We start from the raw sequence: 72089 nt of genomic DNA, 5'->3' as shown, positions 1-72089 counted from the left end.
AAGTGTTTTCAAACAAGTTCCCCAACTGATTTGATAATAAAAAGAAGTGGGATCATTTTAAATGAGCAGTGAAAGGGGATAAAAATTGAAAGGCGAACGCATGTTTGGAGCAAAGGAGAGCAATTGAATAATGTTCTGAATAGTCAATTAAAAGATTGATCGCATCTCATTAAAATGCGAAATCCTAGAGTGAACAAAGAAAGACAAGTGAAAACATGTAGGTCTGCGGGAATGTGGAGAGGGCCTTTGAGAGGGGTGTCTCTGGTCCAGCTCCTTCCCTCGTATGACTGAGATCCCGGACATTCCTGCCATGTGAAGTCACACACAAGGCTCTGTGGCCGGTCATTTGTGCAGACAGCAGAAGGGGGAGATAGACACACACTCCAACTGAGAGAAAGGAGGAATGTGAAAACAAGACAAGATGCAGTTGTAGCGATGGCTAGTTCTGCAGGCAACACACACACACACACACACTCACACACACACACACACACGCACACACACACACACTTTGCACAGAGACAAATTCTGAAAAGTAGAACTTTCCTGGACTATCAAGCAATAGATTTTCAGATGAAAATGATGCAAAGGCACTTGCAAAGGCAATGACACAATCACGTTCTTCTGTTCAAGGAACTAGGCATCTCACCTCCTAATTCAAAAACGTGTTTGGCCTTGACTCGTCCCTCCAGTCACCTCTTTGCCTTGAATACCACAATAGCCAACTCACTCTTTATGTTGCTATGGTTTCCTATAGACACCCAGGCCTCCTAGCTAGAATAGTGAGTCACAAAATTGTGGCATGTAATGTTGATGGCTTCTACCTCCAAGAGTTCCAGACTTTGGAGCTGCCAAAGCTCAGATCACACTTGGATCTAGTACTCTGCTATAAACTGGATTATCAACTTGATGGGTGAAAATGACCACATAAAATATGGTTGGTCCGTCTATCACTGGCAAAGGGACCGAACCTGAAAGCCAGAGGTTTCTAGCATCACCATCACGAAAATACTGACAAGTATCCATTAGAAAAAAAAAGTCAGCAAAGAGGCATTTAAATGATCTCCATATGCAGGATCAATGGGATGAAATTGAAAAAAAAAGTTGTCTCAATAATAAAGCTAACAGAAAAATGACTATAATTGGCGTGGTTTCTGCATGCAGTTCCAAGAAAGCATGGGGAATTTTTTTTCTCTAAGCATTTTTGGGTTCAATTAAATATTTCTGAAGTTACCTCATTAGAAAGAAACTTTTTAATTAATTAAACTTTACATTTGCACTCTTCCTTTTTAAAGGAAAACATTACATGGCTTAATTCGAACATTCTTATTCTTGATTTTGTATCGCAGACAAGAATAGAATGCCATTAAAAATAAGAAAAAAATTGTTTTGTCTAAGCTTGCTATTCAGAACAATATTAACTTTTTTGTTTGCTTTGGGCCACACCTGGTGGTGCTCAGGGGTTACTCCTAGATCTGCATTCAGTATTCACTCCTGGCAAGCTGGGGTACCCTATGTGAATCCGGGGATAAAACCTCGGTAGGTCAGGTGCTAGGCAAACTTCCTACTGTTCTATAACTCTGGCCTCAGAACAATATAATTATTTTTCAAGACAGTTTTTTTTCTTTTGATTCAGTAGGCACAAGAAAAAATAGAATTTAAATAAAGATTTGGGAGCCGGTCAAAATTATATTTACTAATCCCAATAATAGTTTTGAAGCCATATTAGTAGATCTCAAGGATTATCATAATTCATTTTCTACTTTGCGTTAAGGACCAGTTCATGTCTCAGGACTATGCAAAGCTGCTTTGTTAGAAAATGGTTCGTTTCTCTTCACCGACTCTCCTCAGAATGCATGGGCCACTGACAATGAATGACCTTTGTCAGGTGTCCTGGTCGCTCCCTGTCCTCTTGCAAATGACTTTTATGGGATTGTTCCCCCTATATTACTCTCTGCCAAACTGTGACTCAAGGAGATTTAATGTTTTGTTTCTCCAGTTTCAGAAAGACTGCAACAATGTAAAGAACACAAATCACAAGTTATATCTCTATAACAAGCAGATGAAGTGAGCTATTTAAAATCTGTATATAGTTAATTAATTTTACACTGGCAGGCAAATAATTACAGATGTTCCCGCAAGTAACTTTGTGCTTTTAATTCAGTAAAACACTCATTTCTTTCTTGCTTAGGTGCTCCCCCAAAGAGGAAACCCTATTGGGGACAGGGACAGGGACAGCTCATCTGGATGCTGCCTTATCTGTGTGCAGATAAGGTGGCCAATGCCATGCAACTGTGGTCCACACATCAGGGCGGAAGCATTTCTTCCCCAGCCCAGTGCTCTTCTTTGAACCCCAGCTGAGTGAAGGTAGGAAGGATTGGAGGGTAGAGACTGGGTATGTGTGTGGCACCTCAAGGCCCCCCAAGGCAAATGGCTTCAATGACAGGAGCAATTTCTGAGCAAATAGCCAGGAGTAACCCCTGAGCCCCGCTGGGTGTGGCCCAAAAACCAAACCAAACAAACAAACAAAAAGCAAAAAAAACACACTTAGTGTCTTACAAGAAAGGGCTGGAAACTTCACAGAGATGACGCTTCACCCTATTTCCAGGATAATGGGACATAAGCAAGCTTCCAGCTTCCCTCCCCTCTGTGAAACTCCTCTCCCACAATCCCTCACAGCACCTGCTCCAAAAAAGTGCTCAATCCATCTTTCCAGCACTTGACCCTGGGTTTTTTCTACACAACCCAGCCCCATTTTTATCAATAAGATGTCACTTAGCATGGACTCCCTGCACCTCTCTAGGTTCAAATCCACACTTTAGGGTCCATCGGGCTCTTGGTTCTTTATATGTTTGTGCATTTGGTAAAAACATAATGTAAAAGCAGATGCACAAAAAGCTTTTGGGGACCTGAGCAATAACACAGCGGGGAGGGTGTTTGTCTTGAGGGTGGCCGACCTGGGTTCAATTTCTGGCAACCCATAGGGTTCCCCAAGCCTGCTAGGAGTGATTTCTGAGTGCAGAGCTAGAAATAACCCCTGAGTGTTGCCAGATGTGGCTCCTAATCAGAAAAAAATAACTTTTGGTACTAGAGTGATATTCCAGAGAGTAATTCCTCTGTCCTGTATGTGAATGACCAATCAGGTCGAATTCGTGGTACCCTATCTAGTTTCCCAAGCCCATCAGCAGTGATGGCTGAGTGCAGGACCATGAGTAATCTCTGAGCAATGCTGGTTCTGGCCTCCAAATAAACAAACCAAATAGTGACTCAATCCAAGAGAATTTAGCTACCACAAAAAGCAAGGACACCAAGGACACCAGTTTCCTCTTCACACTTTCTCCTTCGTGGCTGTTGGTTTCAGACAAGCTTCCCTCACAGGTAACCAGACCAGCGTGGGCAGAGTCCTTGGACCCTACTTGGACCCAAGCACTTTGCCAAACCATCTGATTGCAGAATGGAACTCTTGATCCCAAGTCCTGCAACAATCACAATGCTGAAAGACCCACGATCAGGGCATCAGAGTGACAAGAATCCTGGAGTGCAGTTTGGTGAAGGTGTTCGCTGTGGGAGTAGGAGACACACATGTTGTGCAAAGCAGCGTTTGAGGGCTCTTACATCAGCAGGTGCTCACCCTGATCCCCTCAGCTCTTTCTCTTATCTGACTCACTCACGTCTCCTCTCTAAAGACCCAAGATGAATGGGATATCACTTTCCTTCCAAAGCTGTCAAATGCCTTCTATTTGCTTGGATAAGTCTCAGAGCATGAAAAAGAGGGAAAATTACATTTCCTTTTTATACTGTCCTCATAAGCATTTTATAAATTATATGTACCTTTGGGCTGTATTTTGAGGCTGCAGGGGTAAGGTTTAATCTATCTACTATATGTATATATATGTATATATATATATGTATATATATGTATATATATATATATATATATATATATATATATGAAGTTGTCTTTGACTTGTTAAAAATAACAGAAGAGGGCCGGAGAGATAGCATGGAGGTGGTGTGTTTGTCTTGCATGCAGAAGGACAATGGTTGAATCCTGGCATCCGTATGGTCCCCTGAGTCTGCCTGCCAGGAGTGATTTCTGAGCATAGAGCCAGGAGTAAATCCCTGAGCGCTGCCGGATGTGACCCAAAAAACAAACAAAAAAAGATAAAAAAATAACATAACAAAGTAGAAATCTGAACTCATCTTGGGGCAAACCCCACCCCCCCAAGTTTGCTCTAAGCTTCTATTAATCATTGGGCAAAAAAATCCATACTACTCTGACTTGTTCTTCCAGCATGGGAATCTATAGAATATTCACACCAATCAATACCTCCTGCCTTGAAACTGATTGTCTAAGCCCCACTGATACTTTTATTTTCTATAAATGACTGTGTAAGTATCTGAGAATGGCAGTCTGTTACCTCATCACACAGCTGGGATCAACCATTAATTCTTACCCAGATCAACTGATGGCGAGATGATTCCTTTCACCAAAATGCAGAGTGTGATTTGTGGTTTTGAAGCAAATTGTTGACTGAATATATGTGTTCCTTCATAATTATCTCTCTCTCAACCCCTTCTTCTTGAAAGAAGACTTTTAAGGCTTCTTGCTTTCTTGTGACTATCTCTCTTTCTCTCTCTCTCTCTCTCTCTCACACACACACACACACACACACACACACACACAATCTTCCATTTAAGAAGAGGCAGTTTTCCTTAGTGTGCAAAGACGTGCTATTTAGCTAATTATAATGATTTCAACCAGGTAACAATAGGCTCTTATTTTTTCTCTTAAAACATAAAATATAAATAATGACCTAGTATAATTAGATAGTCTCTTGAACACGGGACTGAATAAAAATACTAATATACCATATGCTGGATTCACTGTCTTATTTTTTCTCTTATTTTTTTGGCCACACCCATTTGATGCTCAGGGGTTATTCCTGTCTAAGCACTCAGAAATTGCCCCCCTGGTTTGGGGGGACCATATGGGACGCTGGGGGATTGAACTGCAGTCCTTCCTTGGCTAGCGCTTGCAAGGCAGACACCTTGACACCTTACCTCTAGTGCCACCTCACCAGCCCCATTATTTTTCCTCTTATTTTTATCTTGTTTTGCAGCCACATCCAACAGGTTTACTCCTAGCTCTACACTGAGGGATCACTCTTGGCAGGGCCCAAGAGACCTGTGGATAGAACCTAGAACAGTCACATGGAAGACAAGTGTACTCTCCACTGTATTTACTCTTCAGCCCCTCGGGTCTTAATCTTTGAGTAAGTACACTGAAGTGCTCACTATTCTTGAGATGGAATTAGAATAAAAAGAACAAAAAAGGATGCAGGTGGTTGAAAAGGGTCCAAAGAACTCTGAGGTTGTATGCATAGGGTCTTCCATGTGGGCCTCAGATGTTGCTCACATGAGGACTTGGTGGAGAATAATAGTTGGCTGCCTCTCAGGCTACAGAGTAATTACAATGGAATATACAAGCATAATTATTGGCCTGGCTTTCAGAGAATGCACGTTCATGACTTTTGGAACAAAGCAACTGTAATCAATCTATATGAGTGGAAGATTGGCCCTAATCCTTTCACCTCTCCATGTATCCCAGCTCCTTTCCCCCATACTACACTGAGGATAGGTAAACTTTCTGTCTCGAGCCTTGGCCACATAAATTGTTTGGGCCTACAGAAAAGGGCAGAAGTGACAATGTGTCAGGCTTCAAAAGACTTTGAAGGCTTCTTCTTGTTTTCTTGTGACTCTGCGATGGCCACGACAGTAATTGTCCTGGTCTTTCTAGTCAGTCCCCAGAGAAGAGGAATCTCAGCAGAACCACTTCCAAGCAAGATCAGATTAATCCACACAACTGACTGACCAATTTGAGAGATTGTCATTGTACACAACTATGTATAGGCATGGAGTTGGCTATCTAGCATTACCTGATATACCAATCAATTACAGCACTAACTGATAGAGGTCCACTTGATTAGCTTATTTGGAATGTGACGTACAATACAATAATGTTATTTAATAGAAAGAAAATTCTGATAGAAATGACCTCTGTTTGTGCATCTGTAAAACAAGGATTGCCACTGAAGAGTAGGAATTAATGGATAAAGTACACAATGTACTCAACATATGGTAGAACATAAATGTTAGTATTTTTACCCAGATCCAACACTCAATCTTTTTATACTGAGTCATTTGTATTAATATTTTTTCTTCTTTTATTTTTTGCTTGTTTTCTTCTGGTTTCACTTACTAACTCTCTTCTTTTCCTTGCCTTAGGTCTTTTGAAAGATTCAAGTATAAAGTCTGCCATTCTTTTAGCCCAGTGCCCAAAAGGGACAATTAACCAAAAGTGGTAAGTCTCACTGAACTATTTATATTGCTCTGAACACAAGTTTCATGTTATGGACAAACATTTAAACACAAAGTTCTTTGTAAATAAAGTAAAGCCTAGTAGATCATCAAACGTCTTTCTTAAAAGTGTAATTTTCCCTCTCTTTTGTTTTCCATAAAGTCCCTGAAATAAGTTTTGGAGATGAGTAAAGTGTTTTGAAACTGGGGCCGGTGAGGTGGCGCTAGAGGTAAGGTGTCTGCCTTGCAAGCACTAGCTAAGGAAGGACCGCGATTCGATCCTCTGGCGTCCCATATGGTTCCCCCAAGCCAGGGGCAATTTCTGAGCGCTTAGCCAGGAGTAACCCCTGAGCATCAAACGGGTGTGGCCTCAAAAACCAAAAAATAAAAGTGTTTTGAAACTACTGTTAGAAGCCTGCAATGACAACTACAAAATGCTAGTCTTTCTAGCCATGGTAGCTAGAGGAGCAATCTTTTTATTTTTCATTTTTCATCTTTAATGATTCTTTTTTAAAAGTTAATATTTTTATTTAAGCACCATGATTAGAGGAGCAATCTTAACTTTGGAAAGGAGTTTGCATGGAAATAGCAAACTTTTGAGTAAAGAGCCAGATAGTACAAAATTTTCAACCCTATGTGCACTGTGGTGCATTGAGTTAACATGTTGTTGTAACTCAGAAGCAACCACAGACAAGATAAAAACAGGCACCATTGTACTCTGCTATAACTTTTGAAGAGCTTTCTTGTAGGTCAAAGGTAGTGTCTGCCTTTCAGGTCTGTCACCTTGAGTATTGTGATCCTGCATGCTGAGTGGAATCCTGGTGGTATAGTTCCTGACACCACCATTGTGATCTGATCTCTGGCACAAGTGTATGTTGAGCATCACAACCCAATGCAACCCTTGACATGGCAACAAAGACAACTATGACAAAGGAAGAAAGATAAAAGAAAACTCCATAGACAAAAATGAATAGACAATGGGGAACTTGCAACACAACTCAGCAGTGGAGCACTTGTTTTGCATGTGTGAGGCCCTGGGTTTCATTCCTGGAAGTGACAAAACATAGGTGAACCCTTGTTTACAGATAACTACTATGAACAATAAACTTCAAGTCAAAAACTTTTGAGCGGAGCACATACAGCGGTGCTCAGCACTTACTCCTGGCTCAGCTTACTTTGTGCTCAGGGATTATTCCTGGTAGGGCTCAGCGGAACTGTCTGCTGTGCTAAGGAGCAAACCCATGTCCATCTAGTACTAGGGAAGTGCCCTACCCACTGGTAACTCTGGTTACCCCAAGTCAACACTTATGCTGATATAAATGCAAATTCAGAGCACTAATGTTTAAATATATTACATAATATCCATATAATATCAAATTATATCCTGGGCTTGCTGTTAAATACTAAAATAATTTTACAGTTCTGTGTAGCACAGTCATAAGGTGGCTTATTATTCATATATTTATCCTCATCACCCAAAGTTTTGCATCATTTTCTGCATTGCATTCATCATTGCAGATGATTTTAATTAAATTTCTAATTGTTCTATTTAGGAAAATTAGTCTATTATTTCCACAAATATCAGCATTATGACTATAAAGTCCCAATGTCATAATATTACCACCAATTTTCTTCTTACTCAATCCTGTGTTTTTTTTTCTATTTTGGGTGCTACACCCACCTTTATTCAGGAGCAGTGCTCCTTTGGCTCTGCCTCAGGAATCACTTCTAGGGGCGCTCATGGGACCATATGGGATGCCACAGATCAAACATTGGTTGGTTACATGCAAGGCAAATGCCCTACACACTGTAATATCTCTTCAATCCTGTTCGGTGGATAATATACTCTCCACCTTCCTTTCCTTCTTGTGTTTGTTTTCTCTTGCACACAACCTAGGGTGTGGTTGGTCTGAGTCTGCAAAATTGTCATGGTGCTTGAGACTGAAATGGAGCTCACTTGTGTATGTGGGATATTGCTGGAGACAGAACCCTTAGCCTCCAGCATGCCAGACAGGGTACTAGCATGGAGTCATCCATGGAGTTTCCAACAATACCCCTTTCATTTCCAAACTGGAGTCAACAGAAATAACAAGGGAAATGCATGTTTCTCCAGGAACTTGGCTGTGGTATCGCTCATTGGCTTCTGAAAATTCTACCCTGAGGTGTACTTCAGCACCATTTTTATTTCTCTTCATGGTAACAGGATCTCACACCAACCCAATCATCAGTGTATTTTGCCCTGAGGAGAGAAGACTGGCTATGTAACTGGATAGGCCCATCAGAAACATACTCAGGGAAGGCACTCATCCACCACCTCCAGCAAGCCCAGCTGCCCTGATATGCTGAAGAAGCCTTCATATGTGCAAGCTAAGTTTGGTGAGCAGATGCTGGCCAAGGGATGAAAACTTCCTTGAGGAGAGCATCAAACCAGCTACGGAGCAAAATAGCTTGAGATGCTTTTCTCAAGAGTTCCAGGTATTTAAAACACTTTCCTTATCTGGCCGGAGTGATAGCACAGTGGTAAATTGTTCGCCTTGCTCAGGATCAACACAGGAAGGACCCCAGTTTGAATCCTGGCATCCCCAGAGCTCCCTAGAGCCTGCCAGGAGCAACTTCTGAGAGCAGAGCTAGGAATAATCCCTGAGCACCACTGCTGGGTGTGACTCAAACCCTCCCCCCCAAAAAAAATACCACTTACCAAGATAAAATTCAGCAAATTCACAGTGTGACATTAACATTACCAGGTAACTCCATTCACTGTTCATTTTGGAGGTAGACTTTGGTGATATAGCCAGACTGAGCAGTGTATTGCTCTTGGGGCCAAAATGCAGGCTCCTCTGTCTTCCAGAAGAAATGATTTATCATATAGCATGTGAGAGATTAATTCTAGGTCTGAGAGTTCTTTTTCATCTCTGAGTTGTTTTTTTTTTGTTTGTTTTTGTTTTTTTTTTGGAGGGGGGAAAGAGGATGTAACATCTATAAGTTGGCTTTGGGCAAGTTAAGTGTCCTATCCACTGGGCTCTATGCTCCTGAAATGTTATAGTAATGGAGATCAATGGTAAATCACTAAGATTTCCATAAAAAAACAACATAGAATGGGAAATGGGCATACTCAGAAAATATATATAAATGATTAAACTTGTTAGCCTTTTAATTCCAATGTTAAATGTTAAAATAATTTGACTGATAATAGTCAGTTGAAAAGCATAGCAATTTTATACCTTGGTTAAAAATTCTTGGACTCTGGGGCCAGAGTGATAGCAAAGCGGCAGGGCATTTGCCTTGCGCATGGCCAACACAGAACGAATACCAGTTCGAATCTCAGCATCCCATATGGTCCCCTGAGTCTGCCAGGGGTGATTTCTGAGAACAGACCTAGGAGTAACCCCTGAACTCTGCCAAGTGTGGCCTCCCAAAAAACCAAAATAAAAATTCATGGACTCTTCAGGTTAATTTTCAATCTTAAAAATAGGTACAGATACTTTAAATATTTTATAGTTTAAATGTGACCTGGCCTACATATTTTAAAGTTTTAGTGATAGGTTAAAATATTTAAAGCTTAAATGATAATAAAGTTAAATATATCTTCTGAATAAATTAATGCATATTAGGTTTATAAACATTTATGTTCTCACATTTTAATTTACTTACATTTTATGTACATTTCAAAATTTAATATTCACTTTGTTCTGTATCTCATATTACCTCATTTCCATAAGTTCTCATTTTTACGAAGTTGTTCATGATTGCGTTTGAGTCATACAATGTTTAAAACTCTTTACCAGTGTACATTTCTTGCCACCAATGATGTCTCCAGTTTCTTTTCTACCCCTTTCTTTTTCCCTACCCTACTTGTCTCTGTGGCAGACATCTCCCCCTCCTTTTGTCAACATGTAAGTTTTAAGAAATGATTGTGCTTGCTAGGGTTGCAAGTTTGCCCAGATATACAAATACTTGGATAGTTAAACAAAAATAGAATATATTCACTTTATAAATGCAGATCAAAATGTATAAAGACTTTTAGTTAATTAAGTTTAGAAATGAGAGCAACTATTTGAGTTTCGATAGTTCAACTTAAACTGATTCAAAAGTAATCAAAAGCTTCTGTGAGACTATTTGTTCTTATTATATACAAAAGTTACTAGAATTATGAGCCGAAAATATAAGATTTGTAAATTGTAAAAGTTTGAGAATATTTTTGTAATCTTCATTTGTGAGAGTTAAACTTGCCCTTGGGAAATAACTATTGGGGATATAACAAATAATAACTATTGGGGAAATAACAAGAAGATATGTCAAAAAGATGCATCATTATCAAACTTCCAAGGCTGCAAGATTTCTGGAGCCAAATTTGCAGTGTCCCTTTATCTCTAGGAAGTGACAATGGCTTTTGTAGCCCTTAACAAATAAGACAATGATACTGACTAAAGCCTTTTTATAGACGAGAAGGAGAAGGAGATGTTCTTTCTGGAAGAACCCTTAGAGATCACCTTCTCAATTCTCCCCAGAAACACAATGGTCTGAACCGGTCCTTGGGGATAGAGCCAACTCTTCCTTCCAGGATTTATTTGAGAGGATGTTACCAAGAGGATTACTAACAGGATGTTTCCAACAGGATTCCCCATCTGTTAACTGGCTACAGTTCATTCCGTATTATTTGCCAATTCCACACAACAATGATGATAAACCTCACTGAATTTCCTTCTATGTGAACACTGGAGTGATGGGGAATGGAGGATGTCTCAAATGGTAGATGGAGAGGACACAATAGTGATGTGTGTGTGCGTGCATGTGAGAGAGAGGGGGCAGAGAGGGAGGGAGCCGGAGGGCGTAAGAGCATGGCATCAAGTTTCACCTCTAATTCTCTATCATCTTTGTAAAATTGAATAAAAATGATACCAAGAGTATGGTACACAATGACAAGATGCTATTAAAAAAGAGGCATAGTAATTCCTTTTTCTTTCTTTCCTACTATGAATTTGGAAACATACTGAATTTATAACAACTCAAATTGGTATTCAACTAGATCTTATGACAGGCTTGCAAGCTGAAGTGAAAAGGGAAAGAAATTGTTTGAGTGGGAGAAAATATTTGTTCTGCGAATCGAACATCTGTGAAAGGTCTGATATCCACCCAATAAAAGCACTCACAAAGCTTATGACAATGAAAAGCAAACAACCCCCATGAAAAACTGAAAAACAGATGAACAGATACTTCCTCAAAAACGACACACAGATGACCAACTGGAATATGAATGTTCATTTTCACCTATTAAAATGGAAATACAAAACAAAACAACAATTAGATAGCACACTAAAAAATCCTGGAAACAGTCTTTGCAAGAATGTGGTGAAAAAGGATCCGTCATTCATTTTAGATGGAAATGCTATTTGTTTCAATCTCTCTGGAAAACAATATAAAGACTTCTAAAAAAATTAAAAATAGGGGCCGGAGTGATAGCACGGTGGGTAGGGCATTTACTTGCACACAGCCAACCCTATTCGATTCTCGGCATCCCATATTGTCCCTCAAGCCTGCTAGGAGTGACTTTTGAGCGCAAAGTTAGGAGTAACCCCTGAGTGCTGCCAGGTGTGGCCCTCAAACAAAAATCTTTAATAATGAATAAGAACGAAACATTAGCTTGTTATACATGTAGATGTTCATGGTAGCACTGTGTACAATACTCAAGATCTGGCAAGAAATGAAAAAAGAAACTGTGGCCTATAAAAAATGGAATACGACTCAACTTAGAAATCCACACAAAACCCTACCTGGCTCCAACTTCAACAGAATCCGAGGCGCCATGTTAAACAAAATAAGTCAGAGGGAAAAGGCCAAATAAATACCCCATGGTCTCACTTATATGTGGCATGTAAAGGAATAAAGCAAAGGCATGAAGTTTCCCATGAAAAGAAACCCTTGGATATTAACTTACAAAGCTGAGGTTACCAAGTGTTGGGGTATGGGCATGGGGAGTGGGAAAAAAAAGGGGCCAACAGAAGTGGCAGTGGAGGGAGGTCTTTGGCAGTAGGGGTGCAGCAACTTTTCATATTGGGCTGGAGGCATAGTACAGCTTGCCTTCCACACAGGTTCGATTCTAGGCATCCCATTAAGTCCCCCCAGGCCCCCAAGGAATCTTTCGGGAGTGCAGAGCCAAAAATAGCCCCAAAGAACCATCGGGTGTGGCCCCCAAACAACAACAAATGCTCCCATAAATATTTACACTTTTGTAACCACATAACCTCAGATAAAATTAAAAACAAGAAAGCCCTGTTTTTGCCGCCCCCACTCCCCAACAACAAAAATCAGCCAGAGAAGGTTCTCGCTTAGCAGTAAGCCAAAGAGTGCCACCTATTGGCTGTTTGCTAGTCAGTGTTAACTAGTCAGGACCTGGGAACACAGGAACGGGTGGGAGAAAAGCCTCCCCAAAGCATCCGCCTCCCTTTCTCCTCTGTATCCGAGTACTCCCTGGTACCCACTCTCCGAAACGTAATGATTCTGAGGCTTCTTTGGGAAAGAAAGCGCTCCTCTTTCCACGGGCACCCAGGACTTTTTTTTCCCTTTCATACTAGAACCAGGGCTACCTCGGCTTCAGCTTGGTCATCCACAGACAAATGTCTAAGGAACCAAAGATAAAGTTGAACTCCCTCGTTTTCTTTTTCCACTCCTGTTCTCGTCAACAAGTAGCTTAACTACCCGCTGGCCAAACAATCCGCACACATGTGCAGAGACTTTGAATCATTCATCCAAGCGCCACAAGGCCCGGACAGAAGGAGTCAAAGGGAATTGAGTTCTGCATAGGCTAGTATGAAGCGTGCAGTTTGCTCTACTCACTGGCTTCATCTTTCCCCTCAGTAGGGCATCGAGGCCAGTCGAGGAGCTACAGTTGGCTTCTGTCTCTCTTCATAGGTGAACTGGCATGGAAAAAGAGTTTAGATTTTCATCAAATACAAACGCAACAGTCCTTTTAGGGGTTTCTTTGCCTGTGCAACCAAGTGCACTGAAGAAAAACCACTGAATTGACTAATCAGATTCATCCTCCAAAGAAGCGCAAATGTCATCGCTATGGCAACATGTCAGCCAGGGCCCAAACAGGGTCGGTTCCTCCAGATTGGAAACTGCACAGAGCCCTTGCTAAGGAACGAACGTGGTGAGCACACTAGAAACAGTGAGTTGGAGGCTCTGTTGAACAGTCTGGGACCCAATCTACTCATCAAACACTCTATGTCTTACTTTGGGTTTCCTTCCCCTGACTTTAATTAGCCTCTGCAGATGTGTTTTGATAGTGCAATCTCCCACTTGCCAGCTCGCTCGGTACTTTCAGGATATTCTCTGTGTTTAAACCTATTATTTTGGGAAATGACAACTGTCATTTGCACGATGAATCCTAAACTGGGAATATATATATAATGCAGAGGTAAATGAAAATATGAAATACCAGGGGTTTAACTTGAACACAAGGAGATTATCTATCTACAAGAGCTTTTCTGTTCACTGGAGGTCACATACTAAAAAAAATTGTGAGTGGCTAAGCTCAAGGTTGGCATTTGGTTTAAACACAAGAAAGTTTATATCTACTATAACTTAATTTGTTCTAGCTAAATGTTTCCGTCAATAAGTGCGTGCTAGTCACATTCCTTAGGAGATGTTAACCTACAGTAAGTCCAAATCTTTCATATATCACAACAAACTGTTTATCTCTCTATATTCTTCAAGTTGAACAAAAGAGCTCAACGCCATCTTAGGATTCTTTCTTTTTGATCTAGAGATCAATTAGGATTCAGGATCTCTGGTTTTCACTCAGAGGTTAATACATCAAAGCTCATTGTCCAGGCCAAATATTCCAAATTTTCTCATTTGTAGGCTTGATGACTTTCTCAAGCTTTAAAACAGAGCAGTGAATTTTAATAATTGGTAGATCTGTATATCGATGGAGAATAATCCAAAAATGATGAAAAGTCAGGCAAAATATAAGTATTGTCAGTTTCCCATATGGAAAATTATCTTTTGGTTAACACTGATAATTTCTATGTAATGAGATTGTTTCACTTACTTCTGATTTCAGTCTGATGATTTTAATGGTCACCTCTTTATATAAATTTAACCCATTTTTCATTTTTCTTAATAGACTAGCAATCTCTTCTTACTATATGCAACATTCAAAATTTAATATAAATCAAACTAAACTAAGCTTTATAAAAGTGTAATAAGACTTAAATACAAATTAAACAGATTAGATAAATCAGCAAATAAATATAAGAATTAACATTCAGCTAAAATGATGTATTTGCATTTAAAATCTGAAGTCAAAATTCATAAATTGCAAAGCAATTAATGAAAAATTTGACATGAAAGATAAAATCGCACATAGAAACATTAATGGCTGTGTGAATGGTAGTTCAACTTGGAAATACACTGACTACAAATATGTAATTGAACTTAAAAGTATTACAAAAATTAATTGATTAAAACTCCAAAAAATGCTAAAAGACAACTAAGAAAGTACATTAAAAAGTCTAAGTTGAAATGGAAAAAGAATTCAGATAGTTTGATGCTTAATAATATTCCATCAAGTACATTTAAATGCCTTATTAATTATAAAATTATAGAAAGTATACAAAGTATGAGTATAGAAATTATAGAACTTATATGTAAGTATAGACGTAAAGAAAATATAGAAAATGTACAGGCAGGGCATCACTACTGATATAATTTATTTAGATTAAACCCCAGAAAGTTCTAGTGCCATTTGACTTCTTGACTTTTTACTTAACCATTTCTTTTTTGTGTGTGTGGTTTTTGGGTCACATCCGGCAGTGCTCAGGGGTTACTCCTGGCTCCATGCTCAGAAATTGCTCCTGGCAGGCACGGGGGACCAGATGGGATGCCGGGATTCGAACCTTCTGCATGAAAGGCAAGCGCCTTACCTCCATGCTATCTCTCCAGCCCCAACCATTTCTTTTTAAGTAAATAAATAATTCATTGTAATTGCAACATCATGATTTACACTATTAATAGTTTAGGCAGCTCCCAACAGAGTGTCAATGCCTAATACCATCTTAATATAACTCAGCACTTGTTTTAACTGACTTGACTTCAATTCAGAGTGTGTGTGTGTGTGTGTGTGTGTGTGTGTGTGTGTGTGTGTGAAGCCAGGCTATTTTTGACTTCTTTCCTTGACTCATTGTGCTCTAATCAGTTGAGAGAATAGCAGCTCTAATGATTTTTCCATTTCAGATTCTAGGCTTTGATTAAATCACAGTACACTGTTTGGGCTCCAGGTCACATTGGGCCTCATGTTAGCGCTTTGAGGCAACTGATACTGCCAAGCACTTTTCACTTCTAACTGACATTAATCCAAATCTCTCTGGTTCGGCTCTTGTGCAGGTGACCTTTTGTGAATTTAAGTATTAAGACTTCCCACCCCACCCCAGTTATGTTCGTTTTTATCTTATTTTACACAGTACATTGTATTGTTTGTAGTTAAGTCTGCTCAACTTTGTTGGAAACCTCTTGCCAAATCAATGATGTGGCTTTTACCTTCCCCAGAGTCCTTGGCTCTATTTTGGCAGGAGGTCGGCTATGTAACAAATCCCTCCCTAAGGAATGGTGCATTTTGCTGAACATACTTGTCCTGTCCCCTTGTGCTTTCCAAGATTCCATTTGCCCGACAGTTGAAGATTAATATTTTCATCTTTCTTGTTCTAACTAACAAGAAGTCAAATTGTTGAAATGCAAGAAAACTGCACTTATAAATAACATTCAAGTAAAAAAAAAATCAATGAATCAGCAAGGCATGGCAAATAAATAAAAAATTGAGGTGAAGATAATCTGAGGAAATAACTTCCTGAAAGTGTTTAATTAAAATGTAATGCAAGCCTTTATAGACACGAATACTACAAATAAATACCTTAGCTATGGTGGTAATTTGCATAATCAACTCAGTGACTTAGGTAGTATTTAAAATAACAGAAAGTTAAATTACTTTATTTTATTGGGAATCTGGTTGAATTTCAATGATGTATATAGTCAGCATTCTGTGAATTCAACACAAGAAAATAATAAAGACTCAAACAGCAAGAAAAAAATCTCAATTGCAAAACCTAAACATAAAGAGAGAAAATGCTTATTTGGTTATTAAGAGAAGGAACTGGAAATTTTATGTGGGCCTTTCTGCATCCCAAACTCAGAATTCTAAAAGACATTAAGAAATTATTAATTGGGGCCAGAATGGTAGCATAGAGGTAGGGCTGCTGATCCAGGACAGACCATGGTTCAATTTCCAGTGTCCCATATGGTCCCCCAAGCCAGGAGCAATTTCTAAGTGTAGAGCCAGGAGTAACTCCTGAGAGCTGCTGAGTGTGACCCCAACCCCCCCAAATAAATGATTAATTGAGCAAATTTCATGGTTTTATTTTTCTTAAGAGCTGTGTAATATACCATTGTGTATATGTACCCCAGTTTTTTTATCCACTCATCTTTTCTTGGACAGTTCAATTGTTTCCAGATTCTGGCTATTATGAATAATGCTGCAATGAACATAGATGTGGAGAGGGCTTTTTTTGCATTGTGTTTTTGGGCCCCTAGAGTACATTCCTAGGCATGATATTGCTGGGTAATATTTCTAGATTTTTGAGGAATATCCATATTGTTTGAATGGATATGGAAAGTATTATGGTGAGCAAAATGAGTCAAATGGAGAGGAATTGACTAGAATGATTGTACTCATGATATAACAATAGTATCGTATTAATATTCAAAGACAATAAAGACAAGGGCCAGGAGGGTCATTCCCTGGTAGGAAGCTTGTCACAAAGAGTAGGGAGTGCACTTAGAACAGAGAAGAGACCACTAGGAGAATGATAGTTGGAAATGATCTTTCTCAACAAGAACTGGATGCAGAAAGGAGATAAAGCGATATACCCTCTGTAACAATATTAAAAACCAGTGTCTAAAAGTAAAAAGCAAGAAGAGAGGAAGAAAGAGTGAGAGAGAGCAAGCGAGACAGAGAGAGAGAGAGAGAGAGAGAGAGAGAGAGAGAGAGAGAGAGAGAAGAAAAATGTTTGCTACAGAGGCAGGAGGGGGAAAGCAAAAGGAAAACTGGGGACATTGATGATGGGAAATGAAATGTGCACTGGTGAAGGGTGTTAGATATTGCATGACTGAAATTCAATCATGAACAACTATGTATCTCACAATAATTAAATTAAATAATTTTTATTTATTTGTTCATTTATTTATTTTGGTTTTGGGGTCACACCCGGCAGTGCTCAGGCATTACTCCTGGCTCTATGCTCAGAAATCGCTTCTGGCAGGCTCAGGGGACCTTATGGGATGCCGGGATTCGAACCACCATCCTGCATGCAAGGCAAATGCCTTACCTCCATGCTATCTCTTCGGCACCCCTATTTATATTTATTTTTTAAAAGCAGGTTATTTATTCATTTATTGATTGTTTTTTGGGCCACACCCGGCAATGCTTAGAGGTTACTCCTGTCTTTGTGCTCAGAAATCACTCCTGGCAAGCTCGGGGGACAATATGGGATGCCAGAAATTGAATCGGGTCTGTCACAGGTCAGCTGCATGTAAGACAATGTCTTACCGCCTGTTCTCCGGCACTAAATTCATTTACTTTAAAAAAGAAAGTACTAACTGATTGATTAACAGATCTATAGTCTCCCGAGTAGCTATTAATTATCCAGGTTAGCAAAGCCTTTCTTGGAGATCATTAAGACCTCAATTATAAAACATTTAGTTTAACAAGAAAAAGTTCCAGTAGCCAGTGCCACTCATGAATTTAAACATAAAACATTAAAATGAAATGATAAATGAAGCAACGTTTTAAAATAAAACAATCCCCACTCTAGGATGAGTTGTTTCATAAATATTAGGCTAGTACTATAAATGAAAATTCATTAATAGATTTCTGTATTCTAAACAAAGCTTTGTACATGTGCAGGCCATGTTAAAGATTACAATATATTTTTAAGTTTTGTTTCTACACTTTAGCAGGTCAACTTGAGTTGGCATAAGACACTCCTTAAACTGAGCAATATGTAGCCGAAAGCAATACCACAATTTAATTCACAATTTCAGCCAAACTGCCAAGTTTACTGTAAGCAGCTAACAGAAACATGACAATCACATGTGTGGCAATCAGTGTTGTCTGGCTTATTTGACTCAGAAAATGACATGGCATATACTTCATAGCCTATCTATATCCCAGGTAAAATAGTGAGTTTCCAACTATTCATTCACGCACTCATTTGTCCATTCATCAATTCTGTCCATGTTAGCCGAATATCAGCTATGAACACTTTCTGCCCAAGCTCTAACCATTTTTGCCCAACAGAACTTTCTGTGACAAGGGGGATGTTATCCAGTGGCACTGTCCCAAGACCAGTAATGAACAGCCCCATGCACCGACTGGACACTTGAGATGAGGTCGTATTGACCATATAAGGGAATTTTTCATTTGGTTTCGTCATTCACTTACATTCAAGTCTCATGTAGATAGTGGTAGGTGTTTATTGAAGGTCAGAGTGCTTTGCATTTTGACCAGTATGTTTGATGGTTTTGAAGTTTCTAATATCTACTTCCAAAATAGTTTTTAAAATAATATAATTTTTGAAAAGTATTCTTATTTGCCACCCCATTTCTGTAGATAAAGAAAAAAGGACAGGGAAATTAAACAAAATGGTCCCTAACATGAACATATATGGACACTCTGAGGTTTAATTCTTCCATAAAAGCCAATACTCCTGTCTGTTCCTTTTCTTGCCTTCCTTTTCCACATATGTCCCGTACATCTGAAGTAAACCTCTCCTTTGGGATCACCCAAAGAAAGTTCTGGAAATGATTTAGGACAAAAGTTTACAAAACAGGCCAAGAAGTAATGGCTAGGTTGACTGTTCAGAAGAGTGTCTACATGTTCATGAGAACGAGGCTTACTGAGGAGGGAGACTTTCAGGGGGGATTATGAATGTACATGCTGGAATTGGCATTTCTTAGTGAGAGCTGGGCACTGGGCACAGTCATCTTGGAAGCCTAAAGATACCATTTTTTTCACTCTATAAGACACACCTGACCATAAAATACATATAGTTTTATATGCTTTCCTCCCCTGCATTCAGGCTTCAGCTCCAGGCAGCATTAGCTCCATAAGACATACTTTTTGGGGGTGTGTATTATGATATGAAAAATATGGTATATCCCAGGGGAGGGAAACTTGTTCAAGAATTTCAGAATTTCATTCAAAAAGTTGTTTCAGAGTCACTTTTGCAAGTAATAAAATTAGCCTTAAAGATTTCCTACCAGATAATAATCCCCTAAACAATAATGTAAAAAACAAAAAGATCAAATTTCTTTGAAATCTCTTAAAATATCACAACTTGATACTATGAAACTCTGAGAAAGAATAAAATCACTCAATTTTTTGCAACATGGATGGGACTAGAAGATACCATGCTTAATGAAGTCAGTTAAAAGGAAAGGGATGTGACCTTTGTGCATGTTGTTAAATGGGGGTCTGAGTTAGCTTTTTTTTTTTTTTGCAAGTGGCTAACCAGTTGTGCCAACACCACTTGCTGAAGAGGCTTTCCTTGCTCCATTTTTCATTTGTTGCCCCTTTATCAATGATTAGTTGATTGTGTGCCTGGAGAACATTCTCTGAATACTCAAGTCGATTCCACTGCTCTGAGGAGCTGTCTTTATTCCAATACCATGCTGTTTTAATAACTATTGCTTTGTAATACAATTTAAAATGAGGAGAGTAATGCCTCCCATATTCCTTTTTCCAAGGATTTCTTTAGCTATTTGTGGGTGTTTATTGTTCCAAATGAATTTCAGCAGTGTTTAATCCACTTCTTTGAAGAATGTCATGGGTGTCTTTAGAGGGATTGCATTAAATCTGTACAATGCTTTGGGGAGTATTGCCATTTTAATTATATTAAATGCCAATCCATGAGCAGGATATATGTCTCCATTTTCTTGTGTCCTCTTTTAAAGACCTTGATATCAGGCCTGAAACCATAAGGCATATAGAACAACATGTAGATAAAAACATTCTGTGACATTGAGACTAAAGGCATCTTCAAGGAGAAAACAGCACTCTTCAAATAAGTGGAAGCAGAGATAAACAGATGGGACTACATTAAACTGAGAAGCTTCTGCACCTCAAAGGAAATAGTGTCTAGGATACAAAGCCAATCACAGAATTGGAGAAATTATTCGCCCAATACCCATCAGACAAGGGGCTAATATAGAAAATATACAAGGTATTGAAAGAACTTAACAAGAAAAAAAATCTAACCCCATCAAAAAATGGGGAGAAGAAATGGAACAGACACTTCTTCAAAGAAGAAATACAAATGGCCAAAACACACATGAAAAAATGCTCCACATCACTAATCATGAGGGAGATATAAATCAAAACTACAATGAGGTACCACAGAGACTGGCACACATCACAAAGAACAAGAACAACCAATGCTGGCAGGGATGTGGAGAGGAAGGAATTCTTATTCACTGCTGGTGGGAATGCCATCTAGTCCAGCCTCTATGGAAAACAATATGACGATTCCTCAAAAACATGGAAATTTAGCTCCCATATGATCCAGCTATACCACTCCTAGGGATATGCCCAATGAACACAAAAATACAATTCAAAAATTCCTTCCTCACACCTATATTCATTGCAGTGCTATTTACAATAGACAGAATATGGAAACAGCCAAGATTCCCTTTAACAGAGGAATGGCTAAAGAAAGTATATACAATGGAATATTATGCAGCCGTCAGGCAAGATGGAGTCATGAAATTTTCCTATACGTGGATGTACATGGAATCTATTATGCTGAGTGAAATAAGTCAGAGGGAGAGAGATAGACACAGAATAGTCTCACTCATCTATGGGTTTTAAGAAAAATTAAGAATATTATTGTTATAATTCCCGGGGCCGGGCGGTGGCGCTAAAGGTAAGGTGCCTGCCTTACCTGCGCTAGCCTAGGACGGGCCGCGGTTCGATCCCCCGGCGTCCCATATGGTCCCCCAAGCCAGGAGCGACTTCTGAGCGCATAGCCAGGAGTAACCCCTGAGCGTCACCGGGTGTGGCCCAAAAACCAAAAAAAAAAAAAAAAAAAGAATATTATTGTTATAATTCCCAGAGACAATAGACATAAGGGCCTGTAGGACTGGCTCACAATATGAAGCTCACCACAAAGAGTGGTGAGTGAAGTTTGGGAAATAACTACACTAACAACTATCATGACAATCTTAATGAGTGAGAGAAGTAGAATGTCTGTCTTGAATACAAGCAGGGGTTGGGAAAGAGGGGTGGGCATTGGTGGTGGGAACATTGCACTGGTGAATGGGGGTGTTCTGTTTATGACTGAAACCCAACTACAATCATGCTTGTAATCATGGTGCTTAAATAAAGATCTAAAAAAGCAACAAAAAAGGAAAGGGATAGAAACTCAATGGTCTCTCATTTGGGACTTATTGACCCTTAGCATATTAGCAACAAGGGGTCAAAGGCAAGACAACCAGAGAATAGAGCCACAAAACAGAGTGTGGATGTGTGTGTGTGCCCCCTGATGATTTTGAGAGGGAGGGACATTGTAGACCTTAAGGGAAAAAGGGAGATACACTGTTGATTGGTGTGGTGTTAGAGAATTATTTATGGGGAAGCCGTCATTAATATTGTCAATCACAGGACCCCAATAACATGAATTCTGGTACTTCAGGAAATGCACCCTCACTCCAAGAAAATATGGTGGAATTTTCAAGGATTTCAGGCATCTCTGGCTTTATATTACATCAAAGGTTATTTCAAATCTCAATCACATTTATTTATTTTGTGAAAGTAAGGCACTACTAATTCCTTCTGGATTTGGTGTGGTTAACATAGAAAATATTTTCCAATTCTAGAGTATTTTTTTGTTTATCATGAAGCAAATCATAGCTGATTTTCAGGAGGTCTTGAATGACATTAGGGCCTGAGGCGGGGAGAGAGAGACAGAGAGCACAATGGAGGTTTTACCAAGATTAACAGCAGGAACTGGTTGGAAGGAAGAATAAAGAATAGAGATAACAGGACATGAATATGAGAAGAGATTGTCTATAATTAATGGGGCTGCAAAAAAGGACTAGGTGAGGAAGGCAGGACAAGGCTGGAGATAAAATGGGAAGAGGGAGAATTTAGATTAACAAACTCCACATTATGTATTTCTCTTCTTTGGCCACCAAAGAAAACCACGCAACTCAGATGTTCCTTAGTTACCTCCTAATATGACAATGAAGTGAAGATGGCAGAGGGAAAGAGCAAGAAAGTAGGGAATATTCATGCATTATTTGGACGTACTAGTCCAATCCAATGTGATTTCGCTCAGTCATGATCAATGATTTGTTTTGAGATATTATACCTACAAAGCTTCTGATGAGAGCAGAGCATGAAGGCATAAAATAGAAGGCAGGGGCTGGAGCGATAGCACAGTAGTAGGGTGTTTGCCTTGTATGTGGCCTACCTGGGACTGACCCAGGTTTGATCCTCAGCATTCAATATGGTCCCCTGAGTCTGCCAGGAGCAATTTCTGAGTGCAGAGCCAGGAGTAACCCCTGAGCACCGCTTGGGGTACCCCCCCCACACCAAAAAAAAAAAAAAAAGAAGGCAACAGCCATGATCAGAGCCTTTACATAGCCTTTGAAATTTCTTTCTTATTGTCAAATGATTTTGTCACAATAGCTTGCCCTGGTCTCCCTGAAGACTGGTCCTCCTCTCAGTTTTCTGCCATGGAAAGTGGGACCCAATCAGATCAAATTGGCCCAAGAATACATAATTCAGGTTGATTCAGATGACCCCAAGGAAAAGGCTTTTTTCTGTTTATTTAATCTGTAATGGCTTCAAAGGATTTATTTTTTTTTTTATTTTTTGCTTTTTGAACCACACCTGGTGATGCTCAGGGGTTACTCCTGGCTATGCACTCAGAAATCGCTCCTGGCTTGGGGGACCATATGGGATGCCAGGGGATCGAACCGCGGTCTGTCCTAGGTTAGCGTGTGGAAGGCAAATTCCCTACTGCTAGCGCCACTGCTCTGGCCCCAGGAATTTTTAAAATTTTATATAAGCGCCGTGGTTACAAAATTTTTCTTGATTGAATTTCGTTTTTGTTTTTGTTTTTGTTTTTGGGCCACACCCGTTTGACGCTCAGGGGTTACTCCTGGCTATGTGCTCAGAAATCGCCCCTGGCTTGGGGGGACCATATGGGACGCTGGGGGATCGAACCGCGGCCCGTCCTAGGCTAGCGCTTGCAAGGCAGACACCTTACCTCCAGCGCCACCTACCCGGCCCCTTTCTTGGTTGAATTTCAACAAAATTTTCCTAATTGAGTTTCAGTCATAAAATATACACTACCCTTCACCAGTGCACATTTTCTACCACCAATGTCCCCAGTTTTCCTCTTTCTGTCCTCCCAGTCTGCTTTGGGGCAGATATTTTACTTCTCTCTCTTCCTTTTTTTCCCTTTATGACACTGTGGTTTGCACTATTATAAATGACAGGGTATCATGCATTTCTTTTTATCCCCTTTCAGCACTGAGTTCTTGTCCAGAGTAACCAGTTCCAATAATCACTGTCCTAATGGTCTCTTCTCTGCCCTAACTGCACTCCCTATTCTTTGTGGCAAACTTCCTACCATGTGCTGGTCCTCCTGGCCCTCATCAATATTGTTTTAAACCTTTGGTTTCTATAAAAGCAGCCCCTGACAGGTAGATAATAGACGAAACCTGTTCTCCTGCAACTACTTAGTCATGAGTTCAAGAGCCAGATGAAAAGACAAGATTAAATTCCTACAGCAACTGTCCAGATTACATAAAATCATATTATTCTTTGTCCATCAGCAGAAAGGACCTCAGTCCCCAAGACAAAGCAAAATAACTCCCTTCCTCTGCCAAAGTACAATCATTACAAATCATGTATCTATGACAGTCTGTGCTCTTTCTTTATTTTTTTCTAGATACCTTTCTACTATCTGGAATGCTCTTGATAATTTAAGGCAGGGTTAGGCAAGTCATGTCTATAAAAATGAAGACCCAGAAGCCCAGAAAGGTGAAGTAACTAACTTTGCGTCAGTCACAACAAATGAGTTCCATATTCAGATAGAAATTAGACTCCAGGGGCCAGAGTGACAGCACAGAGGTCAGGCATTTGCCTTACACACAGCTGACCTGAGACCTACCTGGGTTCAATCACTGGCATCCCATATGGTCCCCCCAGCCTGCCAGAAATGATTTCTGAGTGCAGAACCAGGAATAACCCCTGAGTGCAGCCAGATGTGGCCCAACCCCAAATAAACAACAACAAAAAGAAATTAGACACCAGTGTAGAATCCAAATAGAACTTGACTTCTATTCCTGTATTCCTGTAAGTTGGCTCAAATATCCAACTTCAGGTTTTCACTAAAATTAAATTTTCTTTTTGATTTGGGGGCCACACCTAGCAGCACTGAAAGGTTATTCCATGGCTCTGTACTCAGAAATTACTCTTGGCAGTGTTCTGGGAACCAACCATATGAGGTGCTGGGAATTAAAACTGAGTTGTTTACATACAAAGCAAGCACCCATGCAAAATAACATCAATATAATCTCACACAATTATCTAACACATAAAACACGCTCATGAGATTTTGGTTTTGTTTCAATAAACTAGATACAATCTCTACCTTTAAAAATATTGTCCAAACTGGGAGATAAGAAAACAGAGAAAGAGGCCGGAGAGATAGCACATATGATCCCCCGTGCTTGCCAGGAGCGATTTCTGAGCACAGAGCCAAGAGTAACCCCTGAGCACTGCCAAGTGTGACCTCCCCCAAAAGAACAAAAAAGTAAACAGAGAAAGAAATAAAAGAAAACAGAGCAAGAATCAGTTAAATGAATTAGGTTTCCCAGATAGATAAGGTGCAATGAGCATAGTATACCAGGTTAGTCCGTATTTTTCAATTATTTGCTCAATAGATGTATATTGAGCAGATACAATGAGCCATCTGTTATACTGCTGTGTGCTGGACACATGGAGATGAAAAGGTATATGATTATATCTTTAGAATTGCTAGGAAATAAACACATACATCGGAGCTAAACGCTATTCAACGAAGCTATTTTTAGGGCCAAGAGACACACCTACAAGGAGTAGTGGGATCACAGAGAAAGATCCACAAATGTACATGGGGCTGAGAGAAGTTTGCATGTAGGAGGAATCTGACTCAACAAGTTCCATTCTACCTATCTTGTGCTTCTGGAACTCATCTCATAGCCAGAACAGTTGGCACACAGAGAACCAAAATAGACTGTGGAAAGTGCCTCTGCATTTATAAATATGAAGGCATTCTCTTTAGAAAGCAAGTAAGGAGGCATCTTAGTGCTGAGGACTCAACTGGGCCCTGGAGCAAAAACAGAAGGCTACTTAGGTAAAGTCCATTTAGTGGCTATTGCAACTAACACTGAGATGAGTGAACACAGGGTGCAAATCTCTCTCTTCAAATTCATGGCTTTTTTCCCTTTAACTATACACTCAGAAGAATAACTGGATAATATAGTAGTTTTGTTTAATTTCTGCAAAATTTCATAATATTTTTTATAATGGTTGCACCAATTTTCTTTCCTACCAACAGTGTTGAGAGCTCCATTTGGTCTGCATTTTGGTCCAATATAATTATGAAAGTCTTTTAAAAGAGAAGTAGGAGGAGGATGAGAGCAGAAAAGGAGATGTGATTACAATAGTGGAGGGTATGTAAGAGAAAGAAAGGGAAAGAGGGAAAGAGAGACCAGTGGCTATTTTATTTCTGGGTTAGAAGATGGAGTTAAGAATAAATATAGAGGTGACCAGGTGACCAGATGAAGCCAGAAAAAGCAAGGCAGGAAGACAGGCTTTTCCCTGACAATTCCAGAGGAAAGACAGTAATGTGAAATCTTTGAACTTTTTTTTAAACTTTATTTATTAATTGATTAATTGATTGGTTGTTGGGCTACACCCAGCAGCGCTCAGGGGTCACTCCTGGCTCTGCACTCAGAAATCTGGCAGACTGGGGGACAATATGGGATGCTGGGAATTGAACCAGGTCCCTCCTGGGGTCAGCCACATGCAAAACAAATGCCCTACCACTGTGCTATCTCTCCAGCTCAAATCTTTGAACTTTTTTTTTTTGCATTTTTTGCATTGCTTCTAGATTTGGGGTATGTGGTTAGTGTGAGTAGGTACATGGGATAAAGAGGGAAATGAGGGCCCAGAGAGATAGCACAGCGGCGTTTGCCTTGCAAGCAGCCGATCCAGGACCAAAGGTGGTTGGTTCAATCCCGGTGTCCCATATGGTCCCCCGTGCCTGCCAGGAGCTATTTCTGAGCAGACAGCCAGGAGTAACCCCTGAGCAACGCCGGGTGTGGCCCAAAAACCAAAAAAAAAAAAAAAAGAGGGAAATGATAATTTCAGTATTGCAAATGTTGGATTTTATTCTGGTGAACACACTTGGAATTAAGACCAAAGTAAAACCTATTGAGGGGCCAGAGAGGTGGCGCAGAGAGGTAGGGCGTCTGCCTTGTACACACTAACCTAGGACGGACTGTGGTTCAATCCTGGGCATTGCATATAGTCCCCCAAGCCAGGAGCGATTTCTGAGTGCATACCCAGGAGTAACCCCTGAGCATCACTGGGTGTGGCCCAAAACCCAAACCAAACCAGCAAACATAAAACAAAGTAAAACCTACTGAATTCGAAGCTTGCGCTATATAGGACATGGTAATTCAAGGGTTATCAAGGGAATAAGGCAATACAAGGGAAAGGATTATCATGAGTTCAAGAATTGGAAAGTGCCTGGGGTCATGCCCTGGAAAATAGCACCCTTGAGTAGTTCTCAGCAGAAACAAGGAGTAGCCCAAGAGAAAGGAGGGAAACCTTGAGTGTGTTGTGTCACAAAAGCTTGAGTGAGGGCCTAGAAAGGGAATTGTCAAATTAAAGTAAAAAACAGGGGTAGGTGATGCTTGGGCCCTGGGTCATATAAAACCCATGAAATCCTGTGGCTTGTCTTGGCACAGGACAGGGAATTCATGCCTAGCTCTCAGCAGCTGCCCAGGGCCTCACGACACACGAATAATGTTAGAAATAGCCCAATGCCCTTGGTAGAAGAAAAAGGTTTCCCTACTATTGCTCTAAAAAATTTTTTTGAGAGATCCCTCTTCTTTTGTTTAGTGAAAATGCATAGCATGAACTTAGCTGCCAACAGCCTTTCAAGTGTCCATTATCTGAGAAAACTAAATGTCTTTTTTACTTTGTGGCATTCACAATTGATCTCATTGATTTCCTGTTGGGGAGAAGGATCTATTGTTTGGGGCTGACCTCTGTCTCTGCACCTAAGGATCATTCATGGGGCTTCAGGGGATCATTGGGTGTTCTGGGGAAGGAACCTGGGCTGTCCTTGCTCAGGGCAATCTCTCTATTCACTGTACCACCTCTCTGGCTCCATATCTCATTGATTTCTCTCCATCACCTAAGATGTGCTGGAGGTAAGGGTGGAAAATTGTTTTAGTATAAACTGCAGGGAGAATCAAAAAGAAGTGAAATTCTTAATCCAGGCACTTGGTCCTAAATAGAGAGCAAAATATTTTAATTTATTTTGGGATTTAAGTTAAACTCACTGTTGAAACATGAATTAGAGCCAGGAACATAATTTTTTTGGGGGGTCATACCCAGCAGCGCTCAGGGAGTTACTCCTGGCTCTAAGTTCAGAAATCACTCCTGGCAGGTTCAGGGGACCATATGGGATGTCAGGATTCGAACCACCATCCTTCTGATGCAAGGCAAACGCCCTACCTCCATGCTATCTCTCTGGCCTGAGGAACATTATTTTAAGCGCAGTTTGGGATGAAAGATGCAATGAATTCAAGAAATCAGAAAGAAACATGGATAAAGGAAGTGCTCATGAATTCTGGAAACCTTTACTCCTGGTTGCATGTTGATGATTTACACTGAGGACCGAGTATTGGAATGTACTAGGTTAATTAGCAAGGAAAAATAAGAACGAAAAACATATTATTGCTTGGGTTGATCAAAACAACTTAAAAATATCAAAGTTCCTTTAGTTATTATGAGTGAGTTTCCAGTAACACAAGAAGTAGTGCTTTGTTAACTTTTTCAAGAACGTAAGCTGAAAGACTTGATTTTTGAAAGAAAAAAAAAAAGAAAGAAAAGAAACAATAGAAACCAACCAGTTCCTTGGCTAGAATGATGAAATTTGCCCAATCACCTAGAACAGTGATACCTGTCATGTGGAAGTGCCTTAAAAATGATAATCTGAACAAGCTACACTTTAAATCTGATAGAAACATTAAAGCTATTGAACAAGAAAGACCATCAACACAAAGAAAGCTTATTTACTGGAGGTAATTTCCAGAGCCTTTCTCCTACATTACAGGACAGTACCTTGTAGTTGCTAATATCACTCAAGATCCCATAATTAGTTAAATTCAAAGACAACATCATCATTTGAAATCTGAGATATCCATATACAAATAAATGGCATTTATAAAGATCATTGGGATAATGAGTTAAGATTTGGTCAGTGTCATCCATTGTTCTGGTAGGGGCAATTTTGGGTACATAAAACAATAATAATTTTCCAAATATCAAGAGCTTAAGCTTCTGAACAAGGCACTCCAGATATTTCGAGAACTCTGTTCCAGTTCAAACATTCATCTCATGTTAAAACATCCATCAAAAGAGCTGTCACTCACCCAATTGCTGTGTCTGATAAAAACTCCTAAATTACACCTCAGAAAAAGAAGTCCACTAGTGCGCTAGAGAAAAGTTAAAAGATGAATGAATCTAAAAATCTGATCTTAGGGTAACAAAATGGGTATATATATATATATATATATATATATATATATATATATATATATATATATATATATATCTCAGCTCTCTGTGTAAAAGATTTGTGTGCCTCTTGCATTTCCCATTTTGGTGAATGTCACTGCTGCCCTTCCAGTTGCTCAAGTTGAAAACCTCAAAGTCATCACTACATCTCTCTCCTTCCTCACACTCCATGTTCAATTAACTGCCCAATCTCGTTGATCTTATGACTTCAATGTATTTGGCATCTGACCCCTCCTGTCTGCCGCCATTCATTCCTTCTGCCTGGATTTTGTCATGACCTTGGAATTTACCTTCCTTCCTAGTTTTGACAACATCCTTTCCCCATTACTTATCTACATTACCACCACATTTTTCTTCCTATATTTTGTATGATTTCATTTCTTTGCTAAAGTGGTGAGCAACTGCTATAAATACCCAGCCTGAAATGCAGGGACTTCAAAGTACAGCAAATATGGTTGCAGCTTGGTTCTCCATGGAGATACACAGAGAAATAGGGAACAATCAGAAATCATTTAGAAACCACTCTAGACATTTTTGTGTTGTGTGCCTATTGAACAGCATCTTAATTTTATTGATTGAGGTATTTGCTATATGATAATGCTAAAAAGTATCATGTAATTTCAACACCAAACCATCATCAGTGTACCCAATTACCCCGATGACTCCCCCAACCTCACTTTCAACAGTCCCTGAAATTCAGTCTGTGAATAAATTCTCTTATTGTGTGGTCTTTGGTTCCTTGCTGCTAACTTATTGTAAATGTTTTATTTATTTATTGTTTGGGGGATACATCTGGTGGTGCTCTATGCTCACTCCTGGATCTGTGCATAGAGATCACTCCTGATAGACTCAGGGAACCAACAATATAGGGTTTCAGGGATCAAATCTGGGGTAGACACTTGATGCCTTACCTGCTGTATTTTTGCTTTTGCCCAACCTTGGATCTGTAACTCCTATACATGAGAAATATCATTCTGTATCTATCCTTTTCTTTTTTCTTTTCTGTTTGTTTTTGAGTCACACCCGGCAGCACTCAGGGGTTACTCCTGGATCTTCACTCAGAAATCGCTCCCAACAGGCTCAGGGGATCATATGGGATTCTAGGGGTTGAACCTGGGTCCATCCCGGTTGGCTGCATACAAGACAAAAGCCCTATTACTGTGCTATCACTCCGGCCCCTGTATCTATCCTTTTCTATCTGACTGACTTCACTCACCTGGACTATATGATTTACTCTATTTTAAAATAGAGAACTCCAATGTATTCTCTGTGCCATATTTTGAGCTTTTACATTCATCTAGGCATATTTGCTTTCTAACTCCAACAGTCTCATAGTAAGCCTTTAAATTTTTCCCAACTTTCAATACCTGCATCTCATCCAGGAAGAAGCTAGGAACTTATTATACTAACTTCCTTTCTTGTTTTCACTTTATAGTGCTTATCCAATTTCCCTAAATTTATTTCTCTCTTTTCATATCAAGTTACTAAGGAAGGGGCTTGCTGTCCCCAAGATGGAGAGCTGCTGGTTTAATGGTCTTTTATTCCACCATAGCTGCTACTTAGTGTTTTGGAAGTGGGAGCCATTCATCAACCATATAATTGAAATAAACCTACAAGAAACAAGAAAGAAGTCTTCAACACTAACAATGAGTCCTAGTGTACTTAGAAGTTAAGACAGATCAAAATGTTAACATACACAATTTAGTTTAGAAAAAAAAAGATGTTAAAACCATGGTGAAACATTTGTCACAAAATCAAAATACACTGCTACAAAAATAAACACAGTGCCTGGTAATTTTTTAGCAGCAGGAAAACATTTTGCTTTGGCAATCCTCTCACTCCACGACAATTTCTCTTTAACTAAATGTGAGCTTTCTTTTTTGTTTTGTTTTTGTGTGCTTTTTTTTGGGCCCCACACTGTGATGCTCAAGGGTTACTCCTGGCTATGAGCTCAGAAATCGCTTCTGGCTTGGGGGAACCATATGGGACTCTGGGGTTCGAACCCAGGTCAGTCCTGGGTCAGCTGAGTGCAAGGCAAACGCCTTACCTCTGTGCTATATCTCCAGCCCCTGAATATGAGCTTTGAAAAAAGATGTGTAGCCAGGTATGAAGTGATATTACAGTGGGCAGAGAACTTGCCTTGCACATAGCTGATCTGGGTCCGATCCCTGGTATCCCAGAGTGTCTCCAAGATCAAAAAAGAGTACAGAGCCAGCCAGGATTAACTATTGAACATTTCTGGGTATGGTACAAGAACAAAACAAAAAATTTGGACATTTTTAAAAAAAATTGGACACAACTATTGGCAGAAAAATTCTTGGTCATAGAAAAGCAGGATTTATTCCATCAATATCATGAAAGATGAAAGACATATATGGATCAATATTCTCCTTCAAATAAGAAGGCAAAGGTGAGAAAATGCAATTTGTTCTGCTTTATTCCAAATCCTGTCTCTCCAAAGCTTACAATGAAAACACATGGAACTCACCACACCAAACTAAACATTAAGGTGATTAATAATTAAGTATATTCTGCCATCAATGTAAAAAACCTCATTAGACCTTTATAGGAATTACGTACCCACACTGACTCACAAATACAGCACTATAAAGAACTTGTATTTCACAATGCCTTCATACAAAACTGATTAGGAAATGTGTGTTACTTCCCAACAATGGCCAATGACTGTATTCATGTGAGATTTGAAAAACTGAATGACAAATAAATCAAACAGCTTCATTATGGAAACTCACAAACTAGTAAGTGGTATTTTTGAAATTTTGAGGTTGCCTGATTGTGTCATGATGCAAAAGCACACAATCCTACAAATTCCATGCATTGAAGCATGACACATTTGACATTTGTTTCAATTTGTTTTGAGAAGGTTAAAAAAATGCATGTTTCTGGAAAATAAAATTTGTGTATGTACTCAGATACTGAAGACAATATATTTATATCTTAATGTTCCATCATCAGGGCTGTAGAGATAGCAGAGGTAGGGCCTTTGCCTTGTATGTGGCTGATCAGGGAGGGACCTGGTTCCATTCCTAGCATCCCATATGGTCCTCCAGCCTGCCAGGGGTGATTTCTGAGTGCAGAGCCAGGAGTAAGTACTGAGTACTGCTGTGTGTGGCCAAAAACCAAAACCAATCAATCAATAAAGTTTAAAAGTATTCCATCATTTATTATAATATAATGGCAAAAAGTTAAGACAACTTTTTTTTCCTCTAAGTTTCCAGCATATTTTTATAAATTTACATATTGTATTTATATTTCGATTCTGTGTGTCATATTTGCACTGACCCAGTGTAATTATGTATCAGCAGGGCAAGCTCTTTCTTTTCTTTTGTTAATGAAATGAATGGGTGGATTACATTGTAGTTGATGCTAGTATTGAAGACAGGCGTCAGAATATTTAATGGAATAAATTATTCAAAACAAAGATTAAAAGCAATGAGTATGTAAATTATATAAGGCATTTATAGATTAATAAAGCAACATATTAATATAAAAGAAATACTTAAAGATTCAAATGCATCTACAAAGGCATTCAAATGATATTTCATCAATACCATACCTGGTGTCTAATAAAGAATAATTCTTCATTAGAGAGTTATTATTCGTTAGACTCCAGGAATAGAATTACAGTCCACTCTTAGATGCTTATAGGACACTGGCGAAGATTGAAATGTCAAGATAATGGGGCACTGGAGAGACTTGAGCCAGGAGCAGAGTGCTTCAAGAAAGAGATTGTTATCAGAGTGGAAGACTAGAGTTTGTAACCTGTGCACCAGACTATACCTAAAGAAAGGAGAAAATGATCTGGGAACAAAGGAGATGGGTTCAAAATAAGCAGGAAAATATAAAATCACTGATGACCATGCTGTATTGGTAACAAGAGGAGAATATTCTCACTGCAAGACATATAAGGCAATGACTGACAATAAATCAATAAACGATAATTAACAGTGCAAATATTGTCCACGAGAAAATAAAATTAATCAGTAGAGTTTCCAACCTACGAAAACTAAACTACCAAAATACTCCCACTTAAAAGAATTTTAATTAGTTAATAATTCAGAAATTGGAGTTAACTACAAGTAGCAAGGATGAATTTCAAAAAGGAACAGGTAAATCATCTACAATGCTTTCATCTTTTGTCTTGTTTTGGGGCCACACTTGGAGCTTCTCAGGGGTTACTCTTAGCAGAGTTCTGAAGACCATATGAGATACTATCTATAGAACCTGGGTCAGCCACATGCATGGCAGCACCCTACCCACTGTAATATCTCTCCAGCACCAAGGTGAAATATATTAAAAGTCATACAAATGTGTAAAGCAAAAGAAATGGGAAATAAGATTGGAGAACTCTAAACAATAATATATAATCACAGCAACTAGGATAGTTTAACAGGTGTTTTTTGCTAAACCCAGATATGCTCAGGGCTTACTTCTGGCTCTGCAGTCAGGAATTATTCCTGGTGATTTTGGGGGAACATACGAGATGATGAAATGGAATCCAGGTCATCCATATGCAAAGCAAATGCCTTCCTTACTGTACTACACTCTGGTCCAGGTTCTATGATATCTTGAGAGTAACAAGGCAATATTTCCCCTTTCCAGGTTTCTGGAAATGGCAATGGACACTTCTCTGTTTATATGAGTTTACATTTAATTCCCTACACATAAAATAAGTACTAATGTGTGAGCCAAGAGATTTTTCTACTTCGCTAGTCTTTCTCACAGAACTATAGATTATGCTTTAGAATTCTTACTTTTCAGGGGTTTGAGTAAAAGCACAGTATGTAGAGGGGCTTTTCTTGTATTCAACTGATCCAATGTTGATCCTCAGCATCTGATATGGTCCCTTGAGCTCTGCCAGGAGTAATTCCTGAGTGTAGAGCTGGCATAACACCTGACCGTTGCCAAATGTAACTCAAATTTTTTTTAAAAAGAAACCCATATAGTTTTGATTAGCACCTCCTGGATGATTTAAGATATGGAACATTTTTTCATGTGCCTTTTGGCCATCTGTATTTCTTCTTTGAGGAAGGTCGCCCCTGGTGGGCACGGGGGACCATGTGGGATGCCGGAATTTGAGCCACAGTCCTTCTGCAGGAAGGACAGATGCCTTGCTTCCATGCTTTCTCTTCCAGCCCCACTTTATTCCTTTAATCATGTCTTTTATTTAATGTTTTTTTAAAAAAGAAACTTTTTCTTTATATATGTGAGCATATATATTTTTAGTTTTTGTCGTGTGTCTGTTTTCTTCTCTCTCCACCCCCAAATCCACCAGCAATATAATGTAGCACCGCTTCTTCCTGCAAAGGCATATTAAAAAAAGGGAAATTTTACGTGTAAAAACAAGCTCTTATCTACTAGAGATAAGAACTCATACTTTTTTATAACACAGGGGCATCTCCCACCCTGAATGTATGTCATGTGGAACCAACTTAGACCCCAGGGAATTAGACACCGACCATCCAGCCTTGACTCCTGGATCCCAGACATAGAAATGACAGAGTTCTCCACAACAGCTCCAGGAACCAAATACACCAGGGCATCCACAATGCTGCTCTGACACCAATATGCACCAGTTCTAAATTGATAACCCGACAATGAGGAAATGGAAACAACTTGATCCAAGAGCAAATTGTCCTTCCTCACCAGCCAATGGTAAGACAAAATCAGAAGACATGTCACCCTTTGATCTGTGTAAAAGCCAAGATCATTATATACAGATGACTGGTTGTTACAACCAGAACTGGACAGTACGCATCCCAGGACCAACAACAACAGTATGCATCCCGGGACAACCACCACCACCACCAACAACAACAAAAAGCTCTAGCCTAGCTTTTGTCTACGATCTGTTCAAAAAACAAGATCTCCAATTCCAAAAGTCTGACTAAGACAATCGCAACTGAACGGGTCTTCCAGAAGCATAACGAAAGACTCTATCCCAGGCTCCATCTTAGGAGCAACATAATGACCAAGACCACCAACTACAGAAGATGGATTAAAACGACACTGAAGAAGCAGAACTGCTAGAACCACAAATAAAGACTTCACCATAAGCTCCATTCCTTGAGCTATACAAACACCAAGATCTCTGGATACAGAGGTCTAATTTTACCATCCATGACAAAGCAGAAGTCTTCCATACACCACAAAAGCACCGAGGGGAGAGTAAATGATCATGCAAGGAGCCTATAGTTAATCCCATGACAGTATACTTCAGGGGTGGAGAAACCAGAGAATTCCCTCTATAATATCCCCAATAGTTACTGTGCCTATGCAGGGGGAAAAAGAAAAATAAGCACAAAATAATCATTTTCCAGATATATTTATTGATTAATTGATTTTTATTGATGTCTTTATTTTTGTGTAGATATTGAAGTTGATGTCTCCAATATTCTTTTCTTTTCTTTTCTTTTATCTTTCTCTTTCTTTTTGTACTCTGGCATGGTTTGATTTCAGAACCGAGACTATTGTGTTGTGCTTGTCTTTATTGCTGTAGTGCTCACTGGATATTTAATTTGATATTTCTTTCTGTATTGATGTGGTGTTTCAATTACCTTTTACTTTTCTTTTTTTTTTAAATATGGAATGCTTCATGAATTTGCGTGTCATCCTTGCACAGGGGCCATGCTAATCTTCTCTGTATTGTTCCAATTTTAGTATACATGCTGCTGAAGCGAGCACTCAATTACCTTTTACATGTCCTCTCTCAAACTGAGGTTGAAAGCATCTAGAAGGACTCTGCCCATTTTCAGCTTTTTTAATTTTTTTAATTTTTTTATTTTTTACCCCCATTCTATTGCTTTTCTTTCCTTCAAACAAAAACATATAACTCGAATTATCAAGCTCCACCTCTCAAATAGAGGGGGAAACAAGGGAGGGCACCAGGACCAAACAGATATATGATCATTAATAGTAAGCTAGACAAAGAGGGAACCACCTACTCTAGCAGCCGGGGGGTGATAGTGCGGGATATGGGTTACAGGAAGGGAACGGGGATGGGGAGAGGACAAATTTGGTGATGGGTATTCCCCTGATTCAATGTTAATATGTACCTAAAATTACTGTGAAAGATATGTAAGCCAATATGATAAAAATAAAAATAAAAAAAGAAACCCATTGTAGTTTTGATTTGCATCTCCTGGATGATAAAAGATGTGGAACATTTTTTTTCATGTGCCTTTTGGCCATCTGTATTTCTTCTTTGAGGAAGTTTCTGTTCATCTCTTCTTCCTTTTTTTGGATGGGGTTAGATTATTTTCCTTGTTAAGCTCTACAGGACTTTATATTTATATTAGATATTAACCCCTTATCAGATGAGTATTGGGTGAATAGTTTTTTCTGTTCCATGGGCAGTCTTTGTGTCCTAGTCACAGTTTCCTTTGAGGTGCAGAAGCTTCTCAGTTTCATGTCACACCACAGAGATTGGTACACATCAAAAAGAACTAGAACAACCTGTGCTGGTGCAGACACGAGGAGATAGGGACTCTCACTCACCACTGGTGGGAATGTAGACTGATTCAGCCTTTTTGGAAAACAATATGGATAGTCCTAGAAATTGAGCTCTCCTATGGCCTGCAATATCACTCAGGAAATATATTCTAGGGGGACCAAAACACAATGAATAAAAGCCCTCTGTACTTCTATGTTAGTTGCAGCACTATTTACAATAACCAGAATTTGGAAACAAGCCAAGTACCTGAGAATAGATGAGTGGATAAGAAACTATGGAACATCTATACAATGGAATATTATACAACTGTTGGGAAAATACATGGATGAATCCATGTATAAGATTTTTATGCTGAGTGAATTGAGATATAGGGAAATGAATATACATAAAAAGATTGTACTCATTCATGAGATATAAAACACGATAGTATGGCATTAATATCCATAGACAATAGAAACAAGGGCCAGGACAACCAGTCCATGGTTGGAAGCTTGCCACAAATAGGAGGGTGTGAGAGAAGGAAATACTATGACAATGAAAGTCGAAATAATCAGTCTGAAATGAAGGAAAGTGATATGCATGATACCCCTTCAGTAACAATACTGCAAACCACAATGTCTAAAAGGATAAAACGGAGAAAGATATATACAGAGAAGAAAAATGTCTGTCACAGAGGTGGGCAGGAGGGGGATGGGCAGGAAGGAAATTGTGGGTATTGGTGATTAGAAATGTGCTCTGGTGAAGGGCATTGTATATTGTATAACTGAAACTCAGTAATGAGCAACTCTGTAACTGTGTATCTCATGGTGATTCAAATAATTTATATGAAAAAAATTCTTTTTTTTTTTTTTTTTTTTTTTTTTTTTTTTTTTTTTTTTTTGGTTTTTGGGCCACACCCGTTTGACGCTCAGGGGTTACTCCTGGCTATGTGCTCAGAAATCGCCCCTGGCTTGGGGGGACCATATGGGACGCCGGGGGATCGAACCGCGGTCCTTCCTTGGCTAGCGCTTGCAAGGCAGACACCTTACCTCCAGCGCCACCTACCCGGCCCCGAAAAAAAATTCTTAAAAAATACAACAAGAGGGGGCCGGAGAGATAGCATGGAGGTAAGGCGTTTGTTTGCCTTGCATGCAGAAGGTCAGTGATTCGAATCCCGGCATCCCATATGGTCCCCTAAGCCTGCCAGGAGCAATTTTTGAGCCTAGAGCCAGGAGTAACCCCTGAGCGCTGCCGGGTGTGACCCCAAAAAACAAACAAACAAAAAAATACAACAAGAAACCCTACTTTGTAGATGAGTAAAATGTGTGTCAAAGGGCAGGCAATACCACTCCAATGGTGTTTCTTTCTTTTTTGTTTTTGTTTTTGTTTTTGGGCCACACCCGGCGGTGCTCAGGGGTTACTCCTGGCTGTCTGCTCAGAAATAGCTCCTGGCAGGTATGGGGAACCATATGGGACACCTAGATTCGAACCAACCACCTTTGGTCCTGGATCGCTGCTTGCAAGGCAAACATCACTGTGCTATGTCTCCGGGCCCTCCAATGGTGTTTCTAGCAGGTGTAGGAAGTTCACTCCCCAAGTGTTTCTCAGCTGTATTCTGTTGCCCAAAAAAATAATGCATATGTGCCCTACCAATAAGTTCACAATGCCAACGTCTGGAATCCGTATAAAATACAAATAAATGACTGCCTCACGCCCTAAGCTTTACAAAAGCCAAACTTCTCACCCTTGACTTGCATTCACCACTCCTGAATCATGCCTCTCTGTGGGAGTTTGTCCAAGCTAGTCCCTCTGCCTGGAGTGGCCATCACAAACTGACTCCAAGAGTCAGTATCCTATCCTAAAGTAGCAGCCATTTGGGCATGTTTGCCTTGCAAATGATCAACAGGATTCAATCTCCAGCATCCCATATGGTCCCCCAAACTTAGGAAGAGTAATTTCTGAGCACAGAGCCAGGAAAAACCTGTGAGCACTATCAGGTGTGTCTTCCAAACAAAACAAAATAGCACTGTTTCAGTGCAAAGCTTGGTATCTGGCATTCCCCCCTCTCCAGCTCTCCTTTCCTTGGTCTCTTTCATTTCTACTTCTCTCCTCCCTCCACTAGAATATGCTGTCTGAGAAACTGACCTGGGCTTCTGCTGAAGAATCACCTGTCCTCGGTCCATTTTAGGCACTCAAGTAATTGTTGAAGGAATTAATGAATGTGGATGAAACTTGCAAAGATCCTCTGTTTAACTAAACAGTTAAAGAACTAAATTTCACAGCAAATAGAATTGGCTCTGCAAAGACCTTAGTAATAAACAAAGGTTCTAATGACCAAAAACTTCACAAGGTTTTAACCAGTACCAACCATTTATAACTGCCCCTCATCTCCCAAGTTCCATGTCTGAGACAAGTTTCTGCCTGGAGAGAGTTTTTATTACCTACTCATAAAGCCCTGAATCATGTGGTTTACAAGGTAAGTGCTAATGCAGTCATAATTATATTGGTGTGAACACATTGTCATAGAAATGTAGCAAACAGAGACACAGGCCTTTAAGAGAAACCAGCTGCTCCCAACACGGGATCAATCATCGCATAGAAACCAGTCTGCAGGCACACAGCTGAGGAACTGAGTGACTGAAGGTGACACACCCTATAAATCAGTGAGTAAGCTGACAGTTTGTACCAGTAACTCAGAGTCACCAACTTATTACCCTAAAAGAGAGACATTTTGGGTGAATGCATGATTTAGACTTTCTCCGAAGTGGTGCCCGCAGTGCATTTTTTTGTTTAATTAATCCAAGCACAAAATGGGGACTTCAGTGTGTGGAGGATTTTCTTTCTTTTTTTTTTTCTGTGTGAGTTTGTGTGTTTAGGAGCTCAAGAAACAAGAAAGAACATGACTTTATTATAAATTCAGCACTTATATAGATTTCCTTTATTTTGAATCTTGGAAATATCAGGTGATCCCTTGATATCTTAAGATGAAAGAAGACAAGTCTTTGACCTTTTTTATTTGTTTTGATTTTTTTCTTATATATATATATTTTATTTAAACACCTTGATTACATACATGATTGTGTTTGGGTTTCAGTCATGTAAAGAACACCACCCATCACCAGTACAACATTCCCATCACCAATGTCCCAAATCTTCCTCCTCCCCACCCAACCCCTGCCTATATTAAAACAACTATGAGGTACCACCTCACACCCCAGAGATTGGCACACATCACAAAGAATGAGAACAAGCAGTGTTGGCGGGGATGTGGAGAGAAAGGAACTCTTATTCACTGCTGGTGGGAATGCTGTCTAGTTCAACCTTTCTGGAAAGCGATATGGAGATTCCTCCAAAAACTGGAAATCAAGCTCCCATATGATCCAGCTATACCACTCCTAGGAATATACCCTAGTAACACAATAATACAATACAAAAATCCCTTCCTTACACCTATATTCATTGCAGCACTATTTACCATAGCAAGACTCTGGAAACAACCAAGATGCCCTTCAACAGATGAATGGCTAAAGAAACTGTGGTACATATACACAATGGAATATTATGCAGCTGTCAGGAGAGATGAAATTTTCCTACACATGGATGTACATGGAATCTATTATGCTGAGTGAAATAAGTCAGAGAGAGAAAAACACAGAATGGTCTCACTCATCTATGGGTTTTAAGAAAAATTAAAGACATTCTTGCAATAATAATTTTCAGAGAAAAGAGAGAAGGGCTGGAAGTTACAGCTCACCTCATGAAGCTCACCACAAACAGGGATGAGTTTAGTTAGAGAAATAACTACATTTGAACTATCCTAATAATGAGAATGTATGAGGGAAATAGAAAGCCTGTCTAGAGTACAGGCGGGGGTTGGGTGGGGAGGAGGGAGATTTTATTTGTTTTGTTTGGGGACAGCACGTAAGGATGCTCAAGGGTTACTCCTACTCGCTCAGCACTTAAGAATCACTTCTGCTGGGCTAAGGGGACCATATGGGATACTCGGGATAGAAACCAAATCAGAACGTAGAAGGCAAGATCCCTACCCAATGTACTACACCTGAATGCACTGGCCCATTTTACTTTTCTTGCAGTCAGACATAGTGAGTCGATGAAAAGTATTCCTGCACTCATGCACTCTTTCTTTCCACACTGGTACTCTCCATGAATTCAGTGAGGATTCCAGGGAAAACTTTGGGTAGTAGCCTGGGCACTACTAATATTTGGGAGCATCAATCTATGTGATGAGGCCTCCTGTGCAATGTAGGGCACTGAGAAGAATCCTGGATAGATGCCAGGAGCACCCACCTCCCAGCAGTTACAAATAAAGATGCCTCCAGACGATGCCTAATGTTCCCTTCAAGACATTATACACAGAGGAGAAGAAAGTCATGTCATCAAATACTCTCCATTTATTTTCCTTTTCTCATATATAGGGGCACATTTTATTTCTTAAACACTCTCAATGTACCAATCCAGAATAAACTTGTAGAATAAACTTCCCCGGGATCATTTGATGTAGTGTCTGAATCCTGGTAGGACTCAAAATCTTATGCTATAAAGGCCAGGGCTTCTATACACAGACTTCTAGGAATGTAATGTTGAGTTTTATGCCTTTATTGAGAAACGGATGCTAAGATTACACTTTAAAAGCAAAACAAAACAAAACCCCCAAAACAACAACTAAGACCTGTAAATGCCTCTTATATTCAGCAAATATTTGCAGTTGGTGGACAGATTCTATACTGGTTTCAGATCAGACATTTAAAGGCCATAATATTTGTACCAAGAAATCTTTAAAGGAAAAGAAGATAACTGCAATTTGGTTGGAAAAAGTGAAAATTGATTAAAAAACATATCATTGTCTCTGGCTTATGCTAAAATAACTAAACCTTGCTTAATGACAATATATTCAGATTAATGACAGAAATAGCAGAACTAGACCTAGTATGGACCTTATAAGAGTTTACAATTCTAAAAAGGCCATTAATCAGCAAAAAATCTATAAAGACAACCTAAAGAAAATGTATTCCAACTGCCTTGTCTTGACTATAATCCAAGAGTAAATCCTCCATGTCTAAATCTTGCTACTCATAAAACTTCTTATCTGCCTTTACTCAGTACAGGCCATCAAACCAAATCTCTAAACACTGTTTTCCCAGGGAGAAATGAGGCTGGAACTTAGCTCTCCAAGAGGCCTTAGGTGGGAAGGAAGAATAAGCACGAAATAAGAATAAGCCCTGTGTAAAGCTGACAGATTTAGCAAAAGCCTTTCTTCAGTGTTTTTCTAAGCTTCATTATTTGCGCAGGAATCATGTACCCTAGTGTAAAAAGTGAACTTTAAAAGCTGTTGACAATTGTTCATGGATGATTTTGCATTACACAAGAAGTTGACACATTACTATGGCACAGTCATGTTTGCCTCCAAAATTTTCTCGTATAATATTTTATGATTTTAGATTTAGTAGGAGATGCAGATTAGGCACGAGTCATATAATTTCTTACAAAGACTATATACTGGGAGGTATCTCATAACCTAACTTGAAGCTATACTATACATTCATAGTGATCAATACAGCATGGTACTGGAATAAAGAAAAAATCTCTGAACTGGGCAGACATTTTGAGGCTTCCCCCAGCTTGCTTCAACCTGGGAACTTTGATCTTCTCTGGCATTCATTTGCTGACGGCTTGCCTCAGCTGAGGTGAGTCTTTCCGGGCCAGAGTTGCAGATAAAGCTGACTCTGCTGGGCCCCTTAGGCTCGGCAGACATTTTGAGGCTTCCCCCAGCTTGCCTCAACCTGGGAACTTTGATCTTCTCTGGCATTAATCCCCTGAGGGCATGACTCTGCTGAGGTGTGTTTTTCCAAGCTGGAGTTGCAGATAAAGCTGACTCTGCTGGGCCCCTTAAGCGCACCTCTTAAGGGGTTGAAGAAGAGGAGAGCGGCCGCTCTACTTTGCGGCCAAGCACTCCTCCTAGCCAATGAATACCACCACAACACATAGAAGAACCCACAACACAAGCGTGACAATGGGGAAACTATGCAGACCAACATCAGGCATAGAGAATGAAGATGGAAAATCTGATGACCCAAAAATGGCCAAACACCTAGGTAGTCTTTCAGATATGGAGTTTAGAGAAGAAATATGGAGGATGCTCACAAAACTCAAAGAAAGTATAGATCAGAACACTAATAAGAATCAAGAGAATATGAAGATAGAAATTAGAAAACTCCAAACTGAAATATCAGGTCAAATAACAGGTCTGAAAAACTCAGTAGACGAATTGAAGAACAAAATGGATGAGCTTTCCCACAGGTTAACAGCAGCTGAGGATAGAATTAGTGCACTGGAAGACGTGATGCATAACAACTCCACACAGCAGAAGAGATTGGAAAAAAGCCTTAAATCAAATGATCAAACAATGGAAAAATTACTCAAAGAATATGAACAGATGAAAATAGAAGTCTTTAATAAGCTCAACAGAAACAACCTAAGAATCATTGGAGTCCTAGAGACCCAATAAGAAAGTCTCCAGGAAGAATCAACTGTCAAGTACATCATCACAGAGTACATCAACTACCAGAGCTAAAGAGAACATGTGACCAAATCCTGCATGCCAGAAGAGTACCAGCTAAAAGAGACCCCAGGAAAAACACCCCAAGACACACATCCTAATCACAATGATTAATCCCACAAATAGAGATAGATTACTGAAAGCAGCAAGGTCAAAAAGGGAAATTACATTCAAGCGGGCATCCTTGAAATTTACAGCAGACCTGTCACCAGAAATACTCAAGGACAGAAGGCAGTGGTGGGATATAATGACAAAACTCAATGAAATAAATGCTTTGTCAAGAATATTGCACCCAGCAAAACTCACTTGCAGGTTTGAAGAAAGAATACATGGCTTTACAGATAAACAATAACTCAGAAACTTTACAGACTCAAAACCAGCCTTAAAAGAAAAACTGAAAGATCTAATTTAAAGACAAGACAGACCAACAAACACACCAAACTTCTACACAAAGATGGCAATAAATCCCATGACAGTTATCTCTCTCAATGTCAATGGACTAAATGCATCTGTAAAGAGGCACAGAATGGCAAAATGGATCAAAATACTGAACCCAACTTTCTGCTGCTTACAAAATACACACCTGAATAGTCAGAATAAACATAGACTCAAAATCAAAGGCTGGAGGAAAATCATTCAAGCAAACAACACCCTTAAAACGCTGGGGTGGCCATACTAATATCAGATGACATAAACTTTATACTCAGAAAAGTTGTAAGGGACAAAGATGGATATTATGTACTAATCAAGGTATATGTACAGCAGGAAGAAATCATTCTCCTAAACATATACACAACCAATGAGGGACCAGCAAAATTATTTAATAAAATTGTTGACAAATCTGTAAAAAAGGATATCAATAACAACACAATAATTGTGGGAGACCTCAACATGGACCTGTCAACACTTGATAGGTCAACCAAATTGAAACCCAACCAAAATATACTAGAGCTGAAAAGAGAAATGGAAGAAAGAAGCCTAGTAGATATATATAGGACACTCCATCCTCAGAAACCTGGATACACATTCTTTTCCAACATACATGGGTCATTTTCCAGGATAGACTGCATGCTGGTACATAAAATATACCTCTATAAAATCAAGAAGATAGAAATTTTGCAGTCTACCTTGGCTGACCACAAGGCTCTGAAGTTAGATGTAAACTACAAAGGGACACAGAAGAAAAAATTTAACACCTGGAAATTAAACACCCTGCTACTGAAGAACCAGTGGATCTGAGATAAAATCAAAGAGGAAATTAAAACTTTCCTGGAAACAAACGACAATGAAAACAAACACTATCAGAACCTATGGGATACAGCAAAAGCAGTACTGAGAGAAAAATTTATAGCTTTGCAGCACACATCAGGAAGGAAGAAGGAGCATACATGAATAGCTTAATGACGCAGCTTATAGAATTAGAAAATGATCAACAAAAGGAACCAAAAATAGGAAGACAGAAGGAAATAACAAAACTGAGAGCAGAAATCAATGAAATGGAAACCCAAAAAACAATCCAAAAGATCAACGAAAGCAGAAGTTTGTTCTTTGAAAAAATAAACAAGATTGATAGACCATTAGCAAAACTCACAAAGAAAAAGTGAGAGAGAAACTTGATAATGCGTATTAGAAATGAAAAGGGGGAGATCACTACAGATACTACAGAGATTCAAAGGGTATTCAGAGAATACTTTGAGAAACTCTATACCACTAAAGATGAGAACCTGGAAGAAATGGATAAATTTCTGAACTCATATAACCTTCCACAGTTGAATAAAGAAGATATAGCATATCTAAACACCCCCATCACTATTGAGGAAATTAAAACCATAATAAAAAATTGGCCCAAAAACAAAAGCCCATGGCCCTGATGGATTCACGAATGAATTCTATTAAACCTTTCAAGAGGAACTACTACCAATCCTGGCCAGGCTCTTTTATGAAATTGAAAAAACAGGAACTCTTCCAAATAGCTTTTATGAAGCCAACATCACCTTAATACCAAAACCAGATGGAGATGCTGCCAAAAAAAATTACAGACCAATATCCCTGATAAACACAGATGCAAAGATCCTCAACAAAATCCTGGCAAACAGTATCCAATGCCTCACCAAGAAGATCATTCACTATGATCAAGTAGGTTTCATACTAGGAATGCAAGGATGGTTTAACATCCGTAAATCTATCAACATAATACACAACATCAACAACTAGAAAAATAAAAATCACATGGTCATATCAATAGATGCAGAAAAACCATTTGATAAGTTTTAACACTCATTCTTGTTGAAAAGTCTCAGCAAGATGGGAATAAAAGGAACCCTTCTGAATATAGTTAAGGCCATCTACCACAAGCCAATGGCAAATATCCTCAATGGTGAAAAACTAAAAGTCTTCCCTCTAAATGCTGGTACAAGACAAGGCTGTCCTCTCTCACCATTCCTATTCAACATAGTAGTCCTTGCTATCGCGATTAGGCAATAAAAAGATATCAAGGGAATCCAGATAGGAAAGGAAGAAGTCAAGCTCTCACTGTTTGCAGATGACATGATACTCTACTTAGAAAACCCTAAACACTCTACCAAAAAGCTTCTAGAATTAATAGATTCATATAGCAAAGTGGCAGGCTACAAAATTAACACACAAATATCAATGGTCTTTTTATACACCAATAATGATAGGGAAGAATTGGACACTAAGAGAACAATCCCATTCACATTAGTGTCACACAAACTCAAATATCTTGGAGTCAACCTGACTAAAGGTGTGAAGGATCTATACAAAGAAAACTATAAAACACTGCTCCAAGAAATAAGAGAGGACACAAGGAAATGGAAACACATACCCTGCTCATGGATTGGCAGGATCAACATCATTAAAAAGGCAATACTTCAAAAGCATTGTACAGATTTAACGTGATTCCTCTAAAGATACCCATGACATTCTTCAAAGAAGTGGATCAAACACTTATGAAGTTCATCTGGAGCAATAAATACCCTAGAATAGCTAGAGCACTCCTTGGGAAAAGGAATATGGAAGGCATTACTTTCCCCAATTTTAGGCTGTATTATAAAGCAATAGTTATCAAACAGCATGGTATTGGAATAAAGACAGACCCTCAGATCAGTGGAATAGGTTTGAGTACTCAGAGAGTGTTCCCCAGACTTATAACCACCTAGTTTTTGATAAAGGAGCAAGAAATCCTAAATGGAGCAAGGAAAGCCTATTCAACAAGTGGTGTTGGCATAACTGGTTAGCCACTTGCAAAAAAGCAAACATAGACCCCCAGTTAACATCATGTACCAAGGTAAAATCCAAATGGATTAAAGACCTTGATATCAGATCAGAAACTATAAGATATATAAAACAACATGTAGGTAAAACACTCTATGACATTGAGACTAAAGGCATCTTTAAGGAGGAAACAGCACTCTCCAAACAAGTGGAAGAATGATAAACAATGGGACTATATTAAGCTGAGAATCTTCTGCATCTCAAAGGAGATAGTGCCCAAAATACAAAAGCCACCCACTGAGTGGGAAAAATTATTCACCCAATCCTCATCAAATAAAGGACTAATATCCAATATATACAAGTTACTGACAGAACTATACAAGAAAAAAACATCTAACCCCATCAAAAAATGGGGAGAAAAATGAACAGACACTTTGTAAAAGAAGAAATGCATATGGCCAAAAGGCACATGAAAAGATGCTCAACATCACTAATCATCAGGGAGATGCAAATCAAAACTACTATGAGGTAGCTTCTCACGCCACTGAGATTGGAGATTGGCACACATCATAAATAAGGAAAACAAGCAGTGCTGGCGGGGATGTGGAGAGAAAGAAACTCCTTTTCACTGCTGGTGGGAATGCCGTCTAGTCCAACATTTATGGAAAGCGATATGGAGTTTCCTCCACAAACTGGAAATTGAGCGCCCATACGATCCAGCTATACCACTCCTAGGAATATACCCGAGGAACACAAAAATACAATACAAAAATCCCTTCCTCACACCTATATTCATTGCAGACTCTGGAAACAACTAAGATGCCCTTTAACATATAAGTTGCTAAAGAAACTGTGGTACATATACACAATGGAATACTATGCAGCCATCAGGAGAGACAAAGTCATGAAATTTTCCTATACATGGATGTACATGGAATCTATTATGCTGAGTGAAATAAGTCAGAGGGAGAAAGAATGATGCAGAATGGTTTCACTCTTCTATGGGTTTTAAGAAAAATGAAAGATATTTTAACAGTATCTCAGAGACAAGAGAGATGAGGGCTGGTAGTTTCAGGTCATGACATGAAGCTCACCACATAGAGTGATGAGTGAAGTTAGAGAAATAACTACACTGAAAACTATCATAACAATATGAATGAATGAGGGAAGTAGAAAAACTGTCTCGAGTACAGGTGTGGGTGGGGTGTGCAGGAGGGATATCTGGGAAATTGGTGGTGGGAGTGTTGCACTGGTGAAGGGGGGTGTTCTTTACATGACTGTAATCATACAACTACAATCATATTTGTAATCAAGGTGTTTAAAGCAAGATAATTTATAAAAGGAAATAAAATAGAATCTCTGGTCAGAAGAGAATGTACAAAGTCAAATTTCCATATATGGTTGACTCATTCTTTTTTTTTTATCAAGGGAGGTCATTTTGGGAGGATCTGGAAAGAATGGGCTATCTGAGAGGGCAAACATTCTCTAAGAAGAGCAGGGCACCTCAAATGTGGAGTAGAGGCAGGGTGTGTGGAAAGTCTGGGCTCTTGGTCTAACTCTTGATTAGGGGTTCTCTCAGTTCTACTAATTAAATACTATTTTTATTCATTTGTTTTGAGGCCACATTTTACTATGCCTAGGGGTAACTGCTCACTCTGTACTCAGGAATTACTCCTGGTAAGGCTCAAGGGAAGCATATTGAATAAGCTCAAGGGAGCTCAAGGAGTCAAACATGGGTTGGCTACATGCAAAGCAAGCACCCCAGTGACTGTACTATCTCTCCAGGTGCATTAATGGTCATTTAAAGAGCCTTCCATTCTCTTGACCCGCCCCCCATCACTACTTTAATAGTTGCCTGAGAATCAGACTGACACAACAGATTGTGTTTACTAGGAGTGAGTCTAAATTCCAAATTGCCTTTGCGTTATTGCTAAAAATAACTGGCCATGAAGAATAAGCATCTTGCAGGTGTAAGTCAAGGAAATCATGAATTTTCATACTACTGAAATAAAGTGTACTAAATTTTCCATCTCTCCATATTGAGTTTTCCATTTCTGTATCCATCTCTGTATCCAGCTCCTTGATCCTCTAGGTCCCCCTTTTCTTATTCTCACTATCCCTCTTTCTGTTCATTCCTTAACAGGTTTTTGCTTTTTCTTTGTTGCTTTGTGCCCTCCTTTACAGGGAAGAAAGAGTAAAGGGTTGTTGGGTTTTTTCCTGGAGTTTGGCACCAGGTGTTTTGAAGTGAGAGTAATGTGAAGCAAAACCCCTGAAATTCCATAATATTGCATACAGATGATAAATAAACTTTTAAGAAAAAGTCCAAAATCACCTTACAAAAGCTATTCTTCCAATTCTAGTCTTCCTTGCCATCAGGGCATGGAAACTCTCAAAAGCAGAGATGTGGTCTTTTATTATGGTCTTCCCAGGGGTCCAACAGCTGTGCCTGGCACTTGTGGGTACTTTCTACTCTGCCTCTTGTCAGGCCTCAGTTGAGAACCTCTCAGCATTCTCATGTGGATTCCTTACATTCTATTGATTCTTGTATTTACCTAGCTTGACAACAATTTACCACTTTGGTTCTTCACTCCACTTTGTTTCAATTATTGATTTATTTTCCTGGGATTTAAACTGCAAGTCAGAAAGGCAAAGCAAACACAACGCAGACTTTGGAATCGCTAGCCAGCTATGTGTAAAGGAGTGTCTTTTATCTCTCTGGCTTATCAGGGCCCCCATGTGTTTTTCTAAGGAGAGAGCAGAAAGGGCAGGGAAGAAAGGAATGAAATGGTAGGAGGTAAAGGAGAGAAGGAAAAATAAGAGGAAGGAAAGAAGTGAGTATTGTATGATGGATATAAGAATTCTCAAAAAAAAGAATTCTCAAAACTTTTTATTATTGTTTTGTTACTTATTTTTTGTTGATTTGGTTTTTGGGGCATATTAGTGGAACTCAGGACCTATTCCTGGTTCTGCGCTCAGAGATCACTCCTCGCGAGGTTCAGGGTATCACATAGGATGCCATGATTTGAACCCAGGCTGACCATGTGCAAGACAAGTGCGCTATCTGCTGTACTATTGTTTTGGTTCTGGAACTCTTTTTATGTATTTGGCTTGTAACATTCTTGAATTAGAAGATATCCATTACATCTTCCCGACTCTGACTGTAAATACTCTGGGTCCAAAGAGAAAACCATACTTTTTCCAAACCATACTTTGGAGTAAGAAATGTGTCATTGAATGTTTTGTCACCATGATAGCATGGTGAGAGATTTTATTTTCTTTTGTTGAAACTCATTGGAAATTTTATTTCTAAAGTATGTTGACATTAGAATTAACTTTGAAATGTCTATATTAGCAAGAAGCACAGATTGCGATCAATAGATCAATATCTAACATGGATTAACTTCAGGAACAGTTTTATTTATGCCTCTCTGATCTGCCAAGTTACCATTACTGTGATGTGACTATCTCTGTTTTTTTTAAGTTTTCCCATTTTAATGTACTTATGCAAAAAGAAACAATGCCACACGATACTATTGGTGCATATGGGAGTAAAAATAACAAGCTAAACAATCCCTATAACCTGGTTCTAAAATGAACTCAGAACCCTAGAGAAACTCATCAACTAGAATTTCCTATTTAATAAATAGATCACAAAAAAGGAATGGGGAAAACTACCTCTACATAAGGAAATAGACAATAATAATTAACATATTAAGGAAATACATCTAAAGAAATAGACAAATGAATATACATATCCCCTTTAAGTCTTCTGAAATAGTCTGAAGGGGAGGATAAAATCTGAAAAATGGCTCCTAGCAGTCACAGATCAGGAAATATCCTTGAGCACGGATTTCTCAAAAACCAAATCTGATTGCAAGCAATAGTCTACAGAGAAGGCAGTTGGGAGAAAAGGGGCCACCAAGAGAAAACCAGAAGTAACAGTGGTGGTAGCTTCTCGGGTAGGCAAGGCGGGCTTGCAATCTGTCATTTCACTTTGGGAACTGGTTGGTGTTGGGGGAATGTTCCAGTTCCTGAGGAGTTAAGAACTCAGGATAAAAAGAAAATACAGATTGGGGAGAGTGAAGGGATAGAAAAGGATTTGTAAAGTGGTAAAGGTGGAGGAAGGTTTATATATAACAGGGGGAAGGACAATATACAACATAGACATTGTGCATATTGCAGATAAACATTAGACAGACATTGAGGTGGCTAACATGTACACTCATTCACAAACACAGGCAAACACTAAGGATTGATCCATGGGCTGCAGTTGAAAATCTGATCCATGTGGAATGGGTCAGAACACTTAAAAAATTAAAGCCAGTAAGTCAGAATGCAAATTTTTTTCATTTTCTAGGCAAATCATCATTGGTGAGGGTAAACTTTACTGAAGAAAGTCTTCCTGGGTTAGAATGTGTTGAGAGCATTTATAAAACAATCAATATTCAAGTCTAGAAAACTAAGTAATATAGTAATGAGCATTGTAGTAGGAGTCTACACTATGAAGTATTATCTAATGGGTCTTGAGCATCCAGGTTAATTTTAGTGAGGAATAATTGACAAGTTGACAAAAAATATTTGATAGGGCTTGGGCTAACAGCTGACAATACTCAGGTGTTACTCCTGGTCCGACACTCAGGAATTACCCTGGGAGGTGGTTGGGGAACCATATTAAATGCCAGGAATAAAACCTGGGTCATCTTTGTGCAAGACACGTGCCATACTTGCAGTACTATCTCTCTGCACCCCTGAAACATCTCCTAACCCCATAATCAAAACTTAAAATTGTTCTAAAGATAATTGCATTTTATTTGGGAAAAATGAACTGTTGACTGGTATCTAGAGTATAATAGGGACAACAGTGCTTCAGGAAACATAGGTTTAGAGTGAAACATGAGGACACCAGAAAGTGTTTCATGACAGTATAGAGCCAGTATCAAGCCTCTGTGTTATTTCAAAAACATAATCATGACCAGAAGTCATCAGTACAAATTTCATTGATACATGGTTCTGATAAGAGATGATACAAATCATGACTAGATAACATTCTTCCAGAATCTCCAGAAGGGTGTGGGGTAGAGATACCAAATATACTGCCAAAAGTCTTAATGAACACAGTCAAGGGATGTTACCATGCAGTTAGCACTAATACCCACTAATACCCATTACTTTCCAAAGGAGAAACTGAGGCTGAAAAGGTCAAGAAAGTCTAGTCTAGACATCTTGGAAGTGTCTGATCTGGGATTTATAATCACTTGGCTGTAAGAGTCTTTTGGGTAATCAAGTTTTACATCTACCCAAACCACAGTAAGTGCTTTATTACCTTTAGGATGGTCCCCAGTGATACCTATTTCTTGGTATCCATGACTTGGTAATTACCTCTCTTTAACTTGCTTCTAACTAATAGAATACATTCAAGGAACGCCACTTCCATGATTGGTCAACAGAGTGTGATCCCCATATGCTAGGAGACTCTACTCTCTCCCTCATTGGCTTTGATGCAGCTAACAGGCATGTTGGAAAAACCCAGATGGCAAGAAACTGAGGGTGGCCTCTGGCCAGAAGCCAGAAAGGAAATAAAACGCTCAGTCTAAAAGCCCTCAGTGAATTGAGTCGTGCCAACAATCACATGAATGAAACATATTCTTTCCAGTCGAGCCTCTCTAAGACCTGCCTCAGTTGGCACCTTCTGCAGAGCCTTGTGAAGCCCTAAGCATAAGACCTAGCTAAGTAGTCACCGAATTCCTGACCAGCAAAACCTGTGAGATACCAAATGGACATGATTTTAAGCCTCTAGGTTCATGGTTAATTTGTTAAGCTGTAAATGGTCACCAATACAAGGGCCTCACGGAAAACTCAAACAAATTCATTGGCTTGTCACCAATTTGACAATATTAGAAAATAAAATTTCCCTTCTTTTGTCTGTTTGCTTTTCTATGTTTGTTTGTTTGTTTTTATGTCCACACCAGCAGTGCTCAGGACTCTGTTCCAGAATTACTCTTTTTTTTTGGGGGGGGGTCACACCTGGTAGTGCTCAGGGGTTACTCCTGGCTCCATGCTCACAAAATCACCCTTGGCAGGCACAGGGGACCATATGGGATGCCAGGATTCGAACTACCATCCTTCTGCATGAAAGGCAAATGCCTTACCTCCATGCTATCTCTCTGGCCCCTCCAGAATCACTCTTGGCAGACTTGGAGGACCATATAAGATAGGGGGGATTGAACCTGGGTAAGTTGCATGCAAGAAAAGCACCTTATATGCTGTACAATTGCTCTGACTTCACAAAGATGACTTTCAAAGTCACTGATATGTCAACTCTGCAATTCTATCACTCCTGGAAAATAGAATAAACAATATAATAAACACATTGACCTGGCCCAATGCCTTTAATTTTGGTGTCAAAAGCATAAAAAAGGGTATATCTGTTTAGCAGTAAAACCATAAACTAATACATGGATGCAATAAACTAATATAAATGATCAAAGGACAATTACATAAAGAGTGACCAGACGAATGAGTGGTTTCTAGGGTAGGCTGGGAAAGGGCACATAAGTGGTAGAGAGGTATACTGCATAGCTGTATGAATGTATGTATGTATGTTTGTATGTATGAATGTATGTATGAATGTATAAACTACAGAGCTAACAACACTGAAAACCGGACATACAAACAAGAATCACAAAATTTACAAATGTACTTGTCAAAGAGGCAGGCTAGGGAGTGGGAGGAAACTTGGAACTCTTAGTAGATAGAAGGTGACATTGGTGATGGGACTAGGGCTGAAACAATGTAGACCAAAACTCAGCATTAAATAACTATGTAAATAACAGTGCCTTAATATTAAAAAATTAATATGGGCTGGAGCAATAGTACAGTGGGAATGGCATTTGTCTTGTACTAGGCCAACCATGGTTTGATCCCCGACACTCCATAAAGTCTCCCTAGGCAGCCAGGAATGATTCTTGAACAGAGTCAGGAGTAAGCCTCAGTACAGCTAAGTGTGACTTAAAACAAGAAAGGAAATAAAAAATTAAATGTAAAAATGTTTAATTTAAAATTACTTGATGTAACTAGGAGTTAGAATCCCTACCCATGCTGATATTTAAAATTAGAGGCTGGCTGAGCCATACTATTGGGAATCATTCTGATGTTTTGGCTGGTTAGGCTTCTCTGTTTGGCTTAGCTTTCCCCATTAGTCCTTTGGGTTTGAAATTTCCATATTTTGCAGAGTCTTTATTTTGTAATAAGTGGATAGTCAAGACTCAAAATAAAAAAATCTGGCCCAATTACATTGAGTAATATGAGGAATTATGTTATTTCCTTTGATTCTAAAACTAGTCAAAGCTCATTTGGAATAAAAAAACTACAATTCCTGTCGGTTTGACTTTGTTTCTTCAGTTATAGATTGGCCTTTATGTTTAATATCAGTTTTTGCATAAATATTAGAAGTGACAATATTATTTGATTATTTCCAAACTAATAAAGAACTGTAGCTTTAAATATATTTAGCAAAATGCAGAAATGTATAACTCTCTGTTCTGAGGTCAGCTAATTAATTATACTAAATTATGTTCCATCAGCACTATTTCTTAATACAACATGGCTTTTAGGATTAAGTGGCCCTGAGTTTGAATATTTGCCAATTAACTATACTAACCATGTGGCTTTAACTTCAAACTTTATAATCTGTAAATGGGATAAACATAAAGTCCTTGAAATGCAAGTGCCATATTAATTAAAGAACATAATGTAAGAAAAATACATAGCTGTTACTATGTTCTGAAGATTTTCTTCTTGTCTTTGTTTTTCTGCAGTTTGAATATGATATGGTTAGATACAGACTATTTGATATTCTTTTTAGTATTCTATGAATTCCTGGATTTGTGGTATAGTTTTGTCATTAATTTTGTAAAATTTTCAACCATCATTTCCTTTTATTTTGCTCTTATTTCTCCTCCTTGTCCTCGTCCTCCTCCTCTTTCTCCTGTTTCTGCTTCTACTTCTACTATACTCCTCATTATCCTTCTCCTCCTTTTCCTTCTTCTGGTATTACCATGTGTGCTAGTAAATAAAAACTATTAGTTAGTAGTTCTCAGGGTTGAAATTTGGAAAGCTCTGATCTTCCACGGTTGAAATTTAAGCATGTGCCAGGTAGGGATCTTATGTGAAGGACCACTTTCAAACTCATTCAGACTTGGCTGACTTTAGTTCCTTTGGTTGTGGTACTGAGACCTCCTCTCCTTGCTGGCTGTCAGGGGAGACTTGTTTAGCTCTTAGAATATGAACTTCCATATTTGCATATTGTCCCTTTCATCATTAAAGCCAAAGAAGCCCAACTCTCTCTTTCTCTTTAACCACTAGCCAGAAAACATTCTCTGCTTTTAAGCTCTCATGGAACCAGATTCTGTCCACTTATACAGTCTCCCTATCCTAAATATGTGTAACATAAAAGAGACACAGGAGTGATATTTTTATGGAGAAAATCAGGAAGAAGAGCCAAACACAAGGAAGAAGGTTCACACTTCTCGTGAGATATCTTATAAATCCTTACACATAATAAGAAATCAGATTATTCCACACTCACACTCTCATTTTCAGATGTATTACCATTTGTCTTTCCAATAAGATATCCTTATAGGGTATAACAATGAAATGGCACAAACAATTTAGGGGTAGGGGCACACACACACATATATATGTAATTCTATACATATGACTTATAGAAAGTTGGACAATAAAGAAGCGGAGGGGAGGACAGCAGAGAGAAGCAAAGCAGAGGGGAGCAGATGGCTGGGTGATGAAGAGAGAAGAATAGTGAATGGTGGACAGTAAACACAGTAGAGAGGCAAAGCAGAGAAGAGGCAGCACAATTAGGGCTGCCTTCCTGCACACAGAGGTTCATATTGCTGTGGCTGCTACAGCCCTCAGAGACATACCTGCATTAGCTGTTCAATAGAGATGTGCCATAGAAGCCCAATGTTTGCTGACACTCTTGTTACACAGTGTCTACTAGAACCCAAAACTGGTCAGGACTCAAAACCATATTACAATAATGTTCAGAGGATTCAGGAATTTGGTTAGGATACTTTGGGATTTTGATCCTAAAAATTCTGCCTCCTACAAATGGCTATCCAGAGAACTCAGGAATGTTTCCCACATTGGAAACCTTTCTAACAATTGGGTCAATTCAGACTGCAAAAGAGAATAGGCAATAGATTCAATAGGTTCAAAGGCTGTCAAAAGGGGAATGTACTTATATTCACTCTGCAAACAGGATTAGATGATCTTAGTAGGGGGCACTCAGTGGTGTTCAGGGTTGGTCTTACTCCTGGCTCTGTGCCCAGGTATCACTTCTGGTATTTCTAAGGGACCAAATGTGGTGCTGGGGACGGTACTCAGGTTGGCAGTATGCAAGGCAAACACCAAAATCTCTATTGGCTCCAGACCTATGTCATAGGATTAGGCATGTCATAGAATGTGTACAAGATTGGAACGAGGAAAAAGAATGAAACCCATAGCTATTCTTAGACAGCTCCTTTGGTGTTCAGAAAGAAGTTGTTAACATGAAAGTTGTTAAAAATGCCATCTGCTCTAGAGTCACCTTATGTTCCCTATCTCTATGATGCTGTTATATAGGATACACATCAACATTCTTCATGGTGGTGTCTACTTCTGTATTGACCTTTAAATTTAATATCCTCTGACATGTACTGAGCCTATCTCCAATGTAGGCATTGAACCTTGCTCTCCCTTATTCTGTCCCTTTCTCTGGTGCTCCTTGCTCTGATGCCTCTTGCCAGTTCTTTTCATTATATGGATTTTTATAAAGCTAGAAAATGCTTGTTTTTAATATCATTTGATAATCTACTCCTTTTTAGTTTATTTTGAAGTTGGGGGTCATACCTGATGGTGTTTAGGGCTTACTCCTGGCTCATAGATCACCCCTGTTGGTGCTTGGGGGGGCATATGGGTTGCCAGGGAGCAAACCAGGGCTGGTCATATGCAAAGCCAGTGCCAACCCTTCTGAACTATCTCTCCTGCTTAACTAGGGTGCTTTGAGTTGGGCATTCATCTATGAACTGATGAGCCAGAAACCCTGCATGTTTTCCTTTAGATGATCTGATCTCAGTGAGTAAGTTGTCTTTTTTAACCTGAAAACATTGTTCAAATGTGAATTTGGTCTATTACTGGAGACTGGTGCTGAGCCTACTGAGATCACATCAATCCGAGGTTTTCTCTAGCATTGATGACATATTTCATCCTATAATTGAAAAAGAGATTTGATTTCTATTCCATGTGTCAAAGCCTACACCTGGGCCTTTCAATGGAGAGGTCTGGACAACAGGGAGATGATCTAGTTTTGTCAAATGGTACTTCATAGATACTTGTAAAAACACACTACAAAAATGGAGCCAGAGTAATATTTGAAAAAGGATACCCATGGGGGCCGGGTAGGTGGCGCTGGAGGTAAGGTGTCTGCCTTGCAAGCGCTAGCCAAGGAAGGACCGCGGTTCGATCCCCCGGCGTCCCATATGGTCCCCCCAAGCCAGGGGCGATTTCTGAGCACATAGCCAGGAGTAACCCCTGAGCGTCAAACGGGTGTGGCCCAAAAACCAAAAAAAAAAAAAAAAAAAAAGGATACCCATGTCTGGAGATTCTGGAGATTGGCAGAGGAATGTAAAGCATGGAGGACCCAGACATAAAACAGAGCAACTAGTGGCCTCACATCCTGGAACTGGCATTTATTGTATCCTACTTCATGCCAGGCCCTTGATATATGAGTTCACTGACTCCCCTCAACATCCCTGAGACTGGATATCATTATGCCTACTAACAAGTACAACATGAACTTGGAATTTCAGTATGTCTTACTTGAGACTATATGCTTGCTTGTATTCCACAAGCAATCCCCTCCTCCACCCCTGCTCTTAACAGATGCTTGTTGTTCTATGGGATGTTTGTAGAATGTGATGTTTCTACCAGAAGGGAAGGGTGTGCAAGTCACATAAGTCAATACAACACATTATTGATTGACAGCTACATAAAGAACATTTGCTCATGAAGTTGATGATGGAAAGGGGTACCCTTAGTTTTGTCATTTTTCACAGGCCATGACTGCAAATCACATCTATAGTTAGAGATACCTTAGAAAATCCAAGTGTCAATGGGAAACTCTGCTACTCAAACAAATCCAATGTTGGGGTGTTTCCTGTGTATTTGCAGATTTTTAAGACTTGATTTTGCTCCATTTAAAGTAAATTGCAGGAATTCATGCAACTATACCTTTAGCACAGAAGTAAATGGTCAAGAATTAATGTTAGAGGTTTGATCTGTTGGCCATGTCTGCAAAGATGTTAACTGATATTGTAGCCCTACAGATAACATACATGAGTGAGGATGGATGGATGTGTGCAATATAAATATATATATACATATATATATATATGAAGAAAAGTTTTAATGACCTTTATTCTTTTTTGTTTATGTTTTGGGGCCATTCCCAGCAGTGCTCAGGGATTACTCTTGGCTCTGTACTAAGGATCACTCCTGGCAGGCTTGGGGCCTAGATAAAGTGCCAGGGATAAACCAAGGTTGGCTGCATGCAAAGCAAGAACCCTAACCACTAAATAAATTTCCTCCCTTGAATTTCATAGTATCTTTTTTCTTGTCACAAAGTATTCTTCTTCTCATTTTTTCATTGCTTGTGAGGAACAGGCTGCAATCTGGATTTTGGCCTGGCTGAATGGATCATAGTTTATTTTATTTTTCATGACACTTGTGCATTTACTTTTAGAAAATTTATTAAAAGAGACTAGATGGTATCATCAACTGCTAATTAATAAAAATTATTAAGCACAACTTTATTGAGATAATTGATGAATAGCATGCAATTAGAAGAAATAACACAAACCCCCAAATTGCCTAATTTTCCCTTACCGTGAAATTGATAAAATTCAAGTATAATATTACAGACTGGATACTGATATTGTTTCTCTAGCTGTACTTGTTACTGGTGTGTCTGTATGTGTATGCATGCATGTGAACTACATGTATGTTTAGAATGTGTATACATTTGTTTATCTCCCACCTGGACCAAGAGAAGAAGTTCCATTTCCACAATAGAAATAGATCCATCTTTCTCTATCCTGCCTTTCCATGAGCCTGGGAACTATTTATCTGTTCATTCTTAGACTTTTGTATTTCAAGAATATTATGGAAACTAAAACCATACATCATACAACCTTTTGGAATGGATAGTTTTTGGACTCAAAGGATTTCTACTGGGAATTCTTCTAGGCTGTTGCCTACATTAATAACTCCTTTTTAGGGGCCAGAGCGGTGGCACAAGCAGTAGGGCATTTGCCTTTCATGCACTAACCTAGAATGGATCACAGTTCGATCCCCCCACGTCTCATGTAGTCCCCTAAGCCAGGAGTGATGTCTGAGTGTCACTGAGTGTGGCCCAAAAAGCAAAAGAAAAATTCCTTTTAAAAGGTTTTTAATTGGAACAATTATGATCTATAAAGTTCTTCAATGTTGGGTTTCAGATATAAGGATCTGTCCCACCACCAGTGTCAACCTCCCTCCACTAATGTTCCCAGAGTCCGTTCCATGCCACCACCTGCCCCCTAGCCTGCCAGCATAATAGGCCCATTCTTTATTACAGTTGTCCAAGTCCTGATCTCATGATTTCATTGTTTTTGATTCTGGCTTGAATATTTAGGTCTGTCCTTTCTTTTTTTTTTTTTTTTTTTTTTTTTTTTTTTGGTTTTTGGGCCACACCCGGTAACGCGCAGGGGTTACTCCTGGCTATGCACTCAGAAGTCGCTCCTGGCTTGGGGGACCATATGGGACGCCGGGGGATCGAACCGCGGTCCGTCTCCTAGGCTAGCGCAGGTAAGGCAGGCACCTTACCTCCAGCGCCACCGCCCGGCCCCAGGTCTGTCCTTTCTTAACACCACCAATGTACTTGAGACGTCTTGGCCCCTGTGCCCCATTCTTTCATATTTGTGTCTTTCCTCCTCCACTCAATTTCTTTCCTTCTCCTCAGTATACTCTAGAGCCTAGTGTTATTGACAACCCCCATTTAAACACATTGAATTTTTTCATGCAGTTATTCTAAATACCACATATAAGAGAGATCATTCAGAAGAAGGAAAAATAATTCAGTTTTGATTAGTATTTACTGACCTACAGTGGCACACTACAGCCTCTTCTATACTCTACTTGTTGAAGGCCATTGACTTCTGTCCATATTCAAGCTAACATGAAGAATGCTTAGATGTTTGTCTGTGTAGAGATTTCTGTGTGATCACTTTATTTCTCAGGTATGTGTGTGCATGCGTATATATACATATAAAAATATATGTGTGATTCCTAGATTTCACAGTAATTGCAAAATTACCATTAAAAATTTCCTTGGTGCTTATTTCAAAATGAGCCTTTTCAGGTGATCAGAACACTTTCAAGAACAAATGATACCTCAGACAAAAGCCCTAAAAACCCACAGCCATAACATGTGCTTTTTTTTTACAGAACCAGGATCACCAGACTTGAGCATGTAACTTTCACCAAAGGGTCACAAGTGACAAACAAATTCATTAGTATGTGAGGAGCCAAACCACAGACTTACCTTCTCCTGCCTTACTGTTGGCTTAATGTTCTTATCCTCACAGTCTGAATCATTAAATTTATAGCTGCAAAGGACCAAAGAGAAGTGGGGTTCTTGTCCTAGAGTTGAGGCCATGATTGGCTTGGCTCATAAGCACTTCATGAGTGTAAATTCAACCATTTATCCTTGACAAAGCCTCCCTCAAAACGAAACTGCCTGGGGTAGAAATTGGGACAGCAGAGTGTGACCAGACAAACAACATGGAAGAACACCTTCCTGGTGGGCATGGGACCTGGAAACTCCAAAGCTCTATGACCACAGCAAATAAGCCTTTTGTAACAGACTTCTGAGGGCTATGCAGTGCTCAGGTTGATGACCAAATTGACTATGCTTAAGAAAGAGGGTTCAGGGGGCTGGATAGATAGCATGGAGGTAAGACATTTGCCTTTCATGCAAAAGTACGGTGGTTTGAATCCTGGTATCCCATATGGTTCTCTGTGCCTGCCGGGGCAATTTCTGAGTATGGAGCCAGGAGTAACCCCTGAGTGTTGCTGGGTGTGACCCAAAAACCAAAAAAAAAAGAGGGTTGATCTAGTTACAGAAAATTCCTCTGATTTAAAGCTTGACTAGAAAAGTTAGGAGGTCTTAACAGTGCAGAGAACTTCTTTGATTTGAACACTAGCCTGAACAATTGCTTTTTTCTCCACTTCTCCATGGGTGATGGACTGAAGCCCCTATGTCTTATGGCCTGTCACTCTCTCTCTGAGTTTAGGAGGCCTGAAAACATGAACCTTCATATTTCAAACCAGTCATACTCAAAACTGTGCAATCCATCTAGCAATCACCCATCCTCGTCTCTCACAAGGCTGTGAAAAATGCACCCCCCAGCCCTAACCAAGTTAAGTTCAAATTTCTGCAGGTGTAGACAGTGCTCAGCTTTGTATTCATTCTCTTTTATGCCATGCCAGGGATCAAGCTCAAGGCCTCACAAGTAGAAGGCAAATATGCACTACCACTGAACATATATCTTGGTTTAGCAAAATCTGCTTCTTTACTAACTTGGCCCTGGACATTTTGAAGCTCATAAAAGTTTAAGCAGCATCTTCAGCCACTTCAAAACTATTTCAAGTAGACAACAGAAATGAAAATCACAGCTTGAAAAGAAGTTGAAACAAAAAAAAACCACTCAACAAAATATGTTTGGTCTTCTTCTGTCAATTACCCAGTCTTTATGAGGTCAAATTGACATAAATATGAGCCAGAGTTGTTATTTCTGACATCTAACAGATCATAGCTTTCTTCACACATGATATATTTAAGTTATGTTTTTAATGAAAATGTGCAGTTTGTGCTTCTACTTAGCACCTATTTAAAATTCTTTATCAAACTGTAATTTCCTTGAGGGCAGGAAACGTGTGTCTCTATAGCCTAATAAATAGGTGCTTAATAAATGGTTGCTGAACAAGTGAATGCCTTGTGTTTTATATTATAGTGGTTTTGTCTTCCACTAAACAGTGTACTTGGAGGTGGAGAAAGATGTGGGTTTTGTTCATACTGAGCTCTCAGAAATAATATTTTGACTATCCCTAGGAATTGGGTAGAGCGTTCTGAATAGAATATGCTCACAAACATAGATGAATGAATAATTACATCAAATTAAATTGCACCTTTGGGGGACCAGAGTGATATTACAAAATGGGTAAAATGATTGCATCTGGCCAGCCTGGGTTCAATCCCTAGCATCCCACATGATTCTCCAAGCCTGCCAAGACTGATTCATGAGCACAGAGCCAGAAGTAATCACGGAGCATCATCAGCTGTGGTTCCCACTCAAAAACAAACAAAAAGTTATACATTTAGTGCTAGAGCATAAACTCAAAATACTTTTACTATGGACACAATACTATGCACACATGGGAAAAAATGAATTTAATACATAACAGCTTGAATATTGTTTAACAAGTACAATTACTTACAAACTTGAAAGCATGTGTAGGGAGCCTTATGCATATGGACAACCCAATTGAGATGTGACCGGGTGGCTAGATTGTGTCCATGAATGCTCAAATCAGCAGATGACAGCATCCAATATTTCTTGCAGTGTCCATGAAAAGTAATGTGGTTTTTTCCCCCTGGCACACCTTAGGAGAAGATATTTGTTGAACTTATTTGGGGGTGGGGTCAGTCTCCGGTTCTCGGAAACACACACTGATGTTGCCAAGAACACATTCTATGGCTGCCCTCCCTTCTACTGTTTGGTTCCAAGTAGACCCCATTGATTGATCTTGTTTGATGTGGCCATGGGTAAATTAAGGTATCTGGGACCTTTCTGAAGGTCCTTCCTTTCAGATGCCCACCTAGGTGAGCTGGGAGGCCCTCACTTGGGCTACCACATTTTTATTCTAGTTAAGAAACAAAATTACACAGTTGTGGTGCATAACCTAAATTTCAGAATGAAAGTGGAAATGTCCTCAACCCTTCAATGTTGAGCTTATTGGTTTTTGTGCCTTGCTGGTTATTCTGTAAGATGGGAGACTATTTATACAACAAGGTATTATGACAAATAAGTACTCTTGGAGGATCAGATAGATGTGAGAGAAAAACACATTATTTATGTTGAAGAAATGCAGAGAATTTAACAAGGAGGACCTGTGCTCTATAATTTTTATTGGCTCAGTTGAAGGACAAAAAATTTTAGTGTCCTCAGTGATCTTTGTTATAAAACAAAATAGAAGGATTCATGTTTTGAAATCCACTTTTCAGTAAAACAAGCAAATAAATTATGTATACTGTAGGATTCAAGAGGAGGAAAAAGCAAAATTAAGTGATAAGTAGACGTCAGCAATGAAGTACATTGGAAAACTCCTACAAGTGCAAATAATCTTAGGATTACTTCAACATGTTTTTTTTCTTTTCCATCAAAAGGAAATTTAGTCGAAAATGACAGGAAGAGGAAACCCCAATAAATATTAATATTTTCATTCAATTTTCTACTATTTTTTGAATATTTTTAGAAGTAGCTTTCATTGTCGATTAGGGACTTTTCTCTCTTGAAATTTGTCTTCAGGTCATGTATACATCTAAAAGACTAACATTTTTCTGATATAAGATGAAATAAAAAACCAGTCTGGGTAAATCATCATTTGTCAAAAAAATTTTAACTTTGCCATTTAATTTGTTCAAGAATCTCACAGAAGTTATCTCCAGGCAAAACTTTTAAAAGCCAATTCTGAGCTAATATATGTTATAGTAGTTGCTTTGAGTTACTGAATATTTTAGGAGTATTAGTTTTAATTTATTTGAGCTGTATTTTACATGCAAAGCTTCAGGCCAATCTAGACTCAGATTATTTCAAGGGATAAAGCTGTTCACTGTGTACTGAATGGATAAGGTGCTAGAAAATCACTGCGCAACCTCAATGTTGGCGGGTCTCTGTTTCCATATTTTCTTTAATCCTTTTTGCTGGCCCTATTCTTGGCAAGATCTGGAATTCTGCCGAAGTCCACTGGTCACTGAAGGAAATCTAAACAATTTGGAGTGATTTGGAGTAGAAGCTGCAGTTACTGACACTTTCAAACACTTCTCTTTTTTTTGTGTATGTGGGGGGTTGGGTATGGTTTTGGGTCACACTTGGCAGTACTCAGGGTGCATTCAAAAACTTCCTAGGGGTACCTTCTCCCCTATAGGAAATACCACTTGAATGATTTCTTCTAAGTGATGGTTCCATAGTTTAAAGTTGATCGAATGCTGAGCTGTTGCTCCCAAGGCAACAGTGGGGCAAATTGCCAACATTTACTGAACGAGTTTTCAGAATACCATGATACATCAAATTTACTAAGCAAATGACCCTGACAGTAGAATAATCATAGAAACCACAGTTATGAAGTGAAGTGCTCAGAGCAGGAAGTTCTCTAGGAAGTGGCACAACAGAGATGCCAACAAACAGCTCCATTGCTCTACAAGTTTCCTGACCGATGCCATGCCCACTCTACTGGACATCTGATAGCTAGTAATGGGACTGGGGCAAATGAAGAGTTGTGGGAACAAAGCAAGCTCTTTTCTACATCTTTCTTTAGCAAGAAGAAGAAACAGAGACATAATTATTTTATTTTGATTTATATAGAGAGAGGGTTTTCTTCATGTGTACACATTTCTGTATATATGCATGTAAGAGAGAATACATAGAAACATGGGTAGAACTGGAAGATTCCATGTTAAATGCAGTGAGCCAGCTATATGAAGAACAACATAGGACAATCTCACTTATTTGTGCTATATAGCATAACTAGATGAAGACATGGAAGTTTGAAAAGGAAGGATGTGTGGATCAGTCTTGACTCAAGAGTACAGGGAGAAGGCCGGAGCTATAGCTCAGTGGTAGGGTGTTTGCCTTGCACGTGGCAAGGATGGACCTGGTTTCGATCCCTGGGGTCCCATAGGGTCTCCAGAGATAGGAGCAATTTCTGGAAGCTGAGTCAGGAGTAACTCCTGAGCATCACCAGGTGCGGCCCTCTGTCCCCCTAAAAAAACAGAACAAAACAAAAGAGTACAGGGAGAATGGAGAAAGAAATAAATACACATATGGAAAGACAGACAGACAGACAGACAGACAGACAGACAGACAGACAGACAGACAGACAGACAGAAAGCAACAGGGAGCAGGGATCCTGAGGAGGTGAGAACATTGCTGATACTTAGAGGTACAACGAAACAGCCAAACCACAGTCAGCAACACTGAAAATAAGAGCTCGAAACTTCAGCAACCAAACAAACATGTGCTTGTCAAGGCAGGAAATTGAGGATGGGTGGGAGTGGACAAGAACTAACCTGGAAACCCTGGAAGAAGACACTGGTGGTGGGATCTGTAGTGAAACATAATACGCCTAAAACCCAAAGAGGAGTAACTTGGTAAATAATAGTGCTTTAATAAAATGGGGGGGGGGGAAGAAATAGTTAAAAGGTCTGAGGAGTACTTAATCGTGTGTTTTCTTGTTCGATCTCTTGTGAAAATTAAATGAAATTGATGTGAAGTGTAATTTAGTTCCTTTTTATGTACCTCAATTTGTGACGTATAGAATCTATATTATTTATAGACACTATATTAGAGTAGTTATACTTATTCTACACAATGACCTCAAATTTTCCTCCAAATCTTTTTTCTTTCCTCTTAAGAGGCAGTGAATAGCTTCTTCCACCCCCAATTGCTTCCCTTTACTAGATAGTGTCACTCTTCCATGTTCCTAAGTTCAATATTTAAAAGACAGAGGTTGTAACAAATAGATGTTAGGTGAAAAGAAACCACTATAGCCTAATGTTTCTACATTTATGCTGTCTAGTCTCTTTCCAATCCATCTTTATCTTATTTACTTGGCAAATTGCAGGAACTCTTAGCATCTTCAACTTATTACCTTCACATATTCTTCCCTTGGAAATTTCATGGAGGTCTCTTGTCTCCACACACTCCTAGATCTAGAAATAAGCATATTCTTTGAAATACTAGCAGAGCAATCCTCTAAAGCACCCCTCTAAACAGCCCATTTTGTAACATTCTATAAGTTATAGACACAGAATGTATAGAATGGCCTCTTAAGCATTTCAAAATAGTGTGCTACAGAGAGACATTTTATTGTTCACCACGCCCTTTGCCAATCCTTTCTCAGATTTGGCATTGTAGTAGACTATAATGGATGGATTTTGTTCTCCATAGACAACTTTTGGTGCACTTAATTCCCTGAGCAGTCCCATTGGATTCAAACCCTAACTTGCCATAAATAAAAATAAATGGCTCATCAAGGGACTCTGGGATAGAGAGTTTGTTGGAAGTGACAGTACTTACAGACCCAGAAGTTTATCTGCACTGACAAGTACATAGCCTAGAGACTGATAAAAGCTTGCCTAGTTACATGCCAGGGTTAGATAAACACACATGGAAGGGAATATGCTTATGTGAAACTAACTTATAGTGCCTTGAAAGATAACCCATTCTACAGCAAGCAAGGGTACTTTGCACATCAGGCCATCTTTGAAAGTTGTCAGAAAATAGAATCCTGATCATTTTTGTGTATTGAAAGGGCCAATGGCCTATTAAACCATTGTAAAGAGTGACTTGTTTCAGAGGCACACCATAGAGTCTTTAAAAATAGCCAGTTGATCCCAGCAATTTACGTCATAAAGAAACAGACCAACTTAAGTAACACATGGGTAATAAAAGCCAGCACATGTTTGTGCTCTAAGCATGGCACTAATGGACGTGCCATGGCACTTTATCAAAGCCAAGCTTGCCATCCTCAGAACTGCCCACTGGAGCTTTTCGGACAGCTGGGAACTCTGAATCCAAGTGGCCAGCTTTCACCTGCCACTCTAAGCATAGTTCCTGCTGCAGGTGAGAATTAAGAATTCAACAGTTAACATGCACTGCATCAAATCTGCGACCTGAAAGGGGTCCTGAAATGTATGATTGACTGGAAGAGCACAACTTCCATTAAAACCAATCCTTCAGGTTGCTGAATTACAAACCAGAAGTGATTCAGAGTAAATTCAGAGCGAGGCCAACTCACCAGAGACTGGATTTGGAATTCCATATGCAGGTGCTAATTCCAGCAGGGACCAAGTCAAGTGCTGGGTATGTGGGTTATACCTAACAGTTGAAGTGGATTCAGATGCTACCAACATTCCCTTTAGAAATTCAAAGCATTTAATAAATACTAAGCCAGATACTTCTGGGTGCAATAAATGGACCCCAGGAATATGGAAGGCATCTGGAAGATTAACTCTTTAGGTCTCCAACCCCTCTCCCAGCCAACCTCCTGTGTAGTACCTTGAAGTTGAGAATCCCAGGATTCCTGCTACACCTGCTTTCTTGTGATTTTAAAAAGCTACTTGAGAACCCAGAGAGATAGCACAGTGGTGAGGCATTTGCCTTGCATGCGACCGACCGGGGATGGACCTGGGTTTTATTCCCAGCACCCTATATGGTCTCCCAAACCTGCTAGGAGCGATTTCTGAGTGCAGAGCCAGGAGTAACCCCTGAGTGCTGCCTCCAGGTGTGGCCCAAAAACCAAAAAAAAAGTTACTTGAATGTACAACAAATAATCCAAGCCAATGAGCTAACTAATCATCTCTGAAAGAACTCTTAAGACTCTGAAAAATAGAATGGTTATCAGAAGGGGAGAGAAAGTAGTAAAAAAAAAGAAAGTAGTAGGAAGGTTAGAGAAATTTAGAAGCATTTCATGGGAAGTGCACTAGAACTTTGGTGGTGGGTGCAGGTGAACCATATGCATATCAGTATCAAGGTGTGAGTCCAGCGTCTAATGAGTACAGTAAGCCAATGACTAATCAATATAATTTTAAAAATAGAAGAGAAACTCAGCTCCAAAACAGTTTGGTGATCATAGCCTAGGATATTAAGGAAATCATATCCTGATACTGCAGTTATACAAACAGGGACATGGGAGAATCAAACTCATCACAATGATGAGGAAAGCTATGCCATTGGCAGGACCCAGTTTCAGTGGGACAAACATTAGGATATTACAGCACTTCCTTTTTTTTTTTTTGTGGTTTTTGGGTCACACCCGGCAGTGCTCAGGGGTTATTCCTGGCTCCATGCTCAGAAATTGCTCCTGGCAGGCACGGGGGACCATATGGGACGCCGGGATTCGAACCGATGACCTTCTGCATGAAAGGCAAACGCCTTACCTCCATGCTATCTCTCCGGCCCCTTTTACAGCACTTCCTAATAACACTTGGCTTCATCTTTTCAAGGAGGGGTTTTGAGGCAGTTGTGTATGCTCGTAGTATCCCTCAGCCCTCTTCTCTTTTGCTTGCCATCATGGTTTCTGCAATTTTCTGATGTTCCTTCTATCAAGCACCTTAGAGAATGTGCCCTCTTAGCCTTCTGCTAACTCAAGCACCATCATGGTCTTGTCTCATTTCCTATTTTTGTGTTTTTTTTTTTAAAATAGTATGTGCCTTTTATTTCTCACTCTCATCTGCATCTCCCTCATTCCTTCCCTTTCTCTTCTTCTTTGACTTTGCATTTAATTCTCAGCCTCTCTTTTGTTCTTTTTTAGTCTCTAGTGCTTTCTAGCAATTTATGACTTTGCTTTCTCTGCTTGATCCCTTAGGCTGCCTTCTGATTGTTCATCTTCTGTTTATAGACAGAGAGGGGTTTGTCTGGAGAAAGAAGAGGAATGTTTTGCTGTTTGAGGGACCTCCTTTTATTTGGACACCCTCTGGCTTTTCTTTTTTTTTCTTTAATTTTCCCACTTGATCACTTCAGATTAATAATTGTATTCTTAACAACTTGGTGCAAACTATGATGTTTTCTTTTCTTATATCTTTCATCTCACTTAGAAAAAATCTGGCAAATAATGACAAAAAGCTCACCTTTTTAATATATAGAAACTTTCAAAAGGACACGTGTATTTGCATATATGTAACAAACCATTTCAATAAATGTGCATGCATGCAAATATGATTGCTTTATCATTGATGGTGACTTTAGTAGAAAAAGTAAGAAATAAATGCATTAACATTAAAATGTGGAAATAGTATACAGGAACCAGGTCAAAAAGGTCAAAAAGACAGTAATAAAAATTAATTTTAAAATAAATTAATCTATTTTGGCATGCAACAACAGATGTGCTTCATTGGAATCATTGTTCAATATTTCCATCTAAACATATGTTTGAAATTTTGGATTACCAGCAATAAGTTATATAAACCAGCATGCACATGCATACATACTTGCTACTGTTATTTATTTCCCCCACAGAAGGCAGGTCATTTATAAATAAATGTTTGTATAATTTAAAACCCATCTATTGACTTATGCTACCAAAATACAGCCCAGGAAAAGCAGAGAAACAAATAAATCAAATGGACAAGGACCTATAAAAATGGGCTGCTTCAGAGATAACACAGGACAGATTTTATTAACTAATTTATGACCTACACTCTGTTGTTGGCCAAGGTTTTCCTCCTCCACAATATCAGTCTTTCTGAGTATGGATAAACAGAGCAGAAAGCCTGATGGCATGCACAGCTCAGATCTTTATCTTTGCACAAGCTCTATTTGGGGACCTGGAGGCAAACATTCTCACTATTCTGCTTTAATTCTGGTGTGAGATGTGGCTCCTCTTTTTTGCCACCTTCACTCTAGATTATTGCTAGCAGATTTCTTCATTCTCCTTGAACTATTGGCAAATGATTTTGAGGCAGAAAACTACATTCATGTGCCAAGTGACCTCTTTCTCTGGGATGATAGGCTAGCTCTTGTACCTACTGCGTCATGACTCCTCTGATATCTGGACTTCGAGCACCTAGGAGGTGCTCTCATGGAAAGTTTCCCGAATGTTCATATTTTAAACTCAATAAAATGAAAGCTGACATATTTTGATGAAGGAAAAGTGAACAAATTAAAAAAACAGCAGTACTCTAGGAGACACAGCTCAGAGTCAGAATTACCTTGTGAAACTTAGCATCTTGAAGGGCGCTAAAATAGATGGTGTAGAGAAAAAAATGATGAAGGCAGGCAGGATAGGTAGTGGAAATAAGAAACATTTTAAAAATACTCTTGGCCACAGAGTATACTGAGGAGAAGGAAAGAAATTGAGAGGAGGAGGATAAAATCAAATGTGAAATAATATGGGCCAGGTGCATTGAAATAATGGGGGACAGCAGTCAGGTGCATTGGAGGGGTTACAAAAGGAATGAACTAAGTCTCCAAATCACAGAGTCAATATTAATGAAATTATGAGACCCCAAACTCTAACAATCAAACATACAATGTTCAGCATATACCTAAGACTTTTAACTCACAGAGCAGCTTTCAGCCCATTTCCTACTTCACTTCTTCCCCCCACAACTTTAGATGTATATTGTAAAATCTCAAACATCCAGATGGAAAACAAAACACAATTTAATTCCCTAAAAATTCATATGAAATCCTTTATAATCTTGCACCCAAACATTAAACAAGTAAAATCCCAAATGCAATTCCTTACAGGCTCTTTTACATAAAATAACAAGTGTTTTTTCTGTGTCAAGATAACTTGAATGGGGCTTGATGGGGAAACTTAATCTCCTTGGTAATTCAGTGAGAGATAAGAGGAGTTTGGAAAATAAAAAGATTTAACAGTGTCTCTCAAGAACAAAGGGAAAGAAGTGGGGCAAGGCAACAGGAGCATTTGGGGGTATGATGGAATCCTCTAAAGCCAGAACACCTGTAGAGAGGGAAGCTAAGACCTAGATTCCACAGCATTCGCAGTCCTGAAGGGCTTTTTTCAATGCCAGAATATTTGGAGACAAGAAAGGAATTTGTTGAGGTCACTCAAGGGCAATAGAATTATGCATGTCCTATAAAGTGCTTGGATTAAATGGGTACTAGGAAGCCAGAATGGTCCAGCCCTCACTGAAAACCCCCAGGGTGTGTGAAGCTAACAAAGTCTGCTGTTAGTTGCAAATTCTCGGGTTACATTTTCCTAAATCCAACAGTCCTCTTATGAGTGATAAGGGATGTCAGCTGAGAAAAACGATATAGAAAATTCTATATGAGATTGCCTAATTCAGGCTGGGAGGAGAGAGGGAGAGGGGGATGGAAGGGAAGGGAAGGAATTCACCAGACAACTGAAGTTAATAGCTACCCTGTACATTTTCAACAAGGAGAAAACTTCATTTTGGTAAACTTACAGAGTGTTATGATTACAGCTGTCAAGACCCTCACACACCACCCTGCTAACCCATGAAGTTATTGAAAACAGCTATTCTTCCAGCAGGCTTCATTGTTGGTGAATGTGTGGTGTCAGAACAGTAACTCATGTGAAGAACCTTCCATCACCCATGAAGTTATTCCATGCACCCCGATGACTATGAGAGGTTCATGGCCTAATTTTTAAAGATGTGAGAAAAGAGGCTAGAAGAAATAGTGTCACCCAGCTTGTAAAAGGACAAACTCAGACTCCAACCCATACCAAGATTTTCAGCCCCAAAGCATCTTAATTTTCCATTTCCCTAAGTTACAAAAGATGCCTCTCTCTACTCACAAACTATCTTACTCTTTATTGCTCACTACATCATTAAACATACCATTGTCCCTCTAGATCAGGGGTCTCAAACTCAATTTACCTGGGGGCCGCAGGAGGCAAAGTCGGGGTGAGGCAGGGCCTCATAAGAGATTTTGCTTACCAAATATTCGCAATAAAAAAATCGCATTAGTAAAAAAAAAATCCCATTAAACATTTGCATACCCCGAACGGAACTGCTCGGGGTATGCGAATGTTTAATGTGATTTTTTCTTACTAATGCGATTTTTATTGCGATTATTCGGTAAGCGAATAATCGCTAATACTGTGATATTTGAAGGTAGGCCATGGGCCACAAAATGTTGTATGGAGGGCTGCAAACGGCCCGCGGGCCGCGAGTTTGAGACTCCTGCTCTAGATAGAATCAGATCCTTGGGAGTTTGTCTTGGCACTTTCTGGCACTTCCACAGCCTCACCTTTCATTAATCAAACAGCCCTATTTTCTCATCTGTTAATAGAATTGTAATTCATCACTTCTCTTTACGTTGAGTCAGTACAAGTAGACATTATCTGTCTCTGGAACCCTTTCCTAAGGTCCTGTCTTGTCCCACATTCACTTTAATATTTATCTGATATATTCTTCAGGTTGCTACCAATATGGCCTTTCTAAAAGACAAGTGTCACCCCTTGTTGAACACTCCCTAATGCAATATGGTCTTTTTACCCCTTCAGACACAGTGACTAAATCCTTTCTTCATAGCTCATAGTTCAAGCAATTCTTTTTTGGGGAAATTTTCTCTCAATTTGCTAAGCCTTCTAGTACAACCTTATGGTATTGTATAGCTCCATTTTTATGGGTTTTATTATATCATAGCTTTACTCTTCTTTTTATAATACTGCTTCAG

At 39.3% G+C, this 72089-nt stretch overlaps 1 non-coding gene across 1 annotated transcript; it reads right to left on the bottom strand.

Annotated features, from left to right (window-relative positions):
- Positions 1-35879: 35879 nt before the first annotated feature.
- LOC126000204 (U6 spliceosomal RNA) lies at positions 35880-35986 on the bottom strand. Its single transcript, XR_007492563.1, has one exon. It is a non-coding gene; the product is annotated as a U6 spliceosomal RNA (small nuclear RNA).
- Between the last annotated feature and the right edge of the window lie 36103 nt (positions 35987-72089).

The sequence above is a fragment of the Suncus etruscus genome, chromosome X (genome assembly GCF_024139225.1).
Source record: "Suncus etruscus isolate mSunEtr1 chromosome X, mSunEtr1.pri.cur, whole genome shotgun sequence".
NCBI classification, from domain to species: domain Eukaryota; kingdom Metazoa; phylum Chordata; class Mammalia; order Eulipotyphla; family Soricidae; genus Suncus; species Suncus etruscus.
This window is presented reverse-complemented; position numbering and strand designations above follow the sequence as displayed.